This window comes from Brassica napus, chromosome C5 (genome assembly GCF_020379485.1).
Source record: "Brassica napus cultivar Da-Ae chromosome C5, Da-Ae, whole genome shotgun sequence".
Classification (NCBI taxonomy): domain Eukaryota; kingdom Viridiplantae; phylum Streptophyta; class Magnoliopsida; order Brassicales; family Brassicaceae; genus Brassica; species Brassica napus.
In genome coordinates this window covers 55,354,949-55,416,423 of record NC_063448.1, presented here as the reverse complement: position 1 = coordinate 55,416,423, position 61,475 = coordinate 55,354,949, and the positions used below count along the sequence as shown (strand labels likewise).

At 31.8% G+C, this 61,475-nt stretch overlaps 8 protein-coding genes, 1 long non-coding RNA gene and 1 other non-coding gene across 13 annotated transcripts; 6 read left to right on the top strand and 4 right to left on the bottom strand.

The window, feature by feature from the left end:
• Positions 1-14,729: 14,729 nt before the first annotated feature.
• On the top strand, positions 14,730-14,801 carry TRNAW-CCA. The gene has a single exon. It is a non-coding gene; the product is annotated as a tRNA-Trp (tRNA).
• A 483-nt stretch (positions 14,802-15,284) lies between these two features.
• Positions 15,285-17,413, top strand: LOC106416388 (5'-adenylylsulfate reductase-like 5). The gene is made up of 4 exons (XM_013857260.3): positions 15,285-15,777; positions 15,939-16,123; positions 16,538-16,662; positions 16,747-17,413. The coding sequence occupies exons 1-4, from the start codon at positions 15,604-15,606 to the stop codon at positions 17,169-17,171; spliced, it is 909 nt and encodes a 302-aa protein (XP_013712714.2). The 5' UTR covers positions 15,285-15,603; the 3' UTR covers positions 17,172-17,413.
• A 980-nt stretch (positions 17,414-18,393) lies between these two features.
• On the top strand, positions 18,394-20,284 carry LOC106418491. The gene is made up of 2 exons (XM_013859215.3): positions 18,394-19,382; positions 19,963-20,284. Exons 1-2 carry the CDS (start codon positions 18,732-18,734, stop codon positions 20,077-20,079), a joined length of 768 nt encoding a protein of 255 aa, XP_013714669.2. The 5' UTR covers positions 18,394-18,731; the 3' UTR covers positions 20,080-20,284.
• Positions 20,285-21,268: 984 nt separating this feature from the next.
• On the top strand, positions 21,269-22,701 carry LOC106418608. The gene is made up of 5 exons (XM_013859341.3): positions 21,269-21,513; positions 21,628-21,834; positions 21,908-22,160; positions 22,224-22,301; positions 22,407-22,701. The coding sequence occupies exons 2-5, from the start codon at positions 21,671-21,673 to the stop codon at positions 22,461-22,463; spliced, it is 552 nt and encodes a 183-aa protein (XP_013714795.2). The 5' UTR covers positions 21,269-21,513; positions 21,628-21,670; the 3' UTR covers positions 22,464-22,701.
• Positions 22,702-23,089: 388 nt separating this feature from the next.
• BNAA05G37200D (glutamyl-tRNA reductase-binding protein, chloroplastic) lies at positions 23,090-34,107 on the bottom strand. 3 transcript variants are annotated; one of them, XM_048759490.1, is made up of 12 exons: positions 33,316-34,107; positions 33,008-33,064; positions 32,758-32,844; positions 32,537-32,635; positions 32,297-32,392; positions 32,140-32,205; positions 31,964-32,054; positions 31,805-31,872; positions 31,660-31,725; positions 31,465-31,515; positions 31,323-31,387; positions 23,090-23,161 (listed from the first exon to the last, which is right to left on the bottom strand). In XM_048759490.1, exons 1-12 carry the CDS (start codon positions 33,478-33,480, stop codon positions 23,104-23,106), a joined length of 969 nt encoding a protein of 322 aa, XP_048615447.1. In that variant the 5' UTR covers positions 33,481-34,107; the 3' UTR covers positions 23,090-23,103. The 3 variants fall into 3 exon arrangements, with proteins under 3 accessions (XP_048615447.1, XP_048615448.1, XP_048615446.1); XM_048759491.1 differs by lacking the exon at positions 31,323-31,387 and adding an exon at positions 23,266-23,330; XM_048759489.1 differs by lacking the exon at positions 23,090-23,161 and adding an exon at positions 30,842-31,203.
• On the top strand, positions 23,431-24,813 carry LOC125587987. The gene is made up of 3 exons (XR_007324381.1): positions 23,431-23,930; positions 24,038-24,077; positions 24,243-24,813. It is a non-coding gene; the product is annotated as an uncharacterized LOC125587987 (long non-coding RNA).
• On the bottom strand, positions 24,932-28,156 carry LOC125587985 (polyadenylate-binding protein 2-like). Of its 2 annotated transcripts, none has more exons than XM_048759486.1 (18): positions 28,011-28,156; positions 27,881-27,930; positions 27,622-27,816; positions 27,479-27,555; positions 27,366-27,389; positions 27,245-27,302; positions 27,100-27,149; positions 26,805-27,011; positions 26,685-26,708; positions 26,526-26,598; positions 26,357-26,424; positions 26,172-26,289; positions 26,023-26,093; positions 25,902-25,925; positions 25,663-25,821; positions 25,403-25,600; positions 25,295-25,318; positions 24,932-25,201 (listed from the first exon to the last, which is right to left on the bottom strand). In XM_048759486.1, exons 1-18 carry the CDS (start codon positions 28,096-28,098, stop codon positions 25,075-25,077), a joined length of 1,635 nt encoding a protein of 544 aa, XP_048615443.1. In that variant the 5' UTR covers positions 28,099-28,156; the 3' UTR covers positions 24,932-25,074. The 2 variants fall into 2 exon arrangements, with proteins under 2 accessions (XP_048615443.1, XP_048615444.1); XM_048759487.1 differs by having other exon boundaries at positions 25,403-25,585.
• Positions 34,108-34,506: 399 nt separating the features above from the next.
• LOC125587986 (adenylyl-sulfate kinase 3-like) lies at positions 34,507-36,074 on the bottom strand. Its single transcript, XM_048759492.1, has 7 exons — positions 35,961-36,074; positions 35,719-35,870; positions 35,458-35,607; positions 35,221-35,339; positions 35,061-35,145; positions 34,922-34,968; positions 34,507-34,814 (listed from the first exon to the last, which is right to left on the bottom strand). Exons 2-7 carry the CDS (start codon positions 35,825-35,827, stop codon positions 34,713-34,715), a joined length of 612 nt encoding a protein of 203 aa, XP_048615449.1. The 5' UTR covers positions 35,828-35,870; positions 35,961-36,074; the 3' UTR covers positions 34,507-34,712.
• Positions 36,075-36,798: 724 nt separating this feature from the next.
• On the top strand, positions 36,799-39,531 carry LOC106418008 (probable glutamate dehydrogenase 3). Its single transcript, XM_048759488.1, has 9 exons — positions 36,799-37,164; positions 37,231-37,344; positions 37,428-37,649; positions 37,735-37,809; positions 37,887-38,003; positions 38,111-38,361; positions 38,441-38,516; positions 38,583-38,669; positions 38,756-39,531. Exons 1-9 carry the CDS (start codon positions 36,826-36,828, stop codon positions 38,939-38,941), a joined length of 1,467 nt encoding a protein of 488 aa, XP_048615445.1. The 5' UTR covers positions 36,799-36,825; the 3' UTR covers positions 38,942-39,531.
• A 1,282-nt stretch (positions 39,532-40,813) lies between these two features.
• On the bottom strand, positions 40,814-43,062 carry LOC106435426 (protein CYPRO4-like). The gene is made up of 2 exons (XM_048759485.1): positions 41,452-43,062; positions 40,814-41,262 (listed from the first exon to the last, which is right to left on the bottom strand). The coding sequence occupies exons 1-2, from the start codon at positions 42,988-42,990 to the stop codon at positions 40,960-40,962; spliced, it is 1,842 nt and encodes a 613-aa protein (XP_048615442.1). The 5' UTR covers positions 42,991-43,062; the 3' UTR covers positions 40,814-40,959.
• Between the last annotated feature and the right edge of the window lie 18,413 nt (positions 43,063-61,475).

The following is a 61,475-nucleotide window of genomic DNA, read 5'->3' as shown; positions in this document are numbered from 1 at the left end:
GTTAAATGCTCTATATACTGAAGCCTATGATCTTTACTTTGTTTTAAATTTCTAAACACATTCTACATTTGCAGTAAATAGTTTTATGACTTAAACTCTCTTTCATGGTACATGGGTATCGTTTTAAATTTTTGTTCATTAATTTAGTAAAACTTCATAAATTAGTAAAACTTCATAAAGCTCCCCTAATTGGTTGACCAACCACTATAAAATCGCTATTCTCTAGAAAAACGGAGACAACAAATGTTTTCAAACCTCTTTGACTTATCATATATTAGTGAAGGATGCAATTATGCATTAAAATATATTTTATTTTTTAAAATTTTTCTCAAATCTATGGGTTATTTTTCTCAAACCCCTACAAAAAATATTTAATTTTTCGGTTAATGCTCTATATACTGAAGCCTATGATCTTTAGTGTTATTTTAAAATATTCTGCATTTGTATTTAGGTATATTAAACTCTATTTCATGATACATGTGCGTCGTTTAAATTTTGTTTCAATTAATTAAGTAAAACTTCATAATACTCATCCTAAATTGGTGATTAACCACTATAAAATCGGTATTTTCTAAAAAAAACGGTGACAACAAAGGTTCCAAACTTCTTTGACCTTCAATCATATGTTAGTGAGGGATGCAACTATGCATTAAAAAAGAATTTTCATTTTTTTTGAATTTTTCTCAAATCTTTGGGTTAACCCCTACGAAATATTTATTTTTCGGTAAATGCTCTATCCACTAAACCTATGATCTTTACTGTTGTTTTAATATTTATAAACACTTTATATTTTGTATTCATGTATATTAACTCTCTTTCATGGTACATGGGCATCGTTTTAAATTTTTTGTCAATTAATTTAGTAACTAAAACTTCATCATACTCCCTAAATTGGTTGACTAACCACTATAAAATCGCTATTATCTAGAAAAACAGAGACAAGCAAAGGTTCCAAACCTCTTTGACCTTCATCATATGTTCGTGAAGGATTCAACTATGCATTAAAAAGAATTTTCAATTTTCAAAATTTTTCTCAAAATCTATGGGTTAAAAACCCTACGAAAAATATTGAATTTTCCGGTAAATTCTTTATATACTGAAGCATATAATCTTTAGTGTTGTTTTAAAATTTCTAAACACATTTTTCATTTGTATTAATGTATATTAAATTCTATTTCATGATACAATGTGCGTCGTTTAAATTTTTGTCAATTAATTTAGTTAAACTTCATAATACTCCTTAAATTGGTTGATTAACCACTATAAAATCGCTATTTTCTAAAAAAACAGTGGACAACAAGGTTCCAAACTTCTTTGACCTTCATCATACGTTAGTGAGGGATGCAACTATGCATTAAATATAATTTTCATTTTTTTGAATTTTCTCAAATCTATGGGTAACCCCTACGAAATATTTAATTTTCGGTAATGCTCTATATACTGAAGCCTATGATCTTTACTGTTGTTTTAAAATTTATAAAACACATTCTACATTTGCAGAATGTATATTAAACTCTCACTTTCATGTTACATGGTATCGTTTTTAAATTTTTTGCCAATTTAATTTAGTAAAACTTCATAATGCTCCCTAAATTGGTTGACCATCCACTATAAAATCGCTATTCTCTAGAAAAACGGAGACAACAAATGTTTCAAACCTCTTTGACCTTTATCATATATTAGTGAAGGATGCAATTATGCATTTAAATATAAATTTTAATTTTTTTTAAATTTTCTTCAAAATCTATGGGTTATTTTTCTCAAACCCCTACAAAATATTTTAATTTTTCGGTAATGCTCTATATACTGAAGCCTATGATCTTTAGTGTTATTTTAAATATTCTGCATTTGTATTTAGGTATATTAAACTCTATTTCTTGATACATGTGCGTCTTTAATTTTTTTTCAATTAATTAAGTGTAAAACTTCATTAATACCCCTAAATTGGTTGATTAACAACTATAAATTGCTATTTTCTAAAAAAAACGGGACAACAAAGGTTCCAAACTTCTTTGACCTTCATCATATGTTAGTGAGGGATGCAACTATGCATTAAAAAGAATTTTAAATTTTTTTAATTTTTCTCAAAATCTATGGTTTAAACCCTACGAAAATATTGAATATTGAATTTTCCGGTAAATTCTTTATATACTGAAGCATATACTCTTTAGTGTTGTTTTAAAATTTCTAAACACATTTTTCATTTGTATTAATGTATATTAAACTCAATTTCATGATACAAGTGCGTCGTTTAAATTTTTTGTCAATTAATTTAGTAAAACTTCATATATACTCCTTAAATTGGTTGATTAACCACTATAAATCGCTATTTTCTAAAAAAACGGTGACAACAAAGGTTCCAAACTTCTTTGACCTCATCATACGTTAGTGAGGGATGCAACTATGCATTAAAATATAATTTTTCATCATTTTTTGAATTTTTCTCAAAATCTATGGGTAACCCCTACGAAATATTTAATTTTCGGTAAATGCTCTATATACTGAAGCCTATGATCTTTACTGTTGTTTTAAAATTTATAAACACATTCTACATTGCAGAATGTATATTAAACTCTCTATCATTGTTACATGGGTATCGTTTAAATTTTTTGCCAATTAATTTAGTAAAACTTCATAATACTCCCTAAATTGGTTGACCAACCAATATAAAATCGCTATTCTCTGGAAAAACGGAGACAACACAGGTTTCAAACCTCTTTGACCTTCATCATATGTTAGTGAAGGATGCAACTATGCATTAAAGTAGAATTTTAATTTTTTTAATTTTTTCTCAAAATCTACGGGTCCCTACAAAATATTTAATTTTTCGGTAAATGCTCTATATACTGAAGCCTATGATCTTTACTTTTGTTTAAAAATTTCTAAACACCTTCTACATTTGCAGTAATGTATATTAAACTCTCTTTCATGGTACATGGGTATCGTTTAAATTTTTTGTCAATTAATTTAGTAAAACATCATAATACGCCCTAAATTGTTTGACCAACCACTATAAAATCGCTATTCTCTAGAAAAACGGAGACAACAAATGTTTCAAACCTCTTTGACCTTTATCATATATTAGTGAAGGATGCAATTATGCATTAAAATAGAATTTTAATTTTTTTAAATTTTTCTCAAAATCTATGGGCCCTACGAAATATTTAATTTTTCGGTAAATGCTCTATATACTGAAGTCTATGATCTTTACTGTTGTTTTAATATTTCTAAACACTTTCTATATTTGTATTCATATATATTAAACTCTCTTTCATGGTACATGAGCATTTTTTAAATTTTTTGTCAATTAATTTAGTAAAACTTCATAATACTCCCTAAATTGGTTGACTAACAACTATAAAATCGCTACTATCTAAAAAACGGAGACAGCAAAGGTTCCAAACCTCTTTGACCTTCATCATATGTTTGTGAAGGATGAAACTATACATTAGAATAAAATTTTCAGTTTTTTTAATCTTTATCAAAATCTATGGGCTAACCCATACGAAAAAAACTTATTTTTTCGGTAAATGCTCTATATACTGAAGCCTATGATTTTTAGTGTTGTTTTAAAATTTCTAAACACATTCTACATTTGCAGTAATATATATTACACTTTCTTTCATGGTACATGGGTATCGTTTAAATTTTTTGCCAATTAATTTAGTAAAACTTCATAATACTCCCTAAATTGGTTGACCAACCACTATAAAATCGCTATTCTCTAGAAAAACGGAGACAATACAGGTTTCAAACCTCTTTGACGTTCATCATATGTTAGTGAAGGATGCAACTATGCATTAAAATAAAATTTTAATTTTTAAAAAAATTTCTCAAAATCTATGGGTTAATTTTTCGGTAAATGCTCTATATAAGCCTATGATCTTTACTGTTGTTTTAAAATTTCTAAACACATTATGCATTTGCAATAATGTATATTAAACTCTCTTTCATGGTACATGGGTATCGTTTAAATTTTTTGCCAATTAATTTAGTAAAACTTCATAATACTCCCTAATTTGGTTGACCAACCACTATAAAATCGCTATTCTCTAGAAAAACGGAGACAACACAGGTTTCAAACCTCTTTGACCTTCATCATATGTTAGTGAAGGATGCAACTATGCATTAAAGTAGAATTTTAATTTTTTTAATTTTTTCTCAAAATCTATGGGTTAACTAACCCCTACAAAATATTTAATTTTTCGGTAAATGCTCTATATACTGAAGTCTATGATCTTAACTGATGTTTTAATATTTCTAAACACTTTCTATATTTGTATTCATTTATATTAAACACTCTTTCATGGTACATGGGCATCGTTTAATTTTTTTGTCAATTAATATAGTAAAACTTCATAATACTCCCTAAATTGGTTGACTAACAACTATAAAATCGCTATTATCTAGAAAAACGGAGACAACACAGGTTCCAAACCTCTTTGACCTTCATCATATGTTCGTGAAGGATGAAACTATGCATTAAAATAGAATTTTTAGTTTTTTTTATTTTTATCAAAATCTATGGGCTAACCCTTACGAAAAAACTTATTTTTTCGGTAAATGCTCTATATACTGAAGCCTATGATTTTTAGTGTTGTTTTAAAATTTCTAAACACATTCTGCATTTGTATTAATGTATATTAAACTCTCTTTCATGGTACATGGGCATCGTTTAAATTTTTTGTCAATTAATTTCGTAAAATTTCATAATACTCCCTAAATTGGTTGACTTAACCACTATAAAATCATTATTCTCTAGAATAACGGAGACAACAAAGGTTTCATACCATGAAACCTCTTTGACCTTCATCATATGTTAGTGATAGATGCAACTATGCATTAAAAAAGAATTTTCATTTTTTTGAATTTTTCTCAAAATCTTTGGGTTAACCCCTACGAAATATTTAATTTTCGGTAAATGCTCTATCCACTAAAACCTATGATCTTTACTGTTGTTTTAATATTTATAAACACTTTCTATATTTGTATTCATGTATATTAAACTCTCTTTCATGGTACATGGGCATCGTTTAAATTTTTTGTCAATTAATTTAGTAAAACTTCATAATACTCCCTAAATTGGTGGACTAACCACTATAAAATCGCTATTCTCTAGAAAAACGGAGACAACAAATGTTTCAAACCTCTTTGACATTTATCATATATTAGTGAAGGATGCAATTATGCATTAAAATATAATTTTAATTTTTTAAAATTTTTCTCAAAATCTATGGGTTATTTTTCTCAAACCCCTACAAAATATTTAATTTTTCGGTTAATGCTCTATATACTGAAGCCTATGATCTTTAGTGTTATTTTAAAATATTTTGCATTTGTATTTAGGTATATTAAACTCTATTTCATGATACATGTGCGTCGTTTAAAATTTTTTTCAATTAATTAAGTAAAACTTCATAATACTCCCTAAATTGGTTGATTAACCACTATAAAATCGCTATTTTCTAAAAAAACGGTGACAACAAAGGTTCCAAACTTCTTTGACCTTCATCATATGTTAGTGAGGGATGCAACTATGCATTAAAAAAGAATTTTCATTTTTTTGAATTTTTCTCAAAATCTTTGGGTTAACCCCTACGAAATATTTAATTTTTCGGTAAATGCTCTATCCACTAAAACCTATGATCTTTACTGTTGTTTTAATATTTATAAACACTTTCTATATTTGTATTCATGTATATTAAACTCTCTTTCATGGTACATGGGCATCGTTTAAATTTTTTGTCAATTAATTTAGTAAAACTTCATAATACTCCCTAAATTGGTTGACTAACCACTATAAAATTGCTATTATCTAGAAAAATGGAGACAACAAAGGTTCCAAACCTCTTTGACTTTCATCATATGTTTGTGAAGGATTCAAATATGCATTAAAAAAGAATTTTCAATTTTTTAAATTTTTCTCAAAATCTATGGGTTAAAACCCTACGAAAATATTGAATTTTCCGGTAAATTCTTTATATACTGAAGCATATACTCTTTAGTGTTGTTTTAAAATTTCTAAACACATTTTTCATTTGTATTAATGTATATTAAACTCAATTTCATGATACAAGTGCGTCGTTTAAATTTTTTGTCAATTAATTTAGTAAAACTTCATAATACTCCTTAAATTGGTTGATTAACCACTATAAAATCGCTATTTTCTAAAACAACGGTGACAACAAAGGTTCCAAACTTCTATGACCTTCATCATACGTTAGTGAGGGATGCAACTATGCATTAAAATATAATTTTCATTTTTTTGAATTTTTCTCAAAATCTATGGGTAACCCCTACGAAATATTTAATTTTCGGTAAATGCTCTATATACTGAAGCCTATGATCTTTACTGTTGTTTTAAAATTTATAAACACATTCTACATTTGCAGAATGTATATTAAACTCTCTATCATTGTTACATGGGTATCGTTTAAATTTTTTGCCAATTAATTTAGTAAAACTTCATAATACTCCCTAAATTGGTTGACCAACCAATATAAAATCGCTATTCTCTGGAAAAACGGAGACAACAGAGGTTTCAAACCTCTTTGACCTTCATCATATGTTAGTTAAGGATGCAACTATGCATTAAAGTAGAATTTTAATTTTTTTAATTTTTTCTCAAAATCTACGGGTTAACCCCTACAAAATATTTAATTTTTCGGTAAATGCTCTATATACTGAAGCCTATGATCTTTACTTTTGTTTAAAAATTTCTAAACACCTTCTACATTTGCAGTAATGTATATTAAACTCTCTTTCATGGTACATGGGTATCGTTTAAATTTTTTGTCAATTAATTTAGTAAAACATCATAATACGCCCTAAATTGGTTGACCAACCACTATAAAATCGCTATTCTCTAGAAAAATGGAGACAACAAATGTTTCAAACCTCTTTTACCTTTATCATATATTAGTGAAGGATGCAATTATGCATTAAAATAGAATTTTAATTTTTTTAAATTTTTCTCAAAATCTATGGGCCCTACGAAATATTTAATTTTTCGGTAAATGCTCTATATACTGAAGCCTATGATCTTTACTGTTGTTTTAATATTTCTAAACACTTTCTATATTTGTATTCATATATATTAAACTCTCTTTCATGGTACATGAGCATTTTTTAAATTTTTTGTCAATTAATTTAGTAAAACTTCATAATACTCCCTAAATTGGTTGACTAACAACTATAAAATCGCTACTATCTAAAAAACGTAGACAACAAAGGTTCCAAACCTCTTTGACCTTCATCATATGTTTGTGAAGGATGAAACTATACATTAGAATAAAATTTTCAGTTTTTTTAATCTTTATCAAAATCTATGGGCTAACCCATACGAAAAAACTTATTTTTTTCGGTAAATGCTCTATATACTGAAGCCTATGATTTTTAGTGTTGTTTTAAAATTTCTAAACACATTCTACATTTGCAGTAATGTATATTAAACTCTCTTTCATGGTACATGGGTATCGTTTAAATTTTTTGCCAATTAATTTAGTAAAACTTCATAATACTCCCTAATTTGGTTGACCAACCACTATAAAATCGCTATTCTCTAGAAAAACGGAGACAACACAGGTTTCAAACCTCTTTGACCTTCATCATATGTTAGTGAAGGATGCAACTATGCATTAAAGTAGAATTTTAATTTTTTTAATTTTTTCTCAAAATCTATGGGTTAACAACCCCTACAAAATATTTATTTTTTCGGTAAATGCTCTATATACTGAAGTCTATGATCTTAACTGATGTTTTAATATTTCTAAACACTTTCTATATTTGTATTCATTTATATTAAACACTCTTTCATGGCACATGGGCATCGTTTAATTTTTTTGTCAATTAATATAGTAAAACTTCATAATACTCCCTAAATTCGTTGACTAACAACTATAAAATCGCTATTATCTAGAAAAACGGAGACAACACAGGTTCCAAACCTCTTTTACCTTCATCATATGTTCGTGAAGGATGAAACTATGCATTAAAATATAATTTTTAGTTTTTTTTTATTTTTATCAAAATCTATGGGCTAACCCTTACGAAAAAACTTATTTTTTTGTCGGTAAATGCTCTATATACTGAAGCCTATGATTTTTAATGTTGTTTTAAAATTTCTAAACACATTTTGCATTTGTATTAATGTATATTAAACTCTCTTTCATGGTACATGGGCATCGTTTAAATTTTTTGTCAATTAATTTCGTAAAACTTCATAATACTCCCTAAATTGGTTGACTTAACCACTATAAAATCATTATTCTCTAGAACAACGGAGACAACAAAGGTTTCATACCTCTTTGACCTTCATCATATGTTAGTGATAGATGCAACTATGCATTAAAATAGAATTTTCATTTTTTTAGAATTTTTCTCAAAATCTATGGGTTAACTCCTACGAAATATTTAATTTTTAGGTAAATGCTCTATATACTGAAGCCTATGATCTTTACTGTTGTTATAAAATTTCTAAACACATTCTACATTTGCAGTAATGTATATTAAACTCTCTTTCATGGTACATGGGTATCGTTTAAATTTTTTGTCAATTAATTTAGTAAAACTTCATAATGCTCCCTAAATTGGTTGACCAACCACTATAAAATCGCTATTCTCTAGAAAAACGGAGACAACAAATGTTTCAAACCTCTTTGACATTTATCATATATTAGTGAAGGATGCAATTATGCATTAAAATATAATTTTAATTTTTTAAAATTTTTCTCAAAATATATGGGTTATTTTTCTCAAACCCCTACAAAATATTTAATTTTTCGGTTAATGCTCTATATACTGAAGCCTATGATCTTTAGTGTTATTTTAAAATATTCTGCATTTGTATTTAGGTATATTAAACTCTATTTCATGATACATGTGCGTCGTTTAAAATTTTTTTCAATTAATTAAGTAAAACTTCATAATACTCCCTAAATTGGTTGATTAACCACTATAAAATCGCTATTTTCTAAAAAAAAACGGTGACAACAAAGGTTCCAAACTTCTTTGACCTTCATCATATGTTAGTGAGGGATGCAACTATGCATTAAAAAAGAATTTTCATTTTTTTGAAATTTTCTCAAAATCTTGGGTTAACCCCTACGAAATATTTAATTTTCGGTAAATGCTCTATCCACTAAAACCTATGATCTTTACTGTTGTTTTAATATTTATAAACACTTTCTATATTTGTATTCATGTATATTAAACTCTCTTTCATGGTACATGGGCATCGTTTAAATTTTTTGTCAATTAATTTAGTAAAACTTCATAATACTCCCTAAATTGGTTGACTAACCACTATAAAATCGCTATTATCTAGAAAAACGGAGACAACAAAGGTTCCAAACCTCTTTGACCTTCATCATATGTTCGTGAAGGATTCAACTATGCATTAAAATAAGAATTTTCAATTTTTTAAATTTTTCTCAAAATCTATGGGTTAAAACCCTACGAAAATATTGAATTTTCCGGTAAATTCTTTATATACTGAAGCATATAATCTTTAGTGTTGTTTTAAAATTTTTAAACACATTTTTCATTTGTATTAATGTATATTAAACTCTATTTCATGATACAAGTGCGTCGTTTAAATTTTTTGTCAATTAATTTAGTAAAACTTCATAATACTCCTTAAATTGGTTGATTAACCACTATAAAATCGTTATTTTCTAAAAAAAACGGTGACAACAAAGGTTCCAAACTTCTTTGACCTTCATCATACGTTAGTGAGAGATGCAACTATGCATTAAAATATAATTTTCATTTTTTTGAATTTTTCTCAAAATCTATGGGTAACCCCTACGAAATATTTAATTTTCGGTAAATGCTCTATATACTGAAGCCTATGATCTTTACTGTTGTTTTAAAATTTATAAACACATTCTACATTTGCAGAACGTATATTAAACTCTCTTTCATGTTACATGGGTATCGTTTAAATTTTTTGCCAACTAATTTAGTAAAACTTCATAATACTCCCTAAATTGGTTGACCAACCACTATAAAATCGCTATTCTCTGGAAAAACGGAGACAACACAGGTTTCAAACCTCTTTGACCTTCATCATATGTTAGTGAAGGATGCAACTATGCATTAAAGTAGAATTTTAATTTTTTTAATTTTTTTTCAAAATCTATGGGTTAACCCCTACAAAATATTTAATTTTTCGGTAAATACTCTATATACTGAAGCCTATGATCTTTACTTTTGTTTAAAAATTTCTAAACACCTTCTACATTTGCAGTAATGTATATTAAACTCTCTTTCATGGTACATGGGTATCGTCTAAATTTTTTGTCAATTAATTTAGTAAAACATCATAATACGCCCTAAATTGGTTGACCAACCACTATAAAATCGCTATTCTCTAGAAAAACGGAGACAACAAATGTTTCAAACCTCTTTGACCTTTATCATATATTAGTGAAGGATGCAATTATGCATTAAAATAGAATTTTAATTTTTTTAAAAATTTCTCAAAATCTATGGGTTAACCCTACGAAATATTTAATTTTTCGGTAAATGCTCTATATACTGAAGCCTATGATCTTTACTGTTGTTTTAATATTTCTAAACACTTTCTATATTTGTATTCATGTATATTAAACTCTCTTTCATGGTACATGAGCTTTGTTTAAATTTTTTGTCAATTAATTTAGTAAAACTTCATAATACTCCCTAAATTGGTTGACTAACAACTATAAAATCGCTACTATCTAAAAAACGGAGACAACAAAGGTTCCAAACCTCTTTGACCTTCATCATATGTTTGTGAAGGATGAAACTATGCATTAGAATAAAATTTTCAGTTTTTTAAAATTTTTATCAAAATCTATGGGCTAACCCTTACGAAAAAACTTATTTTTTCGGTAAATGCTCTATATACTGAAGCCTATGATTTTTAGTGTTGTTTTAAAATTTCTAAACACATTCTACATTTGCAGTAATGTATATTACACTCTCTTTCATGGTACATGGGTATCGTTTAAATTTTTTGCCAATTAATTTAGTAAAACTTCATAATACTCCCTAAATTGGTTGACCAACCACTATAAAATCGCTATTCTCTAGAAAAACGGAGACAATACAGGTTTCAAACCTCTTTGACATTCATCATATGTTAGTGAAGGATGCAACTATGCATTAAAATATAATTTTAATTTTTTTAAATTTTTCTCAAAATCTATGGGTTAAATTTTCGGTAAATGCTCTATATACTGAAAGCCTATGATCTTTACTGTTGTTTTAAAATTTCTAAACACATTATGCATTTGCAGTAATTTATATTAAACTCTCTTTCATGGTACATGGGTATCGTTTAAATTTTTTGCCAATTAATTTAGTAAAACTTCATAATACTCCCTAATTTGGTTGACCAACCACTATAAAATCGCTATTCTCTAGAAAAACGGAGACAACACAGGTTTCAAACCTCTTTGACCTTCATCATATGTTAGTGAAGGATGCAACTATGCATTAAAGTAGAATTTTAATTTTTTTAATTTTTTCTCAAAATCTATGGGTTAACCCCTACAAAATATTTAATTTTTTGGTAAATGCTCTATATACTGAAGCCTATGATCTTAACTGATGTTTTAATATTTCTAAACACTTTCTATATTTGTATTCATTTATATTAAACACTCTTTCATGGTACATGGACATCGTTTAATTTTTTTGTCAATTAATATAGTAAAACTTCATAATACTCCCTAAATTGGTTGACTAACAACTATAAAATCGCTATTATCTAGAAAAACGGAGACAACAAAGGTTCCAAACCTCTTTGACCTTCATCATATGTTCGTGAAGGATGAAACTATGCATTAAAATAGAATTTTTAGTTTTTTTATTTTTATCAAAATCTATGGGCTAACCCTTACGAAAAAACTTATTTTTCGGTAAATGCTCTATATACTGAAGCCTATGATTTTTAGTGTTGTTTTAAAATTTCTAAACACATTCTGCATTTGTATTAATGTATATTAAACTCTCTTTCATGGTACATGGGCATCGTTTAAATTTTTTGTCAATTAATTTCGTAAAACTTCATAATACTCCCTAAATTGGTTGACTTAACCACTATAAAATCATTATTCTCTAGAACAACGGAGACAACAAAGGTTTCATACCTCTTTGACCTTCATCATATGTTAGTGATAGATGCAACTATGCATTAAAATAGAATTTTCATTTTTTTAGAATTTTTCTCAAAATCTATGGGTTAACTCCTACGAAATATTTAATTTTTAGGTAAATGCTCTATATACTGAAGCCTATGATCTTTACTGTTGTTATAAAATTTCTAAACACATTCTACATTTGCAGTAATGTATATTAAACTCTCTTTCATGGTACATGGGTATCGTTTAAATTTTTTGTCAATTAATTTAGTAAAACTTCATAATGCTCCCTAAATTGGTTGACCAACCACTATAAAATCGCTATTCTCTAGAAAAACGGAGACAACAAATGTTTCAAACCTCTTTGACATTTATCATATATTAGTGAAGGATGCAATTATGCATTAAAATATAATTTTAATTTTTTAAAAATTTTCTCAAAATCTATGGGTTATTTTTCTCAAACCCCTACAAAATATTTAATTTTTCGGTTAATGCTCTATATACTGAAGCCTATGATCTTTAGTGTTATTTTAAAATATTCTGCATTTGTATTTAGGTATATTAAACTCTATTTCATGATACATGTGCGTCGTTTAAATTTTTTTTCAATTAATTAAGTAAAACTTCATAATACTCCCTAAATTGGTTGATTAACCACTATAAAATCGCTATTTTCTAAAAAAACGGTGACAACAAAGGTTCCAAACTTCTTTGACCTTCATCATATGTTAGTGAGGGATGCAACTATGCATTAAAAAAGAATTTTCATTTTTTCGAATTTTTCTCAAAATCTTTGGGTTAACCCCTACGAAATATTTAATTTTTCGGTAAATGCTCTATCCACTAAAACCTATGATCTTTACTATTGTTTTAATATTTATAAACACTTTCTATATTTGTATTCATGTATATTAAACTCTCTTTCATGGTACATGGGCATCGTTTAATTTTTTTGTCAATTAATTTAGTAAAACTTCATAATACTCCCTAAATTGGTTGACTAACCACTATAAAATCGCTATTATCTAGAAAAACGGAGACAACAAAGGTTCCAAACCTCTTTGACCTTCATCATATGTTCGTGAAGGATTCAACTATGCATTAAAAAAGAATTTTCAATTTTTTAAATTTTTCTCAAAATCTATGGGTTAAAACCCTACGAAAATATTGAATTTTCCGGTAAATTCTTTATATACTGAAGCATATAATCTTTAGTGTTGTTTTAAAATTTTTAAACACATTTTTCATTTGTATTAATGTATATTAAACTCTATTTCATGATACAAGTGCGTCGTTTAAATTTTTTGTCAATTAATTTAGTAAAACTTCATAATACTCCTTAAATTGGTTGATTAACCACTATAAAATCGTTATTTTCTAAAAAAAACGGTGACAACAAAGGTTCCAAACTTCTTTGACCTTCATCATACGTTAGTGAGGGATGCAACTATGCATTAAAATATAATTTTTATTTTTTTAAATTTTTCTCAAAATCTATGGGTAACCCCTACGAAATATTTAATTTTCGGTAAATGCTCTATATACTGAAGCCTATGATCTTTACTGTTGTTTTAAAATTTATAAACACATTCTACATTTGCAGAACGTATATTAAACTCTCTTTCATGTTACATGGGTATCGTTTAAATTTTTCGCCAATTAATTTAGTAAAACTTCATAATACTCCCTAAATTGGTTGACCAACCACTATAAAATCGCTATTCTCTGGAAAAACGGAGACAACACAGGTTTCAAACCTCTTTGACCTTCATCATATGTTAGTGAAGGATGCAACTATGCATTAAAGTAGAATTTTAATTTTTTTAATTTTTTTTCAAAATCTATGGGTTAACCCCCTACAAAATATTTAATTTTTCAGTAAATGCTCTATATACTGAAGCCTATGAGAAATGATCAAGGCAAGGTCTTAATACATAGTCGTCGTGCCTTCTCGAACATCCTATCTAAAGAAGAAGCGAGTTTACATGGTCTTAGATGGGCTATCGAGAGTATGCACGATCATAAACTCAACAGACTTATCTTTGCGCTGGATGATGACACTTTCACGAAGGTGATTCTAAGACCCACGGCGTGGCCAAACTTTAGATGCCAGCAGTTGGAGCTTATGGAAAGATTAAGCAAATTGGAGTGGTGGAAATTGGTGAAAGAGGATAGAGTAACTAATAGAGGAGCTTTCCTCATTGCTCAATGTGTGATACAACTTGGTTATGCTTAATCTTATGTAGCTGCAGGTTCGCCGTTTTGGATGGCAGGCTTCTTTGAGAATGATGAAATTGATCCCTCTATTTAGTTGGAACTTTGAGTGGATGGCTGTCAAGATTTTTTTGGGATGGATCAATGGTAGTTTGTGATTGATCTTGGATATGGCTTTATTTTTTAGTGGAAGTTTTAGTATGCTTGGCTGTTTTGAGCATCTTAATCTGGATATATTTTGTTTATGTCACTCTTCCTTTATGTTTCAAGCTTTCAAATTAATCTATCAGATGACCAAAAAAAAGGATTGATTGGTAACATTCCAATTCCCAAATGTAGATTCAAGTAAGGTCTATCAGCATGCGTATGGGTAAATTTACACCCGGATCCGTGGCGCAATGGTAGCGCGTCTGACTCCAGATCAGAAGGTTGCGTGTTCGATTCGCGTCGGGTTCAAACCCCCCGAAACTAATTCCGGAATATCTTTTTGCTATGTCTTGTTTTGAGGTGACTGATCTCATCTCTGTTCCTCCTATCTGTAGCTTCCATAATTCTTCCACTTCAGTTCCCTGAGCATGACGATGGACCGGTTTTGGGCTGATAAAGGGCCTTTGGTACTCTCATAGGCCTGTATGTTTCTTAAACCCTTCAACTAGTTACGGAACCCCCTTGATTAATACGCAAAGGCCATTTTTTCTTTACAACGAACCACCGTGATCATCTGTGGACTTCTTGATTTCAAAAAAAAAAAATCTACTTACTAAATTCGATGGATTAAAATACTAATAATTATATTAAATTTCAATCTCATCCACTTGCAGTAAAAGATAATGTTAAACAAGTAAAAATATTTGGATAAAAAAAAAAAAAAATACAAACTTTCCTTTGCGCAATGCAGAGAATTAAATGAAAAAAATTTAAGATCGGTTTGTATGAAAATAACTCTTTAAATCCCAACGTCAGAAGAACAAAAAAAAAAAAAAAAAAAAAGACAAACAAACACATCGGAGGAGACGAATAGGCATTTGTAATAAAAAAACAACAGAGTTCGGACATTTTTGCGATCTCTTGTTTTCCTGTCCAAAAGGTAGCAAGTTTGTGGGTTTCTCGGATCTGGGATTCGCCCCCCCCAATTTGATGTTTCTGATTCTTCTTCTTCAGACATTAAATTAGGTTCTGTTCTTCGCCGTTTTTGCTTGTAATAATAATCATTCGGCTAGAAATTTCCGACAAAATATTCCAACCTTGAAGTTTCCTTATGGATTTGCGGGTTCCGATTCTCTTCTTCTTCTTGAGTACAATATGCTTTCCTTCTGTCTTGGCTTCATCGTCCCCTGTGGAGTTTTCCGTCTGCAATCACGAATTCGAGCTCTTCCGCTTCGATTTAGACTCCAAATGTCCTTCTTCTCTCCATCCAGCTCCTCCTATCCAGGTACTACTACGATTAAACAAGACTGAGGCTTTGCTTTGAGACAAACTGTTTATTTGTTTTAGTAAGCAAATATGATGTTGCGTAATCAAAGTAGGTGTTTTTAGCTCTCACAAGGGCATAGAAGCTTTGTTTTGTAACTATTAGCTGTGTCTCAATTTCAGGTAGGTGGAGAGACACTTGACAGGTTAATGGGTTTGAACTATGATGCGAATGGTTATATGTCTGTGCTCTTTTATGCTTCCTGGTGCCCTTTCTCACGTGCTGTCCGTCCTAAGTTTGATATGTTGAGTTCCATGTTCCCTCGGATACAGCACTTAGCTGTCGAGCATTCTCAAGCACTCCCATCGTAAGCCACCCTTCTCTTTCTTGAAATCACTACATATTCTCTCTTTTTTTCTATTCCCCCCCCCCCCCCCCCCCCTTACTTCTTGCTAGTTGATTGAATAACATATTTAAAATTGTTGCCTAATCAGATGTTTTATTGAAATAGGTTCATTTATCAGTATCATTACAAAATTATTATTTGAAACTAATGTTATATCTGTTTGCTGTTACTTTATCTTACATTTTCATTGACTGATACTCATTTTTTTATTTGTATCTGTTGATTACAAGTCTAGGTTGCCTAATTCACCATTACCCTCTCTGCCTTGTGTAATTGTCTCATTAGCGGTTCCTATTCCATGTGTTTATAGGTGTCATCATGTTTTGTCTTTTTATTTGTCTTGCTAACTTATTTGACTAATCGATTTTGTTGCAGTGTGTTTTCAAGGTATGGTATCCGCAGCTTACCTTCAATCCTGATTGTAAATCAAGCTTCAAAGGCGCGTTACCATGGTCAAAAGGATCTTACATCCCTCATTGAGTTTTATGAGGAATCTACAGGTGAGATTCATCAGACTAAGTCTTTGCTTGTGCTATCTTTTATCTCAGTCAATAATAACTGAATGATTCTTTCGGTTTTGCCAGGTCTCAAGCCTGTCCAGTACGTGGCAGAAGCTGAACCAACAACCAGCTTAGACGCCACCAACGGTAACCTCATCACATGGTTACGCAAAGGGACATCTATCAGTGAAATATTCAGACAAGATCCTTTCTTGGTACTCTCTCTGCTGTTCATCTGTTTACAAATAGCAATCCTCGTCTTCCCCATAGCAGAATCACGCATGAAAGCGTTGTGGGCTTCTTACGTTTCCAATCTGAACCTGGAAAGGTTTAGAGAGATTAGCCAACTGTTCAGCCGTGCTCTCCACATGGTCGATGTGAGGAGGCTATGGTTGAAACTTAGACTCGTCAAAACTAGGAACTTTCATGAAAGAGCAATGAACGCTCAAGCCTGGGCGTCATCGCTTGCATCTGTGTCTCTTGGCCAAGCTTCGTCAGACCAGTCCTGATCCCTTGAAGAGATCCTTCTAGTATTTAAGCGTGTTCTTGAAACCTGAGAGTTTCCCTTTACATGGAATGTTATATTGACTTTCTGAGTTAATTTGTCTGCGTCAAAAGCATGTAAATCCAGGAACAGCTTTGTTTCTGCCTGTGTATATCTTTCTTTCTCTCTTTTGTCTTTTTTATGGATCTGAGATGTATGTTTTGACCTCATTTCTTTTACTAAATATTTTTTGTTGAGTCGGCTAAACTTTCTCTGAATCTTCAGAGCAACTTTGTATCGTAAGGTTTGTCCGAGTTCGGTTAGCTCCACGGTATGGTATCACCAGTATCATGTGCATGCTGCTTTACAGAATATATCAATCACGTAGCATTTTATGAATGTTTCATGCTTTAATGTAGACTTGACCATTTTCCAATATTATCAAGACTGAGATGAGATGAAAACACGTCAAAGACGAGTTATTCCCAAAACTACAAAACTCGAAAATAATATAATCTGATATATGGGTAGTGTGTTCACATCAAACTATGTAATTCATCCATTCTTTTATTTTTATTTTATTTTTATTTTTTCATCCATTCTTTTATTACTAGTGGCATTTAGCACACACAAGATTCTTAGTAATCCCCCTTACAGCCTTGTTACAAACATGAATGATATCATCAACAAAACTGAACCTTATCCGAGACTAATTAACTTTATAGATAAGAAGAGTTGAAAACATATTAATATTAACAAGGTGATATTAAGAAAGTAACAAATGATTATCAAAATCAGTTGGAGAAGTAAGAAAGGGAAAATATATGTTTTACTGTTATTAACAGGAAAATCTAGGAAAAAAACTATTGATTGATTGACTAGTAATAATAATATGATGCACTAACTGAAAATCCAGTGATCCGAAGGATAGTTTTGAGTTTATCAAAACATTAAAATAATGGACAAGACTTGAACATGGGGGAAGAATTAAAGGAGCTTGTCAAAGAAGGCAAATCAATAGTTCTTGAAACAGGTCCCAAGTGGACCACTTGTTGCTTTGTCATCACTTCATTGCGTTAGATAAGTTCAAATTCACTTTCGTCTCCAAAATAATACATTCAAAAATAAACATTCATTTACATGTCTTGTATATGTATGTCAACTTCAACTAATATCAATCCATGTCTATATACATGGTATTTTTTTCTATACTCAATAGCTTTTCGTCAATATTGTTAATACTATTATCATACGCGTTTTCAAGAAACTTTTTCAAAGTATTTTGTGTGTATATATAAAACATCCTAGATATGTGTAACTTGGAAGAAGAAGAAAAATTAAAGAAGAGTCTCAAATCTTAATTCCTTTTCTATTGAACATATTTCTCAATTATTAATATTTATTAATTATGTGTCCAAACATTCTCAAATCTATTAAAGGATCTTGAAACCACTTCCACAAGAGAAAATACCTAAGCCCACTTGGCTCCAATAATTCAAAAGATTTCATTTTCTCACATTAATGTCAAACAAATAAAATCTTCTCTTTCTCTCTTGAACTTCTGGAAACCCTGATCAAAGCTCCAATGACATCATCTCAAGGAGACATGGATCTTGAGGAGTGGGAGTTACTCCCCAAAAGCTATTTCAAGGATCTTGATCTTGATCATGACGAGGATCATCAAGAAGCCATGATACTGGATTGCTTCCTCTCCCCATCTACTCAAGATCCTCTCCACAAGATAGAGTCTCCTCCAAGATCCATAGTTGTCCTCACAAAGCCCCTCCAAGTCCCCATGGCTTGGGAACCAGTGTTGGATCACGAGAACAAGAATATCCCCGATCTTGACCCGGATCCAACACAGACCCTTTTGATGGAGTCTGTTCTGTCACCAAGCGTATCCTTCAAGAAAACGAAGGAAACTGAATTTGCCGACATGAAAATTGACCCACCAGCGTGGATCACGAGTCCTGTGCCTTCGATAGATGCTGCGAGTTGCGAAGGAAGCGTTGACTTGCGAGTGAAGAAAGAGAATGATGATGTGACGAGTGGACATGGTGGTGAGAAACTGAACTTATGGAAGATTGGTCTTAATGGGATCGGAGCTGTTTGCTCTTTTGGCGTTGCAGCAGCAGCTGCTACAGTATGTGTCTTGTTCCTCGGACACAACAACATCAAAGTTTGTAAGAACAAGAACCATAAGCTTAGGTTCCAGATTTACTCCGATGACCATAAGGTAACTTGAACATTTTATGAAAATTATATTAATTAATTAATTAATTAAATGGAGTTTTGTATATTAATAAGGTAACTCCACAAGCTTAGGTTCCAGATATGATGTATCTTGATTAATTATTAGAGATGTGAAAGCTAAGGGAGTGGTAGATTTGGATAAAACCTATAATTTGATGTTAGTGATATATGATAGGATTATAGTTGGTAATTGTCTGCTGGTTATAATTGGGTAATTGTTGTTCTAGAAAATTTGATTAGATTAGATGATTGTTAACTTTTTGATTAAACTATAGAAATAGGTTTTGGATTATTTTAAATCCAAGTAAATGAATATTGATAAGGTGAAGCTACGTGTTTAAGTGAACAATTATCTGTAGTTGAAAAAGACAGATTCTTCTTTGTAGCTTTATACGTTTCGTAATCCGATTGTTTCTAACTTTATAGCTTGTGCCAAACGTCAAAGTTTACTTTCAAGAAGAAAATTTCTCCGTTTATTAAATGCTAACAACAATCCCTAAAACCTATAACACGTATCAAACTTATTGATTAAAAATGTTTTAATTATTTAATGGTGGTTGTAGAGGATGAATGAAGCTGTGAATCATGCAACAAAGGTTAATGAAGCAATCTTTGCAATGAAATGTGTTCCTGTCGTAAGAGCTCAAATATCTTTTGGAGGTTACTACGATGGACTTTGAATCCCAACCGTCCAAAATTCTCTTTCGAATCAAGGGATGAGATCGAGTCTACCCTCATCTACCAGCTTCATAAGTTCAACGTGCATGCATGGTCATTGTCAATACATTTTGTAAATTTTGTTAAAATCCAATCTGTTGATAGATCATTGTAAAATTTCATGTAATATTTTAATCGTTGTGAAATAACTTAAATATCTTTTTGTGATTTGTTTGATTTAGTATTTCGATTCACGTAGTTTTTTTTTTTGTTTTCTCCAAAACGAAAGCATTTCATGACTAGATGAGAAAGTTTGCTATTCCGGGGATGATTGGAATGAGCTGTAACTTTATATTTTTGCTTTAGAAATAAAACCGTAGATTTTTTTTTACTGTGGTAGATAATTTTGATGTAGAATATTAGCTATAGGTTTAAAAAAATTCAATGATTTACATATAAATTTTCTAAAGCAAAAAATAAGTGTTCTAGATTTATGGCTTTCCACAGCTAAAAATAAATAAAAAGAAAAGAAAAATTTGTAGCTTTAAAAAATCTTTACAAAACATGATTGGTAAAAATTTGGGTTGTAGAAATAATTTAGGTTGTAGAAAGATCTCCCAGCACTTCTAAATCACTTGCCAATCAACTCCTCTATATGCCATAGCAGGGCTCTGAGCTTGAACTTAACATAACCAAAATTTCCGGTTAGTTCAGTTTGATTTGGTAGGTTTTTAAAAAAGTTCGGATTTCGGTCACCAAACTAACTAAATTTTAAATCAAATTTAACCAAAATTAACTGAATTTATCCCGAATTTTAACAAAATTAAACCAAAATATAACTGAAATAAAAAAATTGGTCGAATTTTTTTTTTTTAAAAAACGAACTAACTGAATAATAGCGAAGCGAACCAAATTTTATTTTGGGTTAGTTAAGATTTACGTTGAATTGAACTTATCAAAAACTAAATTATCCGAACCGAATTACCTAACGCCGCAGGCCTAGCCATATGGTGTGTGCCAGACGGGTTAAAACTTTTGTGTTTAGAAAATTCCGAAAAATCGGAGGGTCGTTCTCAAGGAGGCCCCCCCCCCCCCCCCCACCTTGTTAGGTCCATTACCAATCCTTACAACAGCAGAAAAAAAAAGTGAGCAGTGAAAAAATTCATTACCATTTGCCCACTGGTCGGGAAAAAGGACAGAAAAGTAATTTTTTACCTGGTCTAAAAATCGTACCGTCGATTTTAATAATCGAACGGTTCACAAAGACCGCTCCATTGACAGCCATAGAGATGAAATATAAGACAGAGATGCCCTAAGCCACCTTAACCTCCACAATACAGAGCCGTGAAGTCAGACAGAGAGAGAGAGAGAGAGAGAGAGAGAGAGACACACACACACACACAAACGTTTGTCATCAAAGGTTTCGCCAGACTCGTCGGAGAAATTTATTGATCTCTGTAAGTAAATTGAATATTCTCAGTCTAAATTAATTTCTCTTTTGAATTTTCAGTTCTTAATAATTTTTTTAAAATCCTCTCTTTATTACACTAATAAACTCTGTTTCGTTTCAGACAAGTTCTTCAGTTGTGACAAATCGGAGAAGAAGCTCCAAAAATGTCGTCGTTAGAACAAGAAATGTTCTTACAGTGGGGAAACAAGAAGAGAATGAGACGCCTAAGAGCCTCCTCCAACAAGGACAACACCAAACACATCTCGCAACTCCAATCTAACTCTTCTTCTCACGAGACCTTCCTCTTTCACTCCTCAAGATTCTCCAGGTACACAAAGACTTTACCTTTTCCCCGTGAATCGAATCCACAAGACTCAATTTTTTTTTTATTTCTTTGTTAGAGGATCAGAAGGTGCAATACTCAGATCCGGACCACCGCCAGAGAAAGAGAAAGAGGAGAGGTATTACACTACGAGAGGCGTTGTTGATACCAACGGAGAAGAGAGCAACGGCAAGGGAGAGGAGAGCATGTGGCCGAAGCTGTTTGTGACGCTGTCGAGCAAAGAGAAGGAAGAAGACTTCATGGCTATGAAAGGCTGCAAGCCTTCTCACAGGCCTAAGAAGAGAGCCAAACTCATCCAAAAAAGCTTGCTCGTAAGTTTTTTCAAAGTCCTTTCAAAAAGTGTTTGAGAGTTTCTTATCGTTTTGTGTTTACAGTTGGTGAGTCCTGGAACATGGTTGGCTGATATGTGTCCGGATAGATACGATGTTACGGTCAAGAAGAGCTCTAAGAAGGTATTAACATTATAAAACGTTTTTATTTCAGCATTTTACAGACAATCCCCTATAATTTATATAATAATGGCTTAAGAAATGATGTTATGTGTGTTTGTGTTGCAGAGGAGAGCAAGAGGATTAAAAGCAATGGGGAATAATATTGAGAGCGATTCAGATTGAGTAGCATGAAGATTGTTTAGAAATCTTTTACGTATTGACTTAAGCTAACTTTTGCTTTGTTTGTGTTCACTTAAAGCAATCTCTTATAAAAGTAGTTTCTCTCAGTTTGATCATTTTGAACTACAAGGAAGCATTGTTTCTTTGTGGGTAATGTATGTATGCGCTTGTTATTGTTGTAACTTGCACACAATCTTATCGTAACTTACTAGTGTTTCAAATAATGTTATTTTTGGTCCCATCTTCTGACGTAATGTTCTTTTATTTTACGTGGAACATTGACAAGTGTGAGGCTGTTTTTACTGTATTCTAGGAATCAATCTAAGCTTTGACCGGAAAAGGATTAAAGAAACTTATAAAAATGGCTTTTCCTTGTCTTCTACTGGTACCATAAGCATATGATGAATTGAAAAGCATACATGAGTTCCATCTAATACAAACTTCACAAATCTACAATTATAAACCTTTTTCATGTATCAAGTTTTTTTCTAGTCTTCTTAAGATATTTACAAGACTGAAGAGTTGTTTATAACAAGATGAAAGAGTGTGTAAAGAAGAAAGAAAGCCTTCTTTGTTACTAGTAGCTGCAGGAACTTTAGAAAGACAGGAGGACGCTTTTCCAATCTTTGTTTCAGCAAAAACACTAATTGGAAACAGACTTGGCAGCTTGAAGCATTTCCACTATCAGTGTCTTCACATCCCTGTAAACATCAAAGAGTTACTCCATCAAGTTTTGGATCGCTCTGATAGTAAACGGTACCAGTAGTTTTAACAACAACAGAAAATGTAACACAGAGCGTCTTACTTTCTGTCTTGTGCGCGTCTTGGGAAGGGAACTCGGATCTTGAAGGTGTTCCCTTGAAGAGTAGCCTGTCACGAACAAGAGAACATATGTTTATGAACTAAAAGATGTGAAAAAAGGGGTTTTGGTGTTCAGAGAACACACCTTAACATTGAAACGGACTCCCAAAAGATCTGTCTTGACGGCCTTGTGCTTGAAATCAGTGAAAATAAAAGAAAAATTCATCCGTCCATGTGTTTCTGGACTACAAACCCATGCGGTAGAGAAGAAATATTATTCGGACCACTATCATTTCTCGAAATTTATGATTCTTTGTGGAGATGTTCGTTACTTTACAATATGGGGATCTTATATTCTTCTGGATGAGAGTATTTTTTATATACACCTAGTCTGACTTAGGAGTATGTTGCACAGCCTATGTAGCTGATATGGTTTCAAAATTTGGTCCACTGATGCGGGATGTTAAAAACAAAATTGTTAGGTGTAGTGGAAGATGACTATGGCAGCATGGAGTTGATTGTAGCAGGAAACATTATTTCACTAGACCTGAGCGTAGCACGAGTTTATGAGCTGGTTTGGAAGAAATCAAATCAGAGTCTTCTACTTGGCACTGTTAGCTTCAAATGCAGCTCCATTGTCCTCCCATGACTGTGACATGCAGACTTCAGGTTCGTGGACTTTTGGGGGTTTGGGTTTTGCTCGCCTTTACTTATTGTTTAGGCCCCGTAAAAATCTAGTGATTTCGTGTTTCTGTTTTCTATGGAAAAATTGGAAGAAGATAAGAGAAGACCCAGAGATTGAGTTTGCAATAGCAGGTACAGTTGGAGAATATGGTGGTCTGGGGTATCATAAAAGGAAATGATTTATTTCCTCTCATTGCTCTTTAATCACACAAGAATAGTTTATACGATATACATGTATGTGTAATCCGAAGAAACTGGTTGAGTTCGCTAATTGAATTTACATTGCTGGCTTTGCAGAGTTTGCGAGATTGACTTCAAATCCAACGAAGAAGAGGTGGTTGCAGTTCTTGATCTCCTAAACCACTGCTGCAAGATTAGAGAGAGCAGGCGAGCAGCTTTAAGCTTACTTGTTGAAACAGCTAGGAGGGCATCTTCTGTGGATGCTATGGAGCCAGCCGAAGGGATGGAGAGTTTTGACTCTTGAAGCAGACCAAGGAAGGTGACATCATCACCGCTGCACAAGGTGCTTCTTTGACTGTCAGTAACTGAGGAAACTGGAACTTGGGAACAGGCCAAGAAAATAGTGCTTGTGTTCTTACCATCCATCGGGGCTTAACAAGTCAAAACAAACAGCAAAGAAACACTGGGAGATGGTTGCTAGAATCTTTGTCTTAACATACGGTGAGCCGGCAGCGACTTACTGTTGAGAAGAATTTTGTGAGTGTCGGAATCTTAGTTTACGCTTGGTTGTTTGTGTTTGCTACAAATTGAAGCTATAAACAATGGAGTATAGATTCAGAGACGTGATTGTACTCGAGTTTCAAGATATTTAGATCATATAGATTTTATTATGATTTAATATTATAGATTGTGCAACCAGATTTTATTATTGTAGCATGTACTTAGATCATATAAGACTAGGCCATTAAACTAGTAATCTAAATGATTCTACCACTAGTCTTTTTCGCTTTGCCCACCCACCAAAACATCACAAGTTAAATCATATTTTAACATAGATTCATTCACACAATAAATTAACTAGAACCTAAGAATGTATCATAAGTTAAAAACACCAAATAGCTTCTTGCATTGTATGTTATAAGTTTAAAACACCAGATAGCTTCTTCCATCAGTCATCGTAAGAGAAGGTTTTCTTCTTACCGCAGAATAATTCAGTTACCTCCGGTTTCTCCAGATAATCTTCTTCATAATCTTCTTCTGTCGGAAGGCTTTCTGGTCCAAGGTACTCTTCGTTCCTGGAAATATTCACAAACCGTTTCCGTTATCTTACCAACGAAAAAGCTTTAACCCAATGTGCTGAAGAAACTCAAAATAGTAAAATCCCTTACCAGAGCTTCTCTGCAAGCCTGTACCTAAGTCAACAACAAGACTAGTAGCATTAGTCTCTTATGTTAAAGAAAGCTTTATAGCAAACACAAATTAGAGAAACAATTTACTTGGGTCGGATAGGGTATGGAGCCATCTCAACCACGTCGGAGAGAATATTCATAGCTCTACTATTCTCGTACAGCAACGCCTCCTTTGCTTCTTCGGCAGAAGCAAACTCAACAAAGCCACAGCCCACATGCTCACCCTCGCGGTTTACAACAAGTCGAACACGACAAACTTTTCCAACATTTCTGTAGTAATCGACGCTGGAGGGCAAAATATCAGTCATGAAAAGCTTGATCAAGAGGAAATTCAAAGTGCTACTTACAGATTAATTCTTCTTATTCCGGGAGAGAGATTGTAAACAAAGAGAGTTTTTTTTCTTAAGGCTACTTCCTCAGCAAAATCATGAGTTTCATCGAATCCTTCCTCCACATCATCATCTTCTTCGATCAGACGGTTTTCTCGTCCAAGGTAGTCTTCGTACCTGGATGATCGAAAATCAGTGTGATCTCAATAGGTATACCAAAAACATCACTTTAAATTACAAATGGTTAAATCTCTTACCAAACCTTGTGATCAATGCAATACCTAGTTAACAAAAACAAATAAAAATAATGTTAGGTCTTCTTTAATGGCGTAAAAAAAAAAAAAATTAAGCAACAAGTTACAGCTAGTGTTGATTTACTTGGGATCAAGAAATCCCTCAGCCGAACAAAGGAAAATTTCTTGATCGGGCAAATACTCCTTTTTCAAGGCCTACAGTATAAAAAGACTTAATCAGCAATGGTGGTACTTAAAAATTACTACATGAACAATTTACATCATTAATCTCACCTGCTCTGCTTCTTCTTCAGAAGAAAACTCAACATAGCCATCGCCAATTTGGTTGCCCTCACAGTCTATAACAAGACGAACATGAACAACTTTTCCAACATCTTTGAATAAATCGATGCTGTCAAAAGGAGGATAACAATATTAGTCATGAAAAGAAACTTGAGGAAGTTAAAGGCGCTACTTACAGATCTTGTATTAGCGTTGGGCAAGGGAGATTGTTGACAAAGATCGTCTTATTTCTTACAGCAACTGCCTGAATTTAACAGCCAAGTGTGTTAGCATGACTTTAAGGAGAAACACAAACAAAAAGTAACCAAAGTTATGTTTCTTGGGAGTTTCATCAAAAAGTCCTACCTCTTGATAAAGTCTATCTTCTGTCTCATCTTCGTCTCTCACAAGGATCCCTCGTCGAATATAGTCTTCGTAACTGAAATTTCGAGAAACCAAAGTGATCTCTCCATGTATAACAAAAAAAAAAAAAAAACTTGACCAAAAATAGTTAAATCCCCTTACCAGAGCTTCTCTGCAAAGTTGTACCTAATTAACAAAAAAAAAAAAAGATATATCATTTAGTCTTGTGCTGTAATGATGTTAAAACTCAAGCAAATAAATTTACTTGGAAAAGAAATTTACATGGGTAGGAGACGGTAGGGAGGCAGCTTAGCTAGGTCAATAAAAATCTTGTGATCCAGCAAATATTCACCATTCATTTTTTCCAGCGCCTTATGTGCTCGGTAAGCAGAACAAAACTCGACAAAGCCATAGCCTACATGCTTGCCCTCGGGGTTTACGATAAGTCGAACACTAACAACTTCTCCAACATGACTGAAGTAGTCGATGCTGTGAAAAAGAGGAGTACAAAAGGCTGAAAGTAATCCAAAATATCAGGCAATGGAAGCGGAAAATTAAAGGTTTTTGTACTCTTTACATATGGAATAATTTAGTCTGAGGAGAGAGGTTGGAAACAAAGACAACATTCTGCAATTAACAGGCAAGTGTGTGTGTTAGGGCCGACTCTACGTAGAAAATTTTACTTAAAAAAACATAACAGGCTCGTCAGAAGATTCAGATACCTCAACAAACTTGGGAGGTGGCGTCTCATCTTCTTCTCGTAGAATGAAATCTTTGTTCCTGAAATATGGAAAAGTAGCTGAAAGTCTCTCCATGTAATAATCAAGAATGTAATCTTCTTACCAGACTGTGTGATCTTTGCAATACCTTATTAAAAAAAAAAACAATAGTGTTAGTTGTGTAATATGGCATCCAAAAGTATAGCAATCAGATTAAAATATTAACATGGAACTTACTTGGATATGATGTTCACATAAGGGAAACTCTGAGCAATAATCTGGCGACCGTGCAAATATTTAATCTTTTGGAGAGCCTACAATATTAAAAAAAAAAAAAAAATCAGAAATCTTGGTTAAATAATTGTTTAAAACAATCTCACCTTGTCTGCTTGGTTAGAAGAAGCAAACTTGACAAAGCCATATTCCCCTGTCTTCCTGAAACCGTGGTGTACAACAAGCTGAACACGAACAACTTGTCCAACATGTTTGAAAAGATCGATGATATCTGCTATCCCAGCGTCCTTAGGGAGACCACGAACCAAGATTGTTTTCCTTTTTACGACAACCTCCTCCGCCTGCATGCATGCAGCGACTCAAAAGTAGAACAAAAATCAAATATTCATACGCATCTTAGCTTACCTTATGTTTCTTCAGAATCATAGGTTTGGTCTCTTTCAGTTTATGCTTCACTATACAAAACAAACAAACAAACAAAGTTCCTCAGAGTAAGATTTGTTATTGGTAAACATGTAGATGAAGTATCGCTTACCCAATAAATTAGGTGGCTCCGAATCAGATCCCGACTTCTTTCGCTTGCCTGTAAAATTAAAAACCGATTTCTTCGAAGAAGTAGCCATCGAGAGCAGCTAAAACAAGGAACCCTAGTAATCTTCGAACTGGACTAGAGAAACAAGACGAACGAGCTTTTTTTATCAAAATATTCATTTTTTATGGGCTGGGCTTTCATTACTTTTGGGTTTATATGTCCACCATCACTTTCTATGAGCCTCATTTTTGGACATTACGGTTTTTTATGAGCTGGGCTTTCATTAAATAAAATTTTACAATAATTTTTTGGGTCTTTAGTAGATGAATCGTGAAAAAAAAAATTGTAAAATAAAATCATGTTAACATGTAGTATTACTTTTTGTCTAAAAAAACTGTGATGAAATAGCGATTTATACGTCTAAAAATATGTATTTGTAACATGTTTTTTATACTTCATTATATTTGTTAAGACAATATTTATTTTACTTTTGTTTTACTTGTTTGACATTATTAATTTTTGTTCGCTATTAAATTTATCACAACATATTCCAATCAGCCAAAAAAGTGAATTGTAATGCAAATATATATGTATCTATATATATATATATATGTATCAAGGCTTCTTGGTTTGGATTCAAAACTCGAGAAAAGTCTTCTCGTCCCCTTCGGGGAAATCAAGGTTTGTCCTCTATTTTCTTACCGATCCGGTTAGAGATCACTAAACCGGAATATAACCAATCGTTACAGGTGGAATGTACCATACCTAAAGACGACGGAACTCTCGCATCATTCGTTGGATTCAGAGTCCAACATGGCAACGCAAGAGGTCCCATGAAAGGTGGCATCAGATATCATCCAGAGGTTTGCTTTCATGAGTTTCATTTAAACCAAAGCAACTTCGATTATGGTATATGAATTAAACCGGATGTCGGTTATTGACAAGGTGGAACCGGATGAGGTAAACGCTTTGGCTCAACTCATGACATGGAAAACAGCTGTGGCTAAAATACCTTACGGTGGAGCCAAAGGAGGGATTGGTTGTGACCCTAGCGAGCTAAACATCTCAGAGCTCGAACGTTTGACTCGAGTTTTCACACAGAAGATTCATGACGTCATTGGGATTCATACCGATGTTCCAGCTCCTGACATGGGAACCGGTCCTCAGGTTTTGTAAAATCTCTCTTGCACTTCCGTTGGAGTCCTTATGTGTTGTTGTCTGAAATATAATCATGCATTTCTGTAAAGAGAATGGCGTGGATTCTTGATGAATACTCAAAATTCCATGGACACTCTCCTGCTATTGTGACCGGCAAACCCATTGTAGGTGCCTGTTCTAACGAGATTTAGGTCGGTTTGGTTTATATGATTATTGAGGTTGATGTTTTGAGCAGGATCTTTGGGGAGAGATGCTGCAACAGGAAGAGGATTGTTATTCGAAACAGAAGCTCTACTCAATGAACATGGAAAGAGCATAGCTGGACAGAGATTGGCCATCCAGTTTTGTAATATGACATGTTTCATTAATATAATGATTTTTAAAGTTTATAGAAAAATAAAAAAGATATGTAAAATATAATGTTTTCCTTTTAGAAAAATCCTAACTAAAACTCACTCTCTTTTTCATCTACTTGCTAATGCTCTGCAATATATTGATGAACTATTAGTAATAGTCTCTATCATCTCCCCTCGCTCATTGAGTGTCCTCCCATAATTGTAAGTGACTTCAAATCTATATAAAAAAATGTGGCCCTGTAATGTGGTATTATTATAAGGAAATCAAAATTTTCAAAGTTGATATGCCGGAACAGTCGTCCAAGACCTTTAGCCTGTACCTGGACTCGATGAAAAAAATAGGATAAGTTTTTATGGATTCATTGAGAAATATCCGGATCTACTTCATACCATATTAGAAGTGCATTAAGAATTTTAGTAAATAGAATATTATTATATAATTACAGATCTTTAGTTTCTATCTGGACTCGATGAAAAAAAAATAGAATCCGTTTTTATGGATTCATTGAGAATGATTGTGATCTATTTCATAGCTTCTTAGAAATGCATATAGAATTTTTTTTAAAAGAAGAGAATATTATCATATAGATTACGGCTCTGACTGGTGACCTTTTCGGGAACACGAGGAACGAATAGAAAAGAAACGTATAGAAATAAAATGGCAGGAATGAAAAGGAATGCTTGTTCCTTATTAAATTTAACAAGGAATGTTTTTGTTCTATATTTCTCTACAAAAAAAGGAATGAAGAGGAACAAGAAGGAAAAATTATTCCTTGTGAATGGTGAATTTTTTTGGGAATGATAAGGAATTCAGTGTTCCCTTTCGTTCCTTGGTCACCATTCAAAGCCTACATGTTTTTAATTGGCACATGTCATAATTTTAATTTTAAGTCAATATAATATTTATTTTCAAGTTATGAGCGTTTGAGCTCTAATAAATTTTATATTTTGTAAAAATTTTAAAAACCAAACTTTACATAATAATCATGAGTTAGTTAGACAATTTTATTTGGATAAAAAAAAAAAGAGGAGACAATTTTATTTGGATTAAAAAAAGAGGAGGGGGGGGGAGGGCCTCTTCACAAGGCAAGGTACCACCATCACCTGAGTGGCGATCCGTCCAGCGTCCAACGTTATATATAAAGACACGATTTTCACTTTAAGTAACCGATGTGGGATAAATTAATGAGAATTGAGCTGGTTTCTGCTGGGCCGGGCTGGGCCGATTTGGGTAATGTATGCGCTTGTTGTTGTAACTTGTACACAATCGTATTGCAACTTACTACTGTTTCAAATAATGTATTTTTGGTCCCATTCTTCTGACATAATTTTTCTTTTATATTACGTGGAACATTGACAAGTATGAGATTGTTTGTACCGTATTCTAAGAATCAATCTACAGCTTTGACCGGAAAAGGATTAAAGTAAGCCAAGTTCTACTCGACTTTTAAAAATGGCTTTTCATTGTCTTCTACTGGATGAATTGAAAAGCATATATAGGAGGAAGCCTTCTGTGTAATAGTAGTAGCAGGAACTTTAGAAGACATGAAGCTTTTCCATCTTTTACTTTGGCAAACTGAGTGGATACAGACTTATTTGCTTGGGGCTTGTTTCAGCAAAAACACTAATTGGAAACAGACTTGGCAGCTTGAAGCATTTCCACTATCAGTATCTTCACATCCCTGTAAACACCACCACCATCCCAAAAGAGTTACTCCATCAAGTTTTGGATCGCTCTGAATAGTAAACGCGGTACCAGTAGTTTTTAACAACAACAAAATGTTACACAGAGCGGTCTTACTTTCTGTCTTGAGCGCGTCTTGGGAAGGGAACTCGGATCTTGAAGGTGTTCCCTTGAAGAGTAGCCTGTCACGAAGAAGAGAACATATGTTTATGAACTAAAAGATGAGAAAAAAAGGGGTTTTGGTGTTCAGAGAACACACCTTAACGTTGAAACCAAGGCTGTCCAAATCCAGCATCAAGGCGCTCTCCACCTGACATTTAAGGAGGTTTAATTGTGATGTCTAGGAGGTTTAATTGTGATGTATATAAACAGCGCCAGGCTCAGCCAGATCACATAGAACTAAATGAACACTACATGGTTATGTTGACTAAGGTTAAGATAGTGAGATACTTACAGGTATGGATGTTGCATGGTGTACAATGGCTATGGTATCCTCTTCATGGTCTTTGTTCATGTGTGACTGCCAAAATGAAAAAAAAACTAGTTGTTAGTATGCATCTACTGATATCTGTTCATGAGATAATGTAATTGACATATACCGTTACAGGCTTTGCAAACTGAGCTATAGGATCTACTTTGGCTGTTTGGTACTCCTCTTTGCTGAATTCTACAAAGGGAGATCTCAGAGCAAAAGCAAATAAAAATGAGCAGGATCATATAAACTGGATTGCATAAAGAAGATGAAGTGGGAAAGAAACCTCCAGATCCTAGAAAAGCAGTTGCAACCCCTGAAACAAATCTGACAACTTTTGGTTCAATCCGCATAAAGCTGAAGTCTCCAAAATCAACCTTGACAAGAAAAAGTTCCGTTCACTTATTGAGAGATGTTATATTACATTGTCACTTTGTAGACATTGCAAGATAGGATCTTTACCCAGAAAGCATTGGGATGCTTGGCCAAATAGGCAGATCGAACAGCCGCTTGGTCATTGTCAGAAACCTTACATAATAGATACAAACAAACATTGAAGCACTGTTTTTAAATGTAATTTCTTTTATAACTTATAAAGCAACAAGGCAGAAACACATACCAACACAGCATCACCATGTAGGGTGATCCTCAAACCGGTCCTGTCCTCCGGGTCTCTAGCAACCAGTAGTGAGCATTTTGGATTAGCTAATAGATTCTGCAAGAAGGGATGAATTACAAAGCTGAGTCAGGTCTGTTTAGTATACTAATCCACACATTGTCAGTATGTAAACTATGGCTCACCAAAATGCAGCAAAACAGAGATGAGTAATCTGGATATTGTTAAAAATAAGCAACAAACCTTTGTATGGACAGCCAAGCTACTGACTGCCAGAATCGGAGAACCATCAGCATCACATGCAAAATCAACCATAGATCCTGACGGATAACCCTCATACTTCTGCACCATTTCCAGTAAATCAGATATAGCCAAGCGTCAAATAATAAGAATCCTAGAATCTCAATATATCACAACCTTTAATATGCATAGAAGAAATTAAAAAAAAAAAAGAACTAGCTCACCTGAGAAAAAGTGGAAAGCATACCACAAACACTACCGTTAAGCACAGTTCTTATTTCCTCAACACGAGAAAGACGAGCAGCCTTAGCCTGGAAAGGAAACGAGACAAACCAGCTAATCAACTTGTTTTAACAACACATTCACATCCACAGCCGCCTTTAAGAAGATGAATGGTTATCAAATCATAGCGATAGATAGATAGATAGATAGATATGTTGAGCCGAGCATGGATACCCAAATATGTGCATTTACCTCGTGAGCTTGAATCATTTTGAAAACATCTGTCTCAGCACTCCCCGGTGATACAGCCTGATAATGAGACAAAGTTTAGAACTTTTGTCGAATATTGAGCTCAAAAGCTATCCAAATACATGAAATCATCAGACAAATCATCACTGACCCGATCTACTCAATCATAAAAATTCAAACTTTTCTGTCTCTAATCACAAAAAACGTTATTTTTGCATAAAAATTCAAACTTTTCGGTCTCTAATCAAAAAAGAATGTTAACTTTGTATAAAAATTCAAACTTTTCTTTCTCTAATAACGAAAAGATGAACCTGAGAAGAAGACTGAGCTGAAGATGAGGCCATCACGGTGAGAGAGGAGGAAGACTTTCTACAGCGGACGGTGGAGATCGATTGCCGTTGAATAAGACATGTAGGAGAGAAGAATCTAGCTCCTGTGATTAAAGGCGTTGAGAAATGAGCAACCACCGACTTCATCTTCTCCCTCACGAAACCTTCGATGTATGTTCGTTTGGTTTACACGTCTTCTCTACTGTCCGGTTTGGTTTGAGTCTGTTTTGATATTTCCGGTTTATTTTGGTATTCGAATTTTAATAATGTTCCTTTCGGTTGGTTACAAACAAACAAATTACGCAAATGAAAAAACAATAATCCAAATCAAAGTCGAAATAACAGACGAATAGGAATATATATAAGAGCTAATTTGACGATCCGTGGCCGTAGAAATTAATCGGAGTGAGTATTGCGGCGATCGGAATCGAAGCAGAGGTAGGAGCCGAGAGAGGAAGCGAGGCGGCGGAGCTGGAGGAGAGGGATGCAGAAGATGAAACGGAGTACGGTGGAGCGAGGAAGCCTCTCGGGGTTACAAGCTACGTATTGCCATAGATCCGTTGATATATTCACTGTTGTCTCCACCAACCTACTGTTCAACACCATCTCTCTCTCTCTTGAAATCTCGAAAGTTGATCGACTTCTGTTCTGTTTTTTTTTTGTTTGTTTAATTACCGAACTCACGGTCTGAAAACAGAGGAAAATAACAAATAAACCCCTCTATTTTTGCAAACTTTTCAAATAAATCCTTAAAGAAATTAAAGTTAACTCTGAAACCCATTTCTTCACTATTCTAAGATAAAAATTAATCAGTTCGGGCTAATCTTTGAAGGTGCTACATATTTTTCAGTTCCAAATATAAGCCAACAAGGTTCAAGATCAAATAATTGATTCTCAGAATCCTTATTGCTGGTTTCTCTTGGGTCTTTAAGGAATGATCAAAGCTTTGTTCTTATTCATAGCAGACATTCTTTATATTCAGTTCATTCTGACATGGAAGCTTATCTTCAAGGCTGCATTTGGGCATTTCAAAGCTAATTATAGTCTCAGGTTTTGATAAAAATTGTATTTGGTGTTGAATCTAGAGATCTCATTGCTGCGGTTAACTGGCCTCCTGCCTAACGGTTTAATGGTGATGAAAGTATTATTTTCAGGAACTCTAAAAAGGATTGATACTGTTGAATGACTTGTTTGCTTTTTATTATATAAAAAAATAAACGTTGCAAAGGAAGAAAGCTGTAACATGTCTTTTATAGTTCAAACTACTTTGCTTTGCATTGTTTCAGGAGAGTGAAGAAAAACACATAAAGAAAGCAGCCAACACTTGTTAAAAAAAGAAAAGGAAAATCAAATGTGACTTGGTTGGATTCTGGTGGTGGTTACTGGTTTTGAAGGAAGCCTTTGGCTTCTAAATAAGCGATGACTTCCTCTGCCATAGTTACAGGGGAAGGACACTCTCCTTCCTTCTCTTTCAGCTCTATCTATTATCAAAACATCACAACAACAAAAAAGAAAAAAGACACAGAGAAACATTTTCACACACAGGTTACTTGAAGAATAATCATATATATTCACATGGATCATATACCTCACAATTCAAGGGAGATTCGTATGGATCATCTATTCCTGTGAAACCTGCACAAAAGTCTTTTGTTAAAGCCACAAATGACATGGACGCAACGTGCTATTCTCTGTTTATATGCAGTGGAAAGCTTGTGTTATCTCACCTTTGATCTTTCCCGCACGTGCAAGCTTGTATAAGCCTTTAGGGTCTCTTGCTTCACACAATTGTAGAGACATGTTCATGTACACCTAAAGAGTTTATGCCACAAAACATCAAACAAGGTGTTTTATAAAAGCTGAAAAGTCTGAATGTGAATGACTTGCCTCGATAAAAGATGAGCCCTGCATCAATTCCCTACAAGCGTCACGGTCTTTCCTATAAGGAGATATGAGGCTGGCAATGCAGATCAAACCAGCATCAGCAAAGAGCTTGGCTACTTCTCCTGCGGTTAGGTTAATACACAAACTGGTTTGGTTTACTAATACTATGAGAAACCCTTTTTTAAATTCAGACTTTCATAAACCTAATTCAAATGATAATATGCAACTGTATGCACTTACCGACTCTGCGTATATTCTCCACTCTATCCTCTGCCTTGAAACCGAGATCTTTGTTCAAACCGTGACGAAGGTTATCCCCATCAAGAATGTAAGATAGCTTTCCCCGGGTGTACAACTCTCTGCTTAGAGAGCAAGCCAACGTGCTTTTTCCTGCGTAAGTTTCACGCTTAAAATTTCATATTCAGACAGAGACTTATGTAACATAAGAAGAACTTTAGACATTTACAAATCAAAGATAAGATTGTTGTTAAGGAGATTGACCTGAGCCACTGAGGCCTGTGATCCACACCACACAACCCTTCTGGTTTAGCAGCTTCTGCCTTTCAGTTTTCCCAATGGGTGATTCTTGCCAAAATATGTTTGTCGACATTCTCAAAACCCTTCCTGCTTAACCACTAGAAACTGCTATTAAGCTGCAAAGACACGTTCAAAAACAATTAAACATGACCAGTCTTCTTGAAATTTCACAAAGATATAATAATGTTGTTTGTTCCTTTGTTTACCTTTTGCTTTGTTCCTTCTCCTCTATTTTTTGGGGGTCATTGTGAGTGGGAAGACGAGAACCGACATTAACGGGAGTGGCAGACAGTTGGAGACAACAGTGGGACACATGGCAATAACAAAGACTCAGTCCCTCGAGACTTGTTACTTTTTCACTTAGAGATTAGTTTATTGGGCACATTGTTTGGGGAAAAAATAATAGGCTAAAGCCCATTCAAGGCCGCAGTCAAGTTTCCTAAATTGTTACGGTCAATGTTCTTACCATATTTAATATCTCTTCTTTTGGAAAGTGAAAGGGAAATAAATCTTGGTGGAAATCTACGTAAAATTCAATTACATAGTGGAAGCAAATCTCTTTTCCAAAAGATTCTTTGATATTGGAATCTTGTAATTCTTAATGTTTCTTGATTTGTTGTATCCTCTCGTGTCCTCATCTAATTCTCTAAAGATTCTGATTCGATTACTTAGAAAGAATGTATATATTTGTCCATATGGGAAGAATATTTACAATCAAAACTGAATATTATAATATGTGTAAGAAATGTATACGTTTTTTCGTTTTGCTACTAGCTCACTAAGTGTATACGTTTATTTTGTCACTGCTCACAGAAGTGTATACGTTATATAAATGTAGGGGGGGCTAATATAAGTTAATAACACGTAAAGATCCCATTTACAAAAAAAGACACGTAAAGATCTCATGACATGCAAGATTCATTACTATGAACTATGTTCAAGTGTAGGGATATAGAAATACTTTTACTGAATTCTACAATATTTATGTATATATATATGTATGTGTGTTTGTGATAATTGTTTACTTAAAAAAAGACATACTGCTGTGACAATTCAAAATCAGGATCAATTATGGGGTTATCATATCATTTGGATTATTCATTTTCCTTATACAAATTCCATTTATGTGCCACCATAAACAATATCATTTTCTTCTTCCAATTTATGAAGCATATATACACTAACACAAACACGAAGTGTGTAGGTATCTCTCTCTATATATATACACACTTGCAATACCAAGAATCACATTTTTCAGTAGCTTTCTTATCAAAGTCGAATAAACCAAAAAATAAGAACACCATGAACGCTTTAGCAGCAACCAACAGAAACTTCAAGCTAGCTTCTAGGCTTCTTGGTTTGGACTCAAAGCTCGAGCAAAGTCTTCTCATTCCTTTCAGAGAAATCAAGGTATATTCTCTGTTTTCTTACCGTTCCGGTTAAAGATCCGGTTAAAATTATAACCAATCGTTGCAGGTGGAATGTACCATACCTAAAGACGACGGAACTCTTGCATCATTCGTTGGATTCAGAGTCCAACACGACAATGCAAGAGGTCCCATGAAAGGTGGCATTAGATATCATCCAGAGGTCTACTTTAAATTTTATTTTCATATAAACCAAGCAGATTTGATATTGTACTATGAACTAAACCAGATATCGGTTATTGACAGGTGGAACCGGATGAAGTAAACGCATTGGCTCAACTCATGACATGGAAAACAGCTGTGGCTAAGATACCTTACGGTGGAGCCAAAGGAGGGATTGGTTGTGACACTAGCGAGCTAAGCATCTCAGAGCTCGAACGTTTGACTCGAGTTTTCACTCAGAAGATCCATGACCTCATTGGGATTCATACCGACGTTCCTGCTCCGGATATGGGAACCGGTTCTCAGGTTTTGTAAACATCATCATTTAAAATCTTATTTCTTGTACTTATATGTTGATGTTGTCTGAATATAATTATGCATTTTTGTAAAGACAATGGCGTGGATTCTTGATGAATACTCGAAATTTCACGGACACTCTCCTGCTATTGTGACCGGCAAACCAATTGTAAGTGCATGTTCTAACGAGATATAGATCGGTTTTGGTTTATATGGTTACTGAGTTGAGGATGATGTTTTGAGCAGGATCTTGGTGGATCTCTTGGGAGAGATGCTGCCACAGGAAGAGGAGTGTTGTTCGCAACAGAAGCTCTACTCAACGAACATGGAAAGAGCATAGCTGGACAGAGATTCGTCATCCAGGTATTAAAAAGGTGATAAGTTTTCAGTTGCTTGCGTGGGAAGGCACTTATTGATAAGTTTCTAGTTGCTTGCGTGTGAAGACACTCATACTGTCTCTGTTTTTTTAGGGTTTTGGGAATGTGGGTTCTTGGGCGGCGAAGTTGATAAATGAAAAGGGAGGGAAGATTGTGGCGGTGAGCGACGTCACAGGAGCAATCAAGAACAAGAATGGAATCGATATCTCTGGTTTGATCGAGCATACCGAAGAAAACATAGGAGCCAAAGGGTTTGATGGTGCTGATGCTATCGATCCTGATTCAGTTCTTGTTGAAGATTGTGATATCTTGATCCCCGCAGCCCTAGGTGGCGTCATCCACAGGTTTTCGATAGTTTCTTGCTAGACAAGTTAACCTTTTTCTATAGAACTTCATTTTGAAACTCTGAGTTTGGTTGTGTAGGGAAAATGCTAATGAGATTAAAGCAAAGTTCGTCATTGAAGGTGCTAATCACCCAACTGATCCTGAAGCTGACGAGGTTCGAGAATGTGATTCTTTGTTCTAACTCTGTGACAGAGACTATATGTGTTATCCTTCTCTGCAGATATTGAGGAAGAAAGGTGTTGTGATTCTTCCAGACATATACGCAAACTCAGGAGGAGTCATTGTAAGTTACTTCGAATGGGTTCAGGTACGACACTCAAACCAATAAGGCAGAACATGTAACTCAATCGATCAAAACACTGATTCTCGTACTGTCTGTGTGTGTATGTGCAGAACATACAAGGATTCATGTGGGATGAGGAAAAGGTGAACAAGGAGCTAAAGAGTTACATGACTCGCGGCTTCAAAGATTTGAAAGAGATGTGTAAGACTCACTCATGTGATCTCCGTATGGGAGCTTTCTCCCTAGGTGTTAACCGTGTGGCTCAAGCTACCGTTATCAGAGGCTGGGGATCATGAGATCCCCTTGGAAGTTCAGTAATAAGAACTCATACAATCCTTACCTATTGTTGATTTGCTCTGTAATCTTTAAAAAAATTCTATCAATGGAAGCTAATTAGATGCATTTTTTAAAAAACTCCATTGGTTAAAGCAAATAGAGTATGAGAAGAATTTAGAAACTAAAAAAAAAAAAAAAACTTTCGCAACCAGTGGAATCAAGAAAAACGTTTTTATTACAAGCATATCCTGAACTTAGTGCTACACGTTCAGGTAGGAACCATCTCATTTTATTGTCTAAAAAATAAAAAAGCTCCCTATTTTTGTCTACAATGGAAGTTTGATTTTTGATGACTCTTGGCTGGTGTTTGCTTGATTTAATCTTTCTGTCCAGTCTCATGTAATATTTCAAATGTTTAGTAGTAGTCTTAGATCATTTCTTATTGGAGTTGAAACATGTGTGCACCCATTTTTTCTATGTCATTTTGAGTTTTGACTTGACTAAAATAAGTTCTTGTTATGTACAAGGCTGGCCGAAGACCAAGTGCAAGCAGTGCACCCGCTCCATGGCCCAGTCCATAAGGTTTTTTTTAATCATTTGTATAACTTTTCACCAATTTATAATTAACAAATAAAATATTATAATTAATATTAAATTAATATTAAATAGTTAATATGAGTCAATGAATATATTTATCAAACTTCTTCTTTCTCTTCAAAAATTGTTCATATTTCCAAGTGACAATGCAATTTCAAAAATATCTCAAAATCGTTGATTCTTCGAAGATTATTGAATACGTGCATCTTCAACTGAAAATTGACGTAAACAAGATTATTTTCTGTAAATGATCTGTTGTTTTGTTTACTGTCCTATTTTTTTTCTATTGAAAAAAACTCAAGATTTTTTTTGTTTGGTTCTTCGATTCTTCCAAAAGAAGATGATTACACGTATTAATCCAATGCAAGAGCATATAAATAAAGGTGTTAATGAATGTCAAACTTGATTGATCCAATGCAAGATTATATAAATAAAGGTCTGAAACTGATAGAACATTATTCTTTAACTTAAAGCAAAGATTAAATAACATATCCAATAATACTTAACTAGTACTACTTGAGAGACAGAACGACAAACAACACTAATGACTTATTGATAATAACACTATACCGAAGAAAACAAAAGAATCAAATTTCTCTATTGGAATCACAAAATAGCAAGAACACAACTACTTGACATGTAGTCGTTATAGAGGACAGTCTTTAATTTGGTGCATGCAAGCACATATGGCTTAGCTTCAATCTATTAGGAAAATTGAGTTATGTTCGGTAATGAATGAAAAGAATGAACCTTGATTTAACTTGGATACTTAATAAACTTGAATACTTAACAAATACTAGATTGAAAAGAATGGATGAAAAGATTCAGAAACTAGATACTCTTTCACAAAGTCTTGATTTAACTTGAATAATTAACAAATAGATAACACATAACAACAGCTAAATATTGACTCAACACACCGCCACAAAGTCTTGATTTAGACTTGACAACTTAACCATATAAAATAATGTAATTTAGTCTTTGACAATATTTTATAATTTGATTTAATTCTTAAGAATATGTAAGCCATATTTTAAAATTCATTCTAGTTGTTTATATATGTTTTTTTGCATATATTTTCCTTAAGATAATCTTCCATTAACCAATCTCCTGGTGGCAAACAGTTCTATGTGATATATTTATTTTCTTTTCTAATAGGCTCTTATTATGTGTGTATATATATATATTTCTTTAAGATATAGTCCATCTATATATTTTAGCTATTTGGCATTTGGTGTCAAAAGCATCATATGTATTATTTTTTTTCAAAAAAAACATTATATGTATTTGACTTGAACAAAAAAAAACTGATTTTTTTTAGTTCTCTCATTTATATTGTCCATTGTTTTAATATATTATATTTTTTGTAGTACATGATTAATAATTAGCAACAAACACTTTTTTATACCAAACAATTATAATAATTTTTATAAACTAATGGTCAAGCACTTGCTTGCTTCCTTCCTCTCTTGCTGGATAAGCTGAAAGAGCTGACTTTCATGGGAGTTGCAATGACCAGAGGCGCTTCAGATGAACCAGAGACTGCAGAGTTGTCGTTCATGAAACGGCTGTCCACAATAGATTCATTTCTCAGGACTATCTTGTAGCAATAGCATTTCTTCAGCCCTTCCTGCTCATGGTAGCATTCGTGAGATCCATCCTTCACTTGCTGAAAGTTCCATATCACACTGAATTTGCCAACAGTTGCCACAACATGACGCTCTTCTTTTCCATCCTCCATGACCTATATAAATATCGAAATTTACCACCAAAGGATAAACTTAAGATGGACTAAAAAAACAGAAACACCAGGCAACAGAGCAACACTATAACCTGTATGTAATTTGAAAACTGTGGGACAAACTGAAAAAAGACAAGACAAGTTCTATTCTAAAGGCAAATGTTGGGAAACTACAACTAGAGTTTTGCTTACCCATGAAAACTGGGCATTGCGGAACTTGTTGTTGGATCCAGCTAAATGGGCGTGGAGAGGTGTTAGCTTCAGCAACCTTGGTGCAGCCATCTTATTTCCCATGGAACCCTCAAAGCCAGTCTTTGTCTTACCAGCCTTATCAGTGAAAAGGGTAGAGATAACAATCAGATACGTATCAGTTGTACCAACTATCCATTTCCCATCGTAAGTAGCGTCCACATGAGTCACAGGCGCACCAAGTCCAGGGAAAGCCGTCATAGCCTTCTTCAAAGTGCCCCCTTTTGTGTAGAGTCTAATCTGCCCATCAAAAGAGCCAGCAACAAGTGAGCCATCACCAGTAGTTGCAAAGCAACTGAAGTCAGTCCCTCTAGAAAACTGATGCCCCTGAGCCCAAGTCAAGACTGGTGGGGCATTATTCGCAGTAGCAAGACCCTGAACCACCCCATATGGGTCACGCATATCCCACCTGCAAAGCCTATTCTTATCCAAACCAAGAAAGGTAGATCCAGATGGGTCCAGCTGAGCACCTTTACCATCATTAGTAATGTCACTCATAGAGATGTCCACTCCATCTTTCTCAAACTTCCATTCGGAAATAACCTTGCCAGTTTCAATATCAAGCTGAAGGATTCCTCGGTTTTGTTGACTCATGAGCAACAAGTTGGTCTCAGCTCTCATGAGAAGAGCCTTCTTCTTCCGTGCTGAGCCGTAAGCAGCCTCAAAGTTAACACAAACACCTGTCCCCTGAACCCCTTGCCTCATGTTCTTGAAAACTTGAATACCAGAATCACCCACGAGAAAGCTATGATCCAAAGCACCTAGAGCTAAGCTATGTATGCCCTCCTCACTCGTAGCAGCTTCCTCAAAAGCCTTAGTAAGGTCCTTTGGAGTTGCGGATTGTGGGCTCTTAAGAAAAATATCATCAGCTTCTTCCCACATGGAATCATCATCAGCAGCTTCAGGATTGGCCCACCCAATGAAATCTTTCTCAAAGATGCTAGCTAAACCGGCTTCGTTCAACTCAACACCATGATTGTTCTCAAACAAGCAACTGTTAAAGCTGCTTACAAAGGCTGCGGTGAGGTCTTCACCGCTGGCGGCGGTGAAGCTCAACGCCCAGTATCCACCTTCAGCAACGAATTCAACTCTTTGATCTTTACATGCCTTCATTCGCATTTCGTCCGAGACCTTCTCTCGGATCTTACTCCCGACCTTGAGAACCCACCATTCCTTCTCCGAATCTCCTCCTCCATCTTCGTCGTATGTCTTGACGAAGCAGTAAGAGGTGGAATTTTCAGCTGTGATCCATTTGGCTTTGGGAGTGTTTCCATTGATGTAGCGCAAAAGATCAACCGAGTTCGGAGGTGCTTGCTCCGCTGTTGATGGGTATTTCAGCTTCAAGGCTCTGAGCTTTGATTCAACTTCGTATAGTGATGAAGGAGATTTTAGAGGACGATCACCAAAGGTATCGTCCACCAACTCTTCTTCCTCGTCTGATTCACAGATCTCTAGATCGTCCTGACTGTGAGCTGATCCCATCTCCAGGAATTCTAAAAGATAGAGGTGGAGAAGATCTGTGAATCAAGGCGATAAGATCCAAGTGGAGGTGGAGAAAGAGGAGCGCAAGTTCCAAATTTGAATATTAGGGTTTCTTTTAAAGCAGTTGGAGGTAACCGGCTACAGCCGGTATATAAAGTCGGTGACAATCTTCACGCAGTTTCATCAAACACTGGGGATAGCCAGTTCAAATGGATATTTCATCTATCTTTTAACTGAATTTTTTACTGTATATAATATTAAGGTGGCAAGAGAGGGGGGAGGGGGGGGGGGGGGGGGGGGGGGGGGGGGGGGGGGGGGGGGAAAGGGAACAAGCCAAGCCCACTCTATTACACTTTTAAAACCCAATTTAAAAGATCCAAAAAAGAACATGGAAAGAGCATAGCTAGGCATGGGCATAAAATCCGGAACGAACCGAACCCGAACCGAAAAACCCGACCCGTTATCCGATCCGTTATCCGACCCGAAACGTAAAAATACCCGAACGGGTCTTGCATGGTGGTACAAAAAATATCCGAACCCGAAGTGTTATTAACCGAACCCGAACGGGTAACCCGAAAAATCTGAAATTAATAGTCAATATAATTATTTTGAAATATATATAAGTATTCCAATTATTAAATTCAATATTTGTGGTAATATTATATATAATAATAAATATTAAAATTCTAATAAATGCTTTAAGTACACAATTAGTTATAAATAAGTATTTTATAATTTGCTCATTGAAATAAAAAGTCTACTCTCTATAAGGCAATACATTTTTTTTACAAATGATGTTTGTTTTCATGCTTGATTTAACATTTTATTGTTATTTTATCAATTTTATATGTGATAGATTAATTTTTATTTAATTTAGATGTTTTTCTGTACGTTTTACTTCAAAAATTTTGTTTTTTACTTTGGTTATATCCGAACCGAACCGATATAACCCGAATCCGTACGATATATGATTAGTTTATGCGTTTTATGATGCAATACAATTTTGAACCGAACCCGAAGTGTTATTATCCGAACCCAACCCATACTAATAAAATTTTAGTATGGGACCTAGAAGCGTAAAACCGAAAATCCGAAAACCTCGAAAAATCCGACCCGAATGCCAACGGGTACCCGAACGCCCAGGCCTAAGCATAACTGGACAGTGATTCTTCATCCAGGATCCACTCTATTACACTTTTAAAACTCTATTACATTTCACGCAGTATCATCAAACTCATTCTGTCTCTGTTGATTAATGAGAAGGGTAGGAAGATTGTAGCAGTGAGTGATATCACAGGAGCAATCAAGAAAAGGAATGGAATCGATATCTCTGGTTTGCTTGAGCATACCGAAGATAACCATCTCATTTTTTTTTGTCTAAGAATCAAAAAGCTCACAATTTTGTCTACAATGGAAGTTTGATTTTTGATGACTCTCGGCTGGTGTTTGCTTGAGTTAATCTTTCTGTCCAGTCTCATGTAATATTTCAAATATCCCTTATATATTAGTATCTATTATATATTAATCGAAGAGCATTACAACCTTTGAGTGTAGCCACGTGTCATCAATATAATAATTCTCAAATTTTTTAGAAAAAACATATTGGTCCATCTAAATATATATTTATATTTTTTTACTAAATTAACTATCAAATTGGTTAGAAGTGCATAAAAGAATATTATTCATTCTTTCCTTAAATAAAAGCTACGAAATTATCTAATATGATTAACATATATACGACAATTAATGATTTTGAATAATAAAGATTTGATAATAGTTTTGCATCCTCCACTATTTTTGTTTAATTTATAATAAAATAAATTAAAAAATCACATTATCTATATAATTAAAATCTACATTTTTTTCTTATATATTATATTTTGAATTTTTGAAAACGGCTATAAATTACTAAAAAATTTAAAATTCTTACAATAAAATTTTTGTGAACAAATACTTTTATTTTTTTTGTTATAAAAAGATACAAATGATCATAAAATCATATGAATATGAAGTATCATTTAATAAATATTCAGATTATTTAAATATATATATATATATATATATATTTAATATTATTTAAATTAAACTATATACCATATAAAATACATAAATATTTTAATTTTGAAATCTGTATTGAAAAAATATTGAGACCTTAATATTTTAATTTTCAAATTTTCATTGAATTTATAAAAATGATTATAAAGTTTAAAAGGATTTAGGAAATTAAAACGATGCTCATGTACCATGAAAGAGAGTTTAATATACATTAATACAAATGTATAATATGTTTAGAAATTTTAAAACAATACTAAAGATCATATGCTTCATTATATAGAGAATTCACCGAAAAATTTAATATTTTCGTAGGGATTAACACATAGATTTTGAAAAATTAAAAAATATGAAAATTATGTTTTAATGCATGGTTTCATCATTCACTAACATATGATGAAGGTCAAAGAGATTTGAAACTTTTGTTCTCTCTGTTTCTCTAGAAAATAGCGATTTTATAGTGGTTAGACAACCAATTTATGGAGTATTATGAAGTTTTACTAAATTAATTGACAAAAAAATAAAACAATGCCCATGTATCATAAAATAGAGTTTAATATACATTAATACAAATTTAGAATGTGTTTATTAATTTTAAAACAACACTAAAGATCATAGGCTTCAGTATATAGAGCATTTACCGAAAAATTCAATATTTTTGTAGGAGTTGTTAACACATAGATTTTGAGAAAAATTTAAAAATTCTGTTTTAATGCATAGTTGCACCCTTCACTAACATATGATGAAAGTCAAAGAGGTTTGGAACCTTTGTTGTCTTTGTTTTTCTAGAGAATAGCGATTTTATAGTGGTTAGTACACCAATTTTGGAAGTATTATGAAGTTTTACTAAATTAATTGACAAAAAATTAAAATGCATATGTACCATGAAAGAGAGTTTAATATAAATTAATATAAATGTAGAATGTGTTTAGAAATTTTAAAATAACACTAAAGATCACTGGCTTCATTATATAGAGCATTTACCGAAAAATTCAATATTTCGTAGGGAGTTAACACATAGAATTTGAAAAAAATTTAAAAATATGAAAATTCTATTTTAATGCATAGTTTCATCCTTCATTAACATATGATGAAGGTTCAAAGAGATTTGAAACTTTTGTTGTCTCGGTTTTTCTAGAAAATAACGATTTTATAGTGGTTAGGCAACCAATATAGGGAGTATTATGAAGTTTTACTAAATTAATTGACAAAAAATTAAAACAATGCCCATGTATCGTGAAAGAGAATTTAACATATATTAATAAAAATGTAGAATGTGTTTATAAATTTCAAAACAACACTAAAGATCATAGGCTTGAGTATATAGAGCATTTACCAAAAAATTCAATATTTTCGTAGTGGTTTACACATAGATTTTGAGAAATATTCAAAAATATGAAAATACTTCTTTAATGCATAGTTGCATCCTTCACTAACATATGATGAAAGTCAAAGAGGTTTGGAACCTTTGTTGTCTCTGTTTTTCTAGAGAATAACGATTTTATATTGGTTATTCCACCAATTTTGGAAGTATTATGAAGTTTTACTAAATTAATTGACAAAAAAATTAAAAGGTGCTCATGTACCATGAAAAAGAGTTTAATATACATTAATATAAATGTAAAATGTGTTTAGAAATTTTAAAACAACACTAAAGATCATAGGTTTTAGTATATAGAGCATTTACCGAAAAAATCAATATTTTCGTAAGGGTTAACACATAGATTTTGAGAAAAATTCAAAAATATGAAAATACTTCTTTAATGCATAGTTGCATCATTCAATAACATATGATAAATGTCAAAGAGGTTTAGAACTTTTGTTGTCTCCGTTTCTCTAGAAAATAGCGGTTTTATAGTGGTTAGTCCACCAATTTAGGGAGTATTATGAAGTTTTACTAAATTAATTGACAAAAAATTAAAATGATGCTCATGTAACATGAAAGAAATTTTAATATACATTAATACAAATGTAGAATGTGTTTAGAAATTTAACACAAAACTAAAGATCATAGGCTTCAGTATATAGAGCATTTACCGAAAAATTCAATATTTTTGTAGGTAACACATAGATTTTAAGAAAAATTCAAAAATATGAAAATACTGTTTTAATGCATAGTTGCATCCTTCACTAACATATGATGAAGGTCAAAGAGGTTTATAACTTTTGTTGTCTCTGTTTCTCTAGAAAATAGTGATTTTATAGTGGTTAGGCAACCAATTTAGGGAGTATTATGGAGTTTCACTAAATTAATTGATAAAAAATTAACACGATGCCCATGTATCATGAAAGAGAGTTTAATATACATTAATACAAATGTAGAATGTGTTTAGAAATTTTAAAACAACACTAAAGATCATAGGCTTCAGTATATAGAACATTTACCGAAAATCTGAATATTTTCGTAGGACTTAACACATAGATTATGAGAAAAATTCAAAGATATGAAAAAACTGTTTAAATGCATAGTTGCATCCTTCACTAACATATGATGATGATCAAAGTGGTTTAGAACCTTTTTCGTCTCTAATTATCTTCAGAATTGTGATTTTATATTGGTTAGTCCACCAATTTAGGGAGTATTATGAAGTTTTACTAAATTAATTGACAAAAAATTAAAACGATACCTATGTACCATGAAAGGGAGTTTAATATACATTAATACAAATATATAATGTGTTTAGAAATTTTAAAACAACACAAAAGATCATAGGCTTCAGTATATAGAGCATTTACAGAAAAAATAATATTTTCGTAGGGGTTAACATTTAGATTTTGAGAAAAAATCAAAAATACTGTTTTAATGCATAGTTGCATCTTTTACTAACATATGATGAATGTCAAAGAGGTTTGGAACATTTGTTGTCTCCGTTTCTCTAGAAAATAATGATTTTATGGTGGTTAATCCACCAATTTAGGGAGTATTATGAAGTTTTACTAAATTAATTGACAATAAATTAAAACGATGTCAATGTACCATGAAAAAGAGTTTAATATACATTAATTCAAATGTAGAATGTGTTTATAAATTTTAAAACAACACTAAAGATCATAGGCTTAAGTATATATAACATTTTCCTGAAAAACTCAATAATTTCGTAAGGGAACACATAGATTTAGAGAAAATTTCAAAAATATGAAAATACTGTTTTAATGCATAGTTGCATCCTTAATTATCATATGATGAATATCAAAGAGGTTTGAAACTTTTGTTGTCTCCGTTTCTATAGAAAATAGCGATTTTATAGTGGTTAGTCCACCAATTTAGGGAGTATTATGAAGTTTTACTAAATTAATTGACAAAATATTAAAATGATGGCCATGTACCATGAAAGAGAGTTTAATATACATTAATACAAATTTCGAATACGTTTAGGAATTTTAAAACAAAACTAAAAATCATATGCTTCAGTATATAAAGCATTTACCAAAAATTCAATATTTTCATAGGTTACCACATAGATTATGAGAAAAATTTAAAAATATAAAAGTTATGTTTTAATGCATAGTTGCATCCTTCAGTAACATATGATGAATGTCAAAGAGGTTTAGAACCTTTGTTGTCTCCGTTTTTCGAGAGAATGACGATTTTATAGTGGTTAGTCCACCAATTTAGGGAGTATTATGAAGTTTCACTAAATTAATTGACCAAAAATTTAAAACGATGCCCATGTACCATGAAAGAGAGTTTAATATACATTAATATAAATGTATAATGTGTTTAGAAGTTCTAAAACAACACTAAAGATCATAGGCTTCAGTATATAGAGCATATACCGAAAAATTCAATATTTTCATAGGGGTTAACACATAGATTTTGAGAAAATTTTAAAAATATGAAAATACTTCTTTAATGCATATTTGCATCCTTCACTAACATATGATAAAGGTCAAAGAGGTTTAGAACTTTTGTTGTCTCCGTTTCTCTTGAAAATAGCGATTTTATAGTGGTTAGTCCACCAATTTAGGGAGTATTATGAAGTTTTACTAAATTAGTTGACAAAAAATTAAAACAATGCACATGTATCATGAAATAGAGTTTAATATACATTAATAAAAATTTATAATGTGTTTATAAATTTTAAAACAACACTAAAGATCATAGGTTTCAGTATATAGAGCATTTATCGAAAAATTCAATATTTTCGTAGGGGTTAACACATAGATTTTGAGAAAAATTTAAAAATATGAAAATACTTCTTTAATGCATAGTTGAATCCTTTACTAACATATGATGAAGGTCAAAGAAGTTTAGAACTTTTGTTGTTTCCGTTTCTCTAGAAAATAGCGATTTTATAGTGGTTGTTAGTCCACCAATTTAGGGAGTACTATGAAGTTTTACTAAATTAATTGACAAAAAATTTAAAACGATGCCCATGTACCATGAAAGAGAGTTTAATATACATTAATATAAATGTATAATGTGTTTAGAAGTTCTAAAACAACACTAAAGATCATAGGCTTCAGTATATAGAGCATTTACCGAAAAATTCAATATTTTCGTAGGGGTTAACACATAGATTTTGAGAAAAATTTAAAAATATGAAAATACTTTTTAATGCATAGTTGCATCCTTCAATAACATATGATAAAAGTCAAAGAGGTTTAGAACTATTGTTGTTTCCGTTTCTCTAGAAAATAGCGATTTTATAGTGGTTAGTCCACCAATTTAGGGAGTATTATGAAGTTTTACTAAATTAATTGACAAAAAATTTAAAACGATGTTCATGTACCATGAAAGAGAGTTTAATATACATTAATATAAATGTATAATGTGTTTAGAAGTTCTAAAACAACACTAAAGATCATAGGCTTAGTATATAGAGCATATACCGAAAAATTCAATATTTTCGTAGGGGTTAACACATATATTTTGAGAAAAATTTTAAAATATGAAAATACTTCTTTAATGCATAATTGCATCCTTCAATAACATATGATAAAGGTCAAAGAGTTTAAGAACTTTTGTTGTTTCCGTTTCTCTAAAAAATAGCGATTTTATAGTGGTTAGTCCACCAATTTAGGGAGTATTATGAAGTTTTACTAAATTAATTGATAAAAAATTTATAACGATGCCCATGTACCATGAAAGAGAGTTTAATATACATTAATATAAATGTATAATGTGTTTATAAGTTCTAAAACAACACTAAAGATCATAGGCTTCAGTATATAGAGCATTTACCGAAAAATTCAATATTTTCGTAGGACACATAGATTTTGAGAAAAATTTAAAAATATGAAATTACTTCTTTAATGCATAGTTGAATCCTTTACTAACATATAATGAAGGTCAAAGAGGTTTAGAACTTTTGTTGTCTCCGTTTCTCTAGAAAATAGCGATTTTATAGTGGTTAGTCCACCAATTTAGGGAGTATTATGAAGTTTTACTAAATTAATTGACAAAAAATTAAAACGATGCCCATGTACCATGAAAGAGAGTTTAATATACATTAATACAAATGTATAATGTGTTTAAAAGTTCTAAAACAACACTAAAGATCATAGGCTTCAGTATATAGAGCATTTACCGAAAAATTCAATATTTTCGTAGGGGTTAACACATAGATTTTGAGAAAATTTAAAAATATGAAAATACTTTTTAATGCATAGTTGCATCCTTCACTAACATATGATGAAGGTCAAAGAGGTTTAGAACTTTGTTGTGTTCCGTTTTTCTGGAAAATAGCGATTTTATAGTGGTTAGTCCACCAATTTAGGGAGTATTATGAAGTTTTACTAAATTAATTGACAAAAATTTAAAACGATGCCCATGTACCATGAAAGAGAGTTTAATATACATTAATAAATGTAGAATGTGTTTAGAAATTTTAAAACAACACTAAAGATCATAGCCTTCAGTATATAGAGCATTTACCGAAAAATTCAATATTTTCGTAGGGGTTAACACATAGATTTTGAGAAAAATTTAAAAATATGAAAATACTTCTTTAATGCATAGTTGCATCCTTCACTAACATATGATAAAGGTCAAAGAGGTTTTTAACTTTTGTTGTTTCCGTTTCTCTAGAAAATAGCGATTTTATAGTGGTTAGTCCACCAATTTAGGGAGTATTATGAAGTTTTACTAAATTAATTGACAAAAAATTTAAAACGATGCCCATGTACCATGAAAGAGAGTTTAATATACATTAATATAAATGTATAATGTGTTTAGAAGTTCTAAAACAACACTAAAGATCATAGGCTTCAGTATATAGAGCATATACCGAAAAATTCAATATTTTCGTAGGGGTTAACACATAGATTTTGAGAAAATTTTAAAAATATGAAAATACTTCTTTAATGCATAGTTGCATCCTTCACTAACATATGATAAAGGTCAAAGAGGTTTAGAACTTTTGTTGTCTCCGTTTCTCTAGAAATAGCGATTTTATAGTGGTTAGTCCACCAATTTAGGGAGTATTATGAAGTTTTACTAAATTAATTGACAAAAAATTAAAACGATGCACATGTATCATGAAATAGAGTTTAATATACATTAATACAAATTTTTAATGTGTTTATAAATTTTAAATCAACACTAAAGATCATAGGTTTCAGTATATAGAGCATTTACCGAAAAATTCAATATTTTCGTAGGGGTTAACACATAGATTTTGAGAAAAATTCAAAAATATGAAAATACTTCTTTAATGCATAGTTGCATCCTTTACTAACATATGATGAAGGTCAAAGAGGTTTAGAACTTTTGTTGTCTCCGTTTCTCTAGAAAATAGCGATTTTATAGTGGTTAGTCCACCAATTTGGGGAGTATTATGAAGTTTTATTAAATTAATTGAAACAAAATTAAAACGATGCCCATGCATCATGAAATAGAGTTTAATATAGATTAATACAATGTAGAATTTGTTGATAAATTTTAAAACAACTCTAAAGATCATAGGCTTCAGTATATAGAGAATTACCGAAAAATTCAATATTTTCGTAGGTTACCACATAGATTTTGAGAAAAATTTAAAAATATAAATTTATGTTTTAATGCATAGTTGCATCCTTCACTAACATATGATGAAGGTCAAAGAGGTTTGGAACCTTTGTTGTCTCCGTTTTTCTAGAGAATGACGATTTTATAGTGGTTAGTCCACCAATTTGGGAGTATTATGAAGTTTTACTAAATTAATTGACAAAAAATTTAAAACGATGCCCATGTACCATGAAAGAGAGTTTAATATACATTAATATAAATGTATAATGTGTTTAGAAGTTCTAAAACAACACTAAAGATCATAGGCTTCAGTATATAGAGCATTTACCGAAAAATTCAATATTTTCGTAGGGGTAAAACACATAGATTTTGAGAAAAATTTAAAAATATGAAAATACTTCTTTAATGCATAGTTGCATCCTTCACTAACATATGATAAAGGTCAAAGAGGTTTAGAACTTTTGTTGTCTCCGTTTCTCTAGAAAATAGCGATTTTATAGTGGTTAGTCCACCAATTTAGGGAGTATTATGAAGTTTTACTAAATTAATTGACAAAAAATTAAAACAATGCACATGTATCATGAAATAGAGTTTAATATACATTAATACAAATTTAGAATGTGTTTATAAATTTTAAAACAACACTAAAGATCATAGGTTTCAGTATATAGAGCATTTACCGAAAAATTCAATATTTTCGTAGGGGTTAACACATAGATTTTGAGAAAAATTTAAAATATGAAAATACTTCTTTAATGCATAGTTGCATCCTTCACTAACATATGATGAAGGTCAAAGAGGTTTAGAACTTTTGTTGTCTCCGTTTCTCTAGAAAATAACGATTTTATAGTGGTTAGTCCACCAATTTAGGGAGTATTATGAAGTTTTACTAAATTAATTGACAAAAATTTAAAACGATGCCCATGTACCATGAAAGAGAGTTTAATATACATTAAATAAATGTATAATGTGTTTAGAAGTTTTAAAACAACACTAAAGATCATAGGCTTCAGTATATAGAGCATTTACCGAAAAATTCAATATTTTCGTAGGGGTTAACACATAGATTTTGAGAAAAATTTAAAATATGAAAATACATCTTTAATGCATAGTTGCATCCTTCAATAACATATGATAAAGGTCAAAGAGGTTTAGAACTATTGTTGTCTCCGTTTCTCTAGAAAATAGCGATTTATAGTGGTTAGTCCACCAATTTAGGGAGTATTATGAAGTTTTACTAAATTAATTGACAAAAAATTAAAACGATGCCCATGTACCATGAAAGAGAGTTTAATATACATTAATACAAATGTATAATGTGCTTATAATTTCTAAAACAACACTAAAGATCATAGGCTTCAGTATATAGAGCATATACCGAAAAATTCAATATTTTCGTAGGGGTTAACACATAGATTTTGAGAAAAATTTTAAAATATGAAAATACTTCTTTAATGCATAGTTGCATCCTTCACTAACATATGATGAAGGTCAAAGAGGTTTAGAACTTTTGTTGTCTCCGTTTCTCTAGAAAATAGCGATTTTATAGTGGTTAGTCCACCAATTTAGGGAGTATTATGAAGTTTTACTAAATTAATTGACAAAAAATTAAAACGATGCCCATGTACCATGAAAGAGAGTTTAATATACATTAATATAAATGTATAATGTGTTTAGAAGTTCTAAAACAACACTAAAGATCATAGGCTTCAGTATATAGAGCATTTACCGAAAAATTCAATATTTTCGTAGGGGTTAACACATAGATTTTGAGAAAAATTAAAAATATGAAAATACTTTTTAATGCATAGTTGCATCCTTCAATAACATATGATAAAGGTCAATGAGGTTTAGAACTTTTTTTCTTTCCGTTTCTATAGAAAATAGCGATTTTATAGTGGTTAGTCCACCAATTTAGGGAGTATTATGAAGTTTTACTAAATTAATTGACAAAAAATTTAAAACGATGCCCATGTACCATGAAAGAGAGTTTAATATACATTAATACAAATGTATAATGTGTTTAGAAGTTCTAAAACAACACTAAAGATCATAGGCTTCAGTATATAGAGCATTTACCGAAAAATTCAATATTTTCGTAGGGGTTAACACATAGATTTTGAGAAAAATTTAAAAATATGAAAATACTTCTTTAATGCATAGTTGCATCCTTCACTAACATATGATAAAGGTCAAAGAGGTTTAGAACTTTTGTTGTCTCCGTTTCTCTAGAAAATAGCGATTTTATAGTGGTTAGTCCACCAATTTAGGGAGTATTATGAAGTTTTACTAAATTAATTGACAAAAAATTAAAACGATGCACATGTATCATGAAATAGAGTTTAATATACATTAATACAAATTTATAATGTGTTTATAAATTTTAAAACAACACTAAAGATCATAGGTTTCAGTATATAGAGCATTTATCGAAAAATTCAATATTTTCATAGGGGTTAACACATAGATTTTGAGAAAAATTCAAAAATATTAAAATACTTCTTTAATGCATAGTTGCATCCTTTACTAACATATGATGAAGGTCAAAGAGGTTTAGAACTTTTGTTGTCTCTGTTTCTCTAGAAAATATCGATTTTATAGTGGTTAGTCCACTAATTTGGGGAGTATTATGAAGTTTTATTAAATTAATTGAAAAAATTAAAACAATGCCCATGTATCATGAAAGAGAGTTTAATATAGATTATTACAAATGTAGAATGTGTTGATAAATTTTAAAACAACACTAAAGATCATAGACTTCAATATATAGAGCATTTACCGAAAAATTCAATATTTTCGTAGGTTACCACATAGATTATGAGAAAAATTTAAAAATATAAAATTATGTTTTAATGCATAGTTGCATCCTTCACTAACATATGATGAAGGTCAAAGAGGTTTAGAACTTCTGTTGTTTCCGTTTTTCTAGAAAATAGCGATTTTATAGTGGTTAGTCCACCAATTTAGGAGTATTATGAAGTTTTACTAAATTAATTGACAAAAAATTTAAAACGATGCCCATGTACCATGAAAGAGAGTTTAATATACATTAATATAAATGTATAATGTGTTTAGAAGTTCTAAAACAACACTAAAGATCATAGGCTTCAGTATATAGAGCATATACCGAAAAATTCAATATTTTCGTAGGGTTAACACATAGATTTTGAGAAAAAATTTAAAATATGAAAATACTTCTTTAATGCATAGTTGCATCCTTCAATAACATATGATAAAGGTCAAAGAGGTTTAGAACTTTTGTTGTTTCCGTTTCTCTAGAAAATAGCGATTTTATAGTGGTTAGTCCACCAATTTAGGGAGTATTATGAAGTTTTACTAAATTAATTGACAAAAAAATTAAAACGATGCCCATGTACCATGAAAGAGAGTTTAATATACATTAATATAAATTTATAATGTGGTTATACGTTCTAAAACAACACTAAAGATCATAGGCTTCAGTATATAGAGCATTTACCGAAAAATTCAATATTTTCGTAGGGGTTAACACATAGATTTTGAGAAAAATTTAAAAATATGAAAATAATTCTTTAATGCATAGTTGCATCCTTCACTAACATATGATAAAGGTCAAAGAGGTTTAGAACTTTTGTTGTCTCCGTTTCTCTTGAAAATAGCGATTTTATATTAGTCCACCAATTTATGGAGTATTATGAAGTTTTACTAAATTAATTGACAAACAATTTTAAAACGATGTCCATGTACCATGAAATAGAGTTTAATATACATTAATACAAATTTATAATGTGTTTATAAATTTTAAAACAACACTAAAGATCATAGGCTTCAGTATATAGAGCATATACCGAAAATTCAATATTTTCGTAGGGTTAACACATATATTTTGAGAAAAATTTAAAAATATGAAAATACTTCTTTAATGCATAGTTGCATCCTTCACTAACATATGATAAATGTCAAAGAGGTTTAGAACCTTTGTTGTCTCCGTTTCTCTTGAAAATAGCGATTTTATAGTGTTTAGTCCACCAATTTAGGGAGTATTATGAAGTTTTACTAAATTAATTGACAAAAAATTAAAACGATGCACATGTATCATGAAATAGAGTTTAATATACATTAATACAATTGTATAATGTGTTTATAAATTTTAAAACAACACTAAAGATCATAGGTTTCAGTATATAGTGCATTTATCGAAAAATTCAATATTTCGTAGGGGTTAACACATAGATTTTGAGAAAAATTCAAAAATATAAAAATACTTCTTTAATGCATAGTTGCATCCTTTACTAACATATGATGAAGGTCAAAGAGGTTTAGAACTTTTGTTGTCTCTGTTTCTCTAGAAAATATCGATTTTATGGTGGTTAGTCCACTAATTTGGGGAGTATTATGAAGTTTTATTAAATTAATTGAACAAAAATTAAAACAATGCCCATGTATCATGAAAGAGAGTTTAATATAGATTATTACAAATGTAGAATGTGTTGATAAATTTTAAAACAACACTAAAGATCATTGACTTCAATATATAGAGCATTTACCGAAAAATTCAATATTTTCGTAGGTTACCACATAGATTATGAGAAAACTTTAAAAATATAAAATTTATGTTTTAATGCATAGTTGCATCCTTCACTGACATATTATGAAGGTCAAAGAGGTTTGGAACCTTTGTTGTCTCCGTTTTTCTAGAGAATGACGATTTTATAGTGGTTAGTCCACCAATTTTGGAAGTATTATGAAGTTTTACTAAATTAATTGACAAAAAATTTAAAACGATGCCCATGTACCATGAAAGAGAGTTTAATATAAATTAATATAAATGTATAATGTGTTTAGAAGTTCTAAAACAACACTAAAGATCATAGGCTTCAGTATATAGAGCATTTACCGAAAAGTTCAATATTTTCGTAAGGATTAACACATAGATTTTGAGAAAAATTTAAAAATATGAAAATACTTCTTTTATGTATAGTTGCATCTTTCACTAACATATGATAAAGGTCAAAGAGGTTTAGAACTTTTGTTGTCTCCGTTTCACTAGAAAATAGCGATTTTATAGTGGTTAGTCCACTAATTTAGGGAGTATTATGAAGTTTTACTAAATTAATTGGCAAAAAAGTAAAACGATGCACATGTATCATGAAATAGAATTTAATATATATTAATACAAATTTATAATGTGTTTATAAATTTTAAAAGAACAATAAAGATCATAGGCTTTAGTATATTGAGCATTTATAAAAACATTCAATATTTTCGTAGGGGTTAACACATAGATTTTGAGAAAAATTTAAAAATATGAAACTACTTCTTTAATGCATAGTTGCATCCTTCAATAACTTATGATAAAGGTCAAAGAGGTTTAGAACTTTTGTTGTTTCCGTTTCTCTAGAAAATAGCGATTTTATAGTGGTTAGTCCACCAATTTAGGGATTATTATGAAGTTTTACTAAATTAATTGACAAAAAAATTAAAACGATGCCCATGTACCATGAAAGAGAGTTTAATATACATTAATATAAATGTATAATGTGTTTAGAAGTTCTAAAGCAACACTAAAGATCATAGGCTTCAGTATATAGAGCATATACCGAAAAATTCAATATTTTCGTAGGGGTTAACACATAGATTTTGAGAAAAATTTAAAAATATGAAAATACTTCTTTAATGCATAGTTGCATCCTTCACTAACATATGATAAAGGTTAAAGAGGTGTAGAACTTTTGTTGTCTCCGTTTCTCTAGGAAATAGCGATTTTATAGTGGTTAGTCCACCAATTTAGGGACCATTATGAAGTTTTACTAAATTAATTGATAAAAAATTTAAAACGATGCTCATGTACCATGAAAGAGAGTTTAATATACATTAATATAAATGTATAACGTGTTTAGAAGTTCTAAAACAACACTAAAGATCATAGGCTTCAGTATATAGAGCATATACCGAAAAATTCAATATTTTCGTAGGGTTAACACATAGATTTTGAGAAAAAATTAAAAATATAAAAATACTTCTTTAATGCATAGTTGCATCCTTCACTAACATATGATAAAGGTCAAAGAGGTGTAGAACTTTTGTTGTCTCCGTTTCTCTAGGAAATAGCGATTTTATAGTGGTTAGTCCACCAATTTAGGGAGCATTATGAAGTTTTACTAAATTAATTGACAAAAAATTAAAACGATGCACATGTATCATGAAATAGAGTTTAATATACATTAATACAAATTTATAATGTGTTTATAAATTTTAAAACAACACTAAAGATCATAGGTTTCAGTATATAGTGCATTTATCGAAAAATTCAATATTTTCATAGGGGTTGTTAACACATAGATTTTGAGAAAAATTCAAAAATATTAAAATACTTCTTTAATGCATAGTTGCATCCTCTACTAACATATGATGAAGGTCAAAGAGGTTTAGAACTTTTGTTGTCTCTGTTTCTCTAGAAAATATCGATTTTATGGTGGTTAGTCCACTAATTTGGGGAGTATTATGAAGTTTTATTAAATTAATTGAACAAAAATTAAAACAATGCCCATGTATCATTAAAGAGAGTTTAATATAGATTATTACAAATGTAGAATGTTTTGATAAATTTTAAAACAACACTAAAGATCATAGACTTCAATATATAGAGCATTTACCGAAAAATTCAATATTTTCGTAGGTTACCACATAGATTATGAGAAAAATTTAAAAATATAAAAGTTATGTTTTAATGCATAGTTGCATCCTTCACTAACATATGATGAAGGTCAAAGAGGTTTGGAACCTTTGTTGTCTCCGTTTTTCTAGAGAATGACGATTTTATAGTGGTTAGTCCACCAATTTTGGAAGTATTATGAAGTTTTACTAAATTAATTGACAAAAAATTAAAACGATGCCCATGTACCATGAAAGAGAGTTTAATATACATTAATATAAATGTATAATGTGTTTAGAAGTTCTAAAACAACACTAAAGATCATAGGCTTCAGTATATAGAGCATATACCGAAAAATTCAATATTTTCGTAGGGGTTAACACATATATTTTGAGAAAAAATTTAAAATATGAAAATACTTCTTTAATGCATAGTTGCATCCTTCAATAACATATGATAAAGGTCAAAGAGGTTTAGAACTTCTGTTGTTTCCGTTTCTTTAGAAAATAGCGATTTTATAGTGGTTAGTCCACCAATTTAGGGAGTATTATGAAGTTTTACTAAATTAATTGACAAAAAAATTAAAACGATGCCCATGTATCGTGAAAGAGAGTTTAATATACATTAATATAAATGTATAATGTGGTTATACGTTCTAAAACAACACTAAAGATCATAGGCTTCAGTATATAGAGCATTTACCGAAAAATTCAATATTTTCGTAGGGGTTAACACATAGATTTTGAGAAAAATTTAAAAATATGAAAATAATTCTTTAATGCATAGTTGCATCCTTCACTAACATATGATAAAGGTCAAAGAGGTTTAGAACTTTTGTTGTCTCCGTTTCTCTTGAAAATAGCGATTTTATAGTGGTTAGTCCACCAATTTATGGAGTATTATGAAGTTTTACTAAATTAATTGACAAACAATTTTAAAACGATGTCCATGTACCATGAAATAGAGTTTAATATACATTAATACAAATTTATAATGTGTTTATAAATTTTAAAACAACACTAAAGATCATAGGCTTCAGTATATAGAGCATATACCGAAAATTCAATATTTTCGTAGGGTTAACACATATATTTTGAGAAAAATTTAAAAATATGAAAAATACTTTTTAATGCATAGTTGCATCCTTCACTAACATATGATAAAGGTCAAAGAGGTTAGAACCTTGTTGTCTCCGTTTCTCTTGAAAATAGCGATTTATAGGTTTAGTCCACCAATTTAGGGAGTATTATGAAGTTTTACTAAATTAATTGACAAAAAATTAAAACGATGCACATGTATCATGAAATAGAGTTTATATACATTAATACAATGTATAATGTGTTTATAAATTTTAAAACAACACTAAAGATCATAGTTTCAGTATATAGAGCATTTATCGAAAAATTCAATATTTTCATAGGGTTAACACATAGATTTGAGAAAAATTCAAAAATATAAAATACTTCTTTAATGCATAGTTGCATCCTTTACTAACATATGATGAAGGTCAAAGAGGTTTAGAACTTTGTTGTCTCGTTTCTCTAGAAAATATCGATTTTATGGTGGTTAGTCCACTAATTTGGGGAGTATTATGAAGTTTATTAAATTAATTGACAAAAAAAAATTAAAACGATGCCCATGTATCATGAAAAAAGAGTTTAATATAGATTAATACAAATGTAGAATGTGTTGATAAATTTTAAAAAAACACTAAAGATCATTGACTTCAATATATAGAGCATTTACCGAAAAAATTCAATATTTTCGTAGGTTACCACATAGATTTGAGAAAAATTTAAAAATATAAAATTTATGTTTTAATGCATAGTTGCATCCTTCACTAACATATTTGAAGGTCAAAGAGGTTTGGAAACTTTGTTGTCTCCGTTTTTTTCTTTAGAAAATGCGATTTTATAGTGGTTAGTCCACCAATTTTGGAGTATTATGAAGTTTTACTAAATTAATTACAAAAAATTTAAAACGATTGCATGTACCTGAAAGAGAGTTTAATATACATTAAATAAATTATAATGTGTTTAGAAGTTATAAAACAACACTAAAGATCATAGGCTTCAGTATATAGAGCATTTACCGAAAATTCAATATTTTCGTAGGGGTTACACCATAGATTTTGAGAAAAATTTAAAAATATGAAAACTACTTCTTTATGCATAGTTGCATCTTTCACTAACAATGATAAGGTCAAAGAGGTTTAGAACTTTTGTTGTCTCCGTTTCACTAGAAAATAGCGTTATAGTGGTTCGTCCACTCTTTAGGAGGATTATGAAGTTTACTAATTAATTGACAAAAAATAAAACGATGCCCATGTTATCATGAAATAGAATTTAATATACATTAATACAAATGTATAGAATGTGTTTATAAATTTTAAAGACAACTAAAGATCCATAGGCTTCAGTATATGAGCATTTATAAAACATAATTCAATATTTTCGTAGGGGTTAACACATAGATTTTGAGAAAAATTTAAAAATATGAAAATACTTCTTTAATGCATAGTTGCATCCTTCAATAATATGATAAAGGTTCAAAGAGGTTTAGAACTTTGTTGTCTCCGTTTCTCTAGAAAATAGCGATTTTATAGTGGTTAGTCCACCAATTTAGGGGATTTATGAAGTTTTACTAAATTAATTGACAAAAAATTTAAAGATGCCCATGTACCATGAAAGAGAGTTTAATATACATTAATATAATTTCTAATGTTTAGACGTTAAAAAACACTAAAGATCTCATAGGCTTCAGTATATAGAGCATTTATCCGAAAAATTCATATTTTCGTCGGGGTTACACTAGATTTTGAGAAAAATTGAAAAATATGAAACATACTTC

Excerpts from the sequence above, each read along its gene's own strand:
- LOC106416388 (XM_013857260.3), top strand. The coding sequence starts at position 15,604 with ATGGATTTGCGGGTTCCGATTCTCTTCTTCTTCTTGAGTACAATATGC. Across the intron at positions 16,124-16,537 it reads CATTCTCAAGCACTCCCATC|TGTGTTTTCAAGGTATGGTA; the intron begins GTAAGCCACCCT and ends ATTTTGTTGCAG. Across the intron at positions 16,663-16,746 it reads GTTTTATGAGGAATCTACAG|GTCTCAAGCCTGTCCAGTAC; the intron begins GTGAGATTCATC and ends CGGTTTTGCCAG.
- LOC106418491 (XM_013859215.3), top strand. The coding sequence starts at position 18,732 with ATGACATCATCTCAAGGAGACATGGATCTTGAGGAGTGGGAGTTACTC. Across the intron at positions 19,383-19,962 it reads TTTACTCCGATGACCATAAG|AGGATGAATGAAGCTGTGAA; the intron begins GTAACTTGAACA and ends TGGTGGTTGTAG.
- LOC106418608 (XM_013859341.3), top strand. The coding sequence starts at position 21,671 with ATGTCGTCGTTAGAACAAGAAATGTTCTTACAGTGGGGAAACAAGAAG. Across the intron at positions 21,835-21,907 it reads CACTCCTCAAGATTCTCCAG|AGGATCAGAAGGTGCAATAC; the intron begins GTACACAAAGAC and ends TTTCTTTGTTAG. Across the intron at positions 22,161-22,223 it reads TCATCCAAAAAAGCTTGCTC|TTGGTGAGTCCTGGAACATG; the intron begins GTAAGTTTTTTC and ends TTGTGTTTACAG.
- LOC125587985 (XM_048759486.1), bottom strand. The coding sequence starts at position 28,098 with ATGGCTACTTCTTCGAAGAAATCGGTTTTTAATTTTACAGGCAAGCGA. Across the intron at positions 27,817-27,880 it reads TGATTCTGAAGAAACATAAG|GCGGAGGAGGTTGTCGTAAA; the intron begins GTAAGCTAAGAT and ends GCATGCATGCAG. Across the intron at positions 27,303-27,365 it reads TGCAAAGATCACACAGTCTG|GAACAAAGATTTCATTCTAC; the intron begins GTAAGAAGATTA and ends TCCATATTTCAG.
- BNAA05G37200D (XM_048759490.1), bottom strand. The coding sequence starts at position 33,480 with ATGAAGTCGGTGGTTGCTCATTTCTCAACGCCTTTAATCACAGGAGCT. Across the intron at positions 31,726-31,804 it reads AGTTTGCAAAGCCTGTAACG|TCACACATGAACAAAGACCA; the intron begins GTATATGTCAAT and ends TCATTTTGGCAG. Across the intron at positions 23,162-31,322 it reads AGACGCGCTCAAGACAGAAA|GGATGTGAAGACACTGATAG; the intron begins GTAAGACCGCTC and ends TGATGTTTACAG.
- LOC125587986 (XM_048759492.1), bottom strand. The coding sequence starts at position 35,827 with ATGTCGACAAACATATTTTGGCAAGAATCACCCATTGGGAAAACTGAA. Across the intron at positions 34,969-35,060 it reads ACGTGCGGGAAAGATCAAAG|GTTTCACAGGAATAGATGAT; the intron begins GTGAGATAACAC and ends ACTTTTGTGCAG. Across the intron at positions 34,815-34,921 it reads AATCTCCCTTGAATTGTGAG|ATAGAGCTGAAAGAGAAGGA; the intron begins GTATATGATCCA and ends TTTTGATAATAG.
- LOC106418008 (XM_048759488.1), top strand. The coding sequence starts at position 36,826 with ATGGGGTTATCATATCATTTGGATTATTCATTTTCCTTATACAAATTC. Across the intron at positions 37,810-37,886 it reads TTGTGACCGGCAAACCAATT|GATCTTGGTGGATCTCTTGG; the intron begins GTAAGTGCATGT and ends TGTTTTGAGCAG. Across the intron at positions 38,517-38,582 it reads CTGATCCTGAAGCTGACGAG|ATATTGAGGAAGAAAGGTGT; the intron begins GTTCGAGAATGT and ends CCTTCTCTGCAG.
- LOC106435426 (XM_048759485.1), bottom strand. The coding sequence starts at position 42,990 with ATGGGATCAGCTCACAGTCAGGACGATCTAGAGATCTGTGAATCAGAC. Across the intron at positions 41,263-41,451 it reads GCAATGCCCAGTTTTCATGG|GTCATGGAGGATGGAAAAGA; the intron begins GTAAGCAAAACT and ends ATATTTATATAG.